The 71,072-nt window shown below is 44.1% G+C and overlaps 2 protein-coding genes and 1 long non-coding RNA gene across 7 annotated transcripts; 1 reads left to right on the top strand and 2 right to left on the bottom strand.

Moving 5' to 3' along the window:
• Positions 1-5,309: 5,309 nt before the first annotated feature.
• Positions 5,310-14,887, top strand: AGMAT (agmatinase (putative)). The gene is made up of 7 exons (XM_072608961.1): positions 5,310-5,750; positions 7,713-7,915; positions 9,485-9,533; positions 11,430-11,625; positions 12,927-13,106; positions 13,827-13,911; positions 14,640-14,887. The coding sequence occupies exons 1-7, from the start codon at positions 5,353-5,355 to the stop codon at positions 14,711-14,713; spliced, it is 1,185 nt and encodes a 394-aa protein (XP_072465062.1). The 5' UTR covers positions 5,310-5,352; the 3' UTR covers positions 14,714-14,887.
• A 3,454-nt stretch (positions 14,888-18,341) lies between these two features.
• Positions 18,342-52,077, bottom strand: DNAJC16 (DnaJ heat shock protein family (Hsp40) member C16). 5 transcript variants are annotated; one of them, XM_072608953.1, is made up of 15 exons: positions 51,991-52,077; positions 48,768-48,952; positions 43,867-43,933; positions 42,590-42,929; positions 34,313-34,497; positions 31,564-31,668; positions 30,753-30,911; positions 29,494-29,624; positions 28,394-28,577; positions 27,383-27,565; positions 26,243-26,319; positions 25,448-25,528; positions 25,260-25,355; positions 19,442-19,609; positions 18,342-18,926 (listed from the first exon to the last, which is right to left on the bottom strand). In XM_072608953.1, exons 2-15 carry the CDS (start codon positions 48,932-48,934, stop codon positions 18,527-18,529), a joined length of 2,343 nt encoding a protein of 780 aa, XP_072465054.1. In that variant the 5' UTR covers positions 48,935-48,952; positions 51,991-52,077; the 3' UTR covers positions 18,342-18,526. The 5 variants fall into 5 exon arrangements, with proteins under 5 accessions (XP_072465054.1, XP_072465056.1, XP_072465055.1 ...); XM_072608955.1 differs by lacking the exon at positions 51,991-52,077 and adding an exon at positions 51,891-51,963 and having other exon boundaries at positions 19,442-19,612; XM_072608954.1 differs by lacking the exon at positions 51,991-52,077 and adding an exon at positions 51,598-51,897 and having other exon boundaries at positions 19,442-19,612.
• A 468-nt stretch (positions 52,078-52,545) lies between these two features.
• LOC140504249 (uncharacterized) lies at positions 52,546-62,229 on the bottom strand. Its single transcript, XR_011967023.1, has 2 exons — positions 62,055-62,229; positions 52,546-57,021 (listed from the first exon to the last, which is right to left on the bottom strand). It is a non-coding gene; the product is annotated as an uncharacterized lncRNA (long non-coding RNA).
• Between the last annotated feature and the right edge of the window lie 8,843 nt (positions 62,230-71,072).

Below are 71,072 nucleotides of genomic sequence, written 5' to 3'. Positions count from 1 at the left end.
TTCTTCATTCTGCATTCAGAGTTCATCACTTCTCTCTGGATGCTGATAGCATTTTTTCATTGAAAATCGTTTGAAATTATCTTGGATCACTGTATTGATCAGAGTAGCTAAGTCTTTCATAGTTGACCACAGTAATTATATTGGTAGTACTATACACACTGTTCTCCTGGTTTTCTTCACTTCACTTTGCATCAATTCATAGAAATCTTCCCATGTTTTCCTGAAACTCTCCTGCTTGTCATTTCTTAAAGCACAATAGAACTCCTTCATCATCAGATACAACAACTTGTTCAGCCATTCCCCAATTGATGGGTATCCCCTCAGTTTCCAATTCTTTGCCACCACTAAAAGAGCTGCTATATATGAGTATGTACAAAAATGTGTATATATGTGTGTATGATTACAGATATCTAAGTATGTGTATGTGTGTATAAGTGCATGTATGTGTGTATGTATGTATATGTGTATAGGTCTGTATACATATATATACATATCTATATGTATCTGCATTTACTTATAACCCTCTTAGGAAGGAGGGGAGAAAAAGAACAATGTAAGAAGAGCACAGCAGATTACAAAAGAAAACTTACAAGGAAGCAAAGATGGTCAGCTCTGAACACAATGCATAGCATTTATTGAAATGGAAGTTTATTGCTGTTTTATTTGGAGTCTTCATGTTCTCCTGTGCTCATGGCAATGCTTTTTTCCCCCTTATTTTGTATTTATTTTAATATTTAAGTTTGTAATGCGTTTCTTTTTCTTTTCTTGTGCATTTAAGTTTAAAATAAATTCATTTTTAAAAAGCTGCTACAAATATTTTTGTATATATAGGTCATTTTCCTTTCCCTTTTATCTCTTTGGGATACAGTAGTGGTATTGCTGGGTCATAGAATATGCACAGTTTTATAGCTCATTGGGATGAGTTCCCAATTTTTCCCAGAATGGGTTCACAGCTCCACCAACAGTGTGTTAGGGTCTCAATTTTCCTACATCCTCTCCAGCATTTGTTATTTTCCTTTTCTATCATATTAACCAATTGGATAGGTATGAGGTGGTACCTCAGAGTTTTTTAAATTTGCATTTATCTAATTATTAATGATTTAGAACATTATTCATATGACTACAGATAGTCTTGACTTCATCTAAAAATTGCCTGTTCATATCCTTTGACTATTTATCAATTGGGAAATAACTCTTATTTTTATAAATTTGGCTCATTATCTATATATTTGAGGAATGAAGCCTTTATCAGAAAACTTGCTGTAAAATTTTCCCCCCAATTTCCTGCTTTCATTCTAATTTTGATGCATTGGTTTTGTTTGTGCAAAAACTTTTAATGAAAATCAATTTTACTTTCTGTGATCCTCTCTATCTCTTGTTTACTCATAAACTCTTTCTTAATCCATGGATCTGACAGATGAATTTTTTCATTCTCCCTTAATTTGCTTGTGATATCAACCTTTATGTCTAAATCATGTGCCCATTTTGACCTTGTCTTGGTATATGATGTGAGATGTTGCTCTAGGTCTACTTTCTGTCAAATTGCTTTCTTGTTTTCCTAGCAATTTTGTCAAATGGTGAGTTTTTGCCCCCCAATTTTTTGGATCTTTGGGTTTATCAAACACTAGGTTACTATGACCATTTACTACTGTGTATTGTGTATCTAATCTTTTCCATTGATCAGTCCACCACTCTTTCTTTTATTCAATACCAGATTGTTCTGATGATTGCCATTTAGGCCACCTTCTTTCACACTATTTTTTTCTTACTTTTTTATTTTAATTAATTCCCTTGACATTCTTGATCTTTTGATCCAGATGAACTTTGTTATTATTTTTTTCTTGCTGTACAAAATGATTCTTTGGTAGTTTGGAATGGTACTGAATAAGTAAATTAACTTAGGTATAAGTATCATTTTCATTATCTTGGCTTGGCTCATCCACAAGCAATTAATATTTCTCCACTTGTGTAGATCTATATTTGTGTGAAAAGTGTTAGGTAATTGTGTCCATATATTTTTTGGGTTTGTTTCAGCAGTTGGACTCCCAAGTATTTTACATTGTCTACAATTATTTTAAATGGAATTTCTCTTTCTGTCTTTTCTTCCTGGGTTTTGTTGGTAATGTATAGACAAGTTGATGACTTACATGGGTTTATTTTATATCCTGTAACTTTGCTAAACTTATTCATTGTTTAACTAGTTTTTAGTTAATTCTCTAGGATTCTGTAAGTATACCATCATATCTCAGAGTGTTTTTTTATTAATTAATTTTTTGTTTTCAACATTTACTTCCATAAGCTTTTAAGCTTTAAATTTTCTTCCCCTCCCTTTCTTCTCCCCTCTCCAAGATGGCATGTAATCTGAAATAGGCTCTACATATACTTTCGTATTAAACATATTTTCACATTAGTCATGTTGTAAAGAATTAGGACCAATGGGAGGAACCATGAGAAAGAGAAACAAAACAAAACAGAAAAAGAAAAAAAGAGATCAAAGAGTGTGCTTTGATCTACATTCAGATTCTATAGTTCTTTCTCTAGATGTGGACAGCATTTTCCATCATGAGTCTTTTGGAGTTGTCTTAGATTTCTTGCATTGCTGAGAACAGCCAAGTCTATGAAAGTTAGTCATTGAACAATGTGGCTATTACTGGGTATAATACTCTCCTGGTTCTGCTCACTTCACTTAGCATTAGTTCATATAAGTCTTTCCAGGTTTTTCTGTAGTATTCCAAATAGCACAAATTTCTTATAGCATAATAGTATTCCATTACATTCATATATCACAATTTGTTCAGCCATTCCCCAATTGATGAGCATCCCCTCAGTTTCCAATTTTTAGCCCCCACAAGAAGAGCTGCTATAAATATTTTTCTATATCTGGGTCCTTTTCTCATTTTTATGATAAATAATTGTTTTCTTTCCTCATTGTCTATTTTTATTCCTTCAATTCCTATTTCTTGTGTTATTCCCATAGCTAGCATTTCTAGCTGTAGTGGTAATAAGGGCATCTTTGCTTCATCCCTGAGCTTATTGGGGAAGGCTTCTGGTTTATTCCCGTTACAGATAACACTTGCTCTTGGTTTTACATAGATACGACTTACCATTTTAAGAAAGGCTCCATTTATTCCTATGTTTCCTAATAGTTTTTTAAAATAGAAATGTGTGTTGTATTTTGTCAACTGCTTTTTTTTGCCTTATTGAGTTAATCATGATTTTTGTTGGTTTTGTAACTTAGGTAGTCATTTATACTTAGTTTTCCTAATATTGAACCAGTCCTGCATTTCTGGTGTAAATCCCACCTGGTCATAGTTCATGATCTTTGTGATATAATGCCATGGTTTCCTTATTTAACAAATTTGAAGCAATATTCGAGAAATTGGCGTATAGTTTTTTCTCTATTTTTATTCTCCCTGCTTTAGGAATCAAAAGCATATTTGTGTCATAAAAGGAATTTGCTGGGACTCTTTTACCTATTTTTTTCTCACATAGTTTAAATAGTATTGGAATTCATTGTTTTTTAAATGTTAGGTAGAATTCACTTGTAAATCTATCTGGTTCTGGGGAATTTTTCTTAGGGAATTCATTTATGGCTTGTTCAATTTCTTGTTCTAAGATAGAAGTATTCTATTTTCTCTTCTGTTAATCTGGACAATTTATATTTGTGTAAATATTTATCCATTTTACTTAAGATTGTCAGTTTTATTAGCATATAATTGAGGTAAATAGTTCTTAATAGTTGCTTTGATTTCATCTTGTTTGGTGATATATGCACTCTTTTCATTTTTGATACAGGTAATTTGGTTTTCTTCTTTCTTTTTTAAAAATCAAATTAACCAATGGTTTATTTTATTTTTCCCATATAACCATCTCCTAGTTTTACTTATTAGTTCAGTGATTTTTTATTTTCACTTTTGTTAATCTCTCCTTTGATTTTCAAGATTTTTATTTTGGTGTTTAATTGGAGATTTTTATTTTGTTCTTTTTCCAGTTTTTTTATTTACATTCTAAATTTGTTGATCTGCTCTCTCTCTCTCTTTTATCACTGTAAGCAGTTAGAGATAAAAAATTTCCCCTAAATATTGCTTTGACTTTATCCTGCATTTTGGTATGTTTTCTCATTGTTGGTTGTAGATAGAGTGCCAGCCCTGGAGTCAGGTCTTTGAATCCTGTCTCAAATGATTATGAGTTGTGTCAACATTATCATATCATAACTTCCCAGAGAATCAGTTTCCTTTTCTGTAAAACAGAGATATTAACACTTGAACCACCTGCCTTGGGGGACAGTTAATGTGAAAAGCATTTTTTGCATTAGAGTAGGGGTAGTTTAACCTTTCTGTGTATGTCATGTTCTTAACCTTTTTTTTTGTTTTTGAGGCAGCCAAGTAGATATAGCTGCTGGGCCTTGGAACCCAGAAGATCTGAGTTCAAATCTGGCCTCAGACATTTACTAGCTATGTGACCCTGGGCAAGTCACTTCACCTCTTCCTGCCTCAGTTTCCTCATCTGTAAAATGGGGATGAAAATAGCACCTCCCTTCCAAGGTGGTTGTGAGGATGACATGAGACAATATTTGTAAAATGCTTAGCACATAACGGATGCTGTACAAATCCTTGTTCCCTCTTTCCCTCCCTTTCCTTCTGGACACCTTCAGCAGGCTGGTGAAGCCTAGGGACCCTTTCTTGTTGCTAAGTCATTTCATGTCTCTTCAGCACTTCAGGTAGGGTTTTCTTGACAGAGGCACTGTATCAGTTCGCCATTTCCTTCTCCAGCTCATCTTACTGCTGAGAAAACTGAGGCAAGGAGAGTGAAGTGACTTGCCAGGGTCACACAGCTAGCAAGTACCTGAGGCTGGATTTGAAGTCAGGTCTTCCTGACTTCAGGCCTGGAGCTCTATCCACTGGGTCACCTTTTCTCAGGATAATTTAAAAAACAATAACTAAAACAAAAAACAACTCATAACTAAAGAAAATACTAAATCCAGGTGGAACTTTTTCCCCATGCTGGTTCACACACCTCTCTAAAATTTTTCTGTTGGTCAAGAACCCATGTGCTGGAGAAATTTGAGTTATTGTTATTATCTGCATACTGGACAGGGACGGGAAGAACTTGCCACAATGTTCTTCATTCTTAGGCTCCGTTTTGCTTCCATAGGAGCTGGGGCTGAGGTGGGGGGAGGAATGAATGCACCTTTCTGTTGGCCTTGGAATCCCCTCCTCCACTGCCTTTGAACTAAAGTTGCCCCAGAAGATATTCTCTGCCCTTTGAGCCAGCACTAAGTTACTGATCAATCAACTTGGTTGCCAAAGAAAAGGCAAAGGCCAGGACGGATTTCACTAGCCCCAGGGCAAGATGGAGCAGCTTTTTTCCTGCCATGGCCGAAGATTTCTCCAAGCCAGTTTGTGGAATGATGGTGCCCATTTGGGGGCCTCCTCAGGACTCAGCATGCTACAAGGCTTAGGGACCTGCCGAAGGTCTTTGACTAGGACCAGGCTCCCAGGGGCCCATTCTGGCTGCCTAGCTGGTTCTGCCCGTAAGCTTTTCAAGAACCACTTCCAATGGTCAGATATTGCAAGCAGATGTGCTTCAGGTGCCACACGTAACATGCCTCTCAACCCTGAGTTTGTAGCCCGGTCAGTGGGCGTCTGCACCATGATGAGACTGCCCTTGCACAGCAACCCTGAAGGACTCGATGCTGCATTTGTGGGAGTTCCTCTAGATATTGGCACCTCTAACCGGCCTGGGACAAGGTAAGTTTCCTCAAGAGGCAGCAGAGTGCCCAGTGCCCCCAGACATGGAATTTTGAGACCTGGCTTCTATTCTAACTCTCATACTTTCTTAGTTATGTGACTTTGGGCAAGGCCCTTCACCTTTCCAAGCCTTAGTTTTCTCATCTGTAAAATAGGCAGTAATAATCCACTACTGTACTTTCCTCACAGGGTTGCTGTGAATGAAAGAAAAGCTATTAACTGCTCACTCCCCTTGGAGAGGCAGTAAAGGGGAATCTGGAGTCAGGAGGACCTGGGTTTTAAATGACCTCAGATACTGAAAGTTGTATGACATGTGGGGCAAGTCACTTAACCCCTCTGGGTTCAGTTTCCTCCTCTGTAAACTGGGGCTAATAACGGCACCTACTCCCAGGGTTGTTATGAAAACCAAATGAATTAACAAACAGCACTTTGAAAACATGTAAATGCTAGCTCTTATACAGTATTTTAAGGTTTGCAAGGCATTAAACATTTGTTAAATCATTTGATCCTTACAACAACTCTGGGAGGTAGGTGTAGTTAGTCCTTACATTTTTCAGATGAGGAAACCGAGGCACAGAGGGGGTTAAATCCTTGCCCAGAGTCACCCATCAAATTGGTGTCTGAATTGGATTTCAACTAGGTCTTCCTGACTCCTAGGTCTTTCCTGGCCCTCTCTCCACAGCTCACCTCATTTGGATCAGGACTTTAATGGAGTGGGTTTGCTAATTAGTTATTATGGGTATAGAGGTCATCAGAGGTTATAACCAATCTAGCAGGTCCTGCCAGGTTACACAGACTTGGAACATGGGTTCTGTGACCGACTGACAAAATGTCTGTTTCTGGAGGACCAGACTAGGCGGGTTTGCAGAACCTTCTCACCAGGCTGGTTGCAGGGTGATTTTTTTGGTGGCCAGAGCTACCAAGGGGTAGCAGATAGAGCACTGGGCCTGGAGTCAGGAAGACTCATCTTTCTGAATTCAAATCTGACCTCAGATGCTTACTAGCTGTGTGACCCTGGGCAAGTCACTTCACCCTCTTTGTCTCAGTTGTAAAATGAACTGGAGAAGGAAATAGCAAACCACTCCAGTATCTTTTCCATGAAAACTTATTTATGCCTTGTCTTTTTGGAGGAAGAAAATCGATGAAGTTTGTTGTTGTTAAGTCATTTTAGTCATATCCAACTCTTTGTGACCCCACCTGGGCTTTTCTTGGCAAAGCTACTGGAGTAGTTTGCCATTTCTTCTCCAACTCATTTTACAGATGAAGCCAACAGGGTTAAGTGACTTGCCCAGGGTCACACAATTAGTAAGTGTCTGAGGCCAGATTTGAACTTGGAGAGATGAATCTTCCTGATTCCAGGTGCTCTATTCATTGTGCCACCTAGCCTCCCTCAAAGCTCTTTTTTCGAGGGGGTGGAGGTTTGCATTTATATTTCTCCTAAAAATTCTTATTTCTGAAAAATTAACAAGCTAGACTTCATTGCTATTTAAAAGAAAATTCTTTTGTCCTGCACACACAGCTCATTAGGCAGCTAGGTAGCACAGTGGACAGGCTACTTACTGGGCCTGGAGTCAGATAGGCCTGAGTTCAAATCTGATCTCAGACAATTACTACCTCTGTGGACCCTGGGCAAGTCACTTACCCTCTGTCTGCCCGTTTCCTCAACTATAAAATGGGGATGATATTAACCCCTACCTTCTGGGTTGGTTGTAAGGATCAAATGGGATAATAATTATATAGTGCTTAGGATAGTGTCTGGCACATAGTAGGCACTTAATAAGCACTAGCTATTATTAATTAATAGAAGTTATTATTACCCCTGAAAAAGCAGGTCTGGAGGGAAGGGCTCTTCCAAATGGCACCTGGTTACAGCTGCCTGATTGCTTCCCAGGGCCTTCACACCTTGCTTGCACAAGGCCACCCAGGGCCTTCTTCTCAACTGGGATGGTCTTTATCTTCCAGGTTTGGACCTCGACGGATCCGGGAGGAATCTGTGTTGCTGAAGACAGTTAACCCAAGCACAGGTGCTCTCCCCTTCCAGTCCCTCTCAGTGGCTGACATTGGTGATGTGGAGGTCAACCTGTACAATCTCCCGGACAGCTGCCGGCTCATTCGAGAAGCCTATCAGAGAATTGCAGCGGCCAACTGCATTCCTCTTACCTTGGGTAAGGGGCTACCGCAGTTTATTTTCTTATCATGAGGCTGCTAGGTAGAGCAGTGGATAGAGCACTGGAAGTCCTCAGTTCAAATTTGGCCTCAGACACCTACCAGCTGTGTGACCCTGGGTAAGTCATGTCACTGCTGCCTGCCTCAGTTTCCTCAACTGTAAAAGGCTGATTATAATAGCATCTGTTTTCCCAGGGTTGTTGTGAAGATCAAATGAGATTATACTTGTAAAGTACTTCGTGCTATGTAAATGTTAGTATCATTAGCTATCTTTTTTATTATAGGTTTAAACCCGGCTACTTGTCCAGGGCAAGTATGGATGACTGTTTCATTCATTCTGCAGACGCAGTGAAAGCCCACATTTGTCCCTGCAGCTGGTGGAAGGAATGAAAACAAAAAACATTTATGAAGCTCCTACTGTGTTTAGGGCATTGTGCTAAGTACTTTAAAAAGAGTTATTTTATTTTAGCCTCCCAACAATTCTGGGAGTTAGGTGCTATTATGATCCCCATTTTGCTGTTGAGGAAACTGAGGCAGGCAGAGGTTAAGTGACTTGCTCGGTCACACAGCTAAGTGTCAGAGATCAGATTTTAACTCAGATGGTGAATCACTGGGGTTGTGAAGGCCTGGGCTGCAGCTGACTGAGTTTTCACACTAAGTTTGGCACCAAGAGAGGGAGTCCAGGAGCAATCAGAATTGAGATTGAGAAAGAGAGAGAGAGATGTCATTCATTGTCCTGCTTGGGCAGTCCTTGTGGCGAGGATGACAAAATTAAAAGAAACTAATGGGTTGGTCAAGTTCTTTCACACAGATGGATCGGGGCCAAGGTGAAACCTTCAGGAGGCAGACATTACAAACCTGTAGAGCCAAGGCTGGCTGGCATGCCTGCTGAAGTCCCCTGGTCAATTGTTCAGCCCCTCTACCTTTCAACTCCCTGCTGGTTTCATAAGTACTTAATGGAACACATTTGTTCCATATGCTATGAGCTACTGAAGGTCCAAGAACATCTCTTTTTCCTGGATCGGGGTGACAAAATCCATTTTTAGCCTCTTTGAGATGATGGAGATGATCTTGAGTGGGTGGGTGGCATTGGGAGGAGTGGGGTTATCTCAGCAGATGCTCCCAGGCTGGGAAGATTTCTTTGAGTCAACACCTTCACCTTAATAGGTGTGGGCCCCCAAGGTGCCATGAAACTGTCTACTAAGGCACTGAGCTTCAGTAGTGGAGAGATGAGCCATCCTGATGGCTTGAGGCAATGGGGACACAACCTCATGCTTGTATCAGTTCCACCTTTAAAAATTTTCTTCAGCATGCTGTGGTGGGTGCCTCAGTTTATCTAATGTGCTTCAAAAGTGCTTCAAATGGAAGCTATTTCCCCACCTCAATCCTTGTCTCCTCATCATGGAACCCACTCTTATTTCAGCTCTGGCTTCAGTTCTTTCATCTTAATAAAAAGGAGCTCCAAATTAGGTGCATTTTAGCTTGTTATAATCTATGTACTAGGCAGAGTTCATCGCTCCTCCCTGTAATTCCAGAGGGTAATTTTTTTTCTTTTTCTTTCATTACAGGAGGAGACCACACAATCACTTACCCCATACTGCAGGCATTGGCAGAAAAGTGAGTTTCAGGAGATCTAAAACAAATTAGTTTTTTTAAAATCCAGGCATTGTTGGCTCTGAGGTTATATGAGCTCAGGTCATTGGCTGGGGGTGGGGGAGTGTTAGGAGGTCGTCTTGCCAAATGGCTGAGCTGGTGGTGTTCATCCAGGATGAATGAAAAAAAGGCTCTATAAGCATCTGTCATTTGCCAGGCACAAGTCAGAATTTTCTGGGTCTCCAGAGCATATTCACCTTCTGGTGCCTGTTTCCTTCTTGTTCTGACCAGTGTGCTCAGATTTTAAACTTTCCTTCTGGTTTTTCAAAAGCTGGAGTGAAGTATTCAATATCTAGAAAACAGTGAGTTTTATTTAGTTTGGTGTCAGTATTTAGTGACAAAGGAAAGACTGAGAGCAGTTAGATAAGGATGAGCATGGAGGTCGTGGTGGGGGTCTTTCCTACCCAGACAATAGACAAAGTTTCTCCCAGGAGAAGCTGAGCAAGGAAATGCTCCATTGTCGCTAGGATAGAAAACAGAGAACAAGGGAACCATTTGGGTTCAGTCTGTGTTTGGTGCAGTCCTGTGGTATGCCTGTGGATACCATGAGGATGGCATGGTGTGGTGAAAAAATGGATTGGGGCCAGGGAGACTGGGTTCAAATCCCAATTGTGCCACTTCATTCCTACTTATATGACCTTCAACAAGTCAGTTAACCTCTGGAAGACCTCCTATTTTCTCCTCTATAAAATATGGGAGTTAGACTAGATAATCTCAAGGCTTCCTTTTCATTTCTAAATCCATTTCTAAACAGTTCTCACAATATAGCTCTAAGAAATATAAAAATTCCAGGTGACAAGCAAGCTGTCCAGACTCATTTCTGCAAGCTTATTGCTGGCCCCAACTGTGTGATTCGATTGCTTGTGATTATGGTTTGGGATCGAGGCCAGTAGAAGAAAACCAAACCAACCCTGGAATCTTTAAGTGTGGAACAGGGGAAAATCTTGAGAGTAGGACTACCTACTTCCTCCTCAGTGAGGTTGAGATTCTTCTGCCTTGGCATTGAAGGCTATCCACAGTCTGCTGCCATGTTTTCTCTCTAGCTATATATCATATGACATTCTCTCCTACATACTGTTTAGGAGAAGGCCCATTTATCTCATGTGTGCACACACAGGCTAGTCTTCATTCATGTTCTTCATGCCTGTGCCATACTCACCCTTTGCCTCTCCCTCTTGAATTCTTACACATCTCAAATCAGAATGCCACCCTCTCTAGGGAACACACTCTGACTCATTGCAGTAAGTCACTGATAGAATTAAAAGATGGAAAGTACTTTAAAGGTTGTCTATTCCAGAGGTGTCAGAAATGAGCACGGGGTCCACCATACTCGCAAATTTGACCAGAACCAGATTAAAAGATAATTGGGAAATATTTGACAAAATAAAAAAAAATACAATAACACATGGATAACACTTCATTTAAAAACCCAACCAATCTGTGGCCAGCTTACAGTTTAGTGGCCCCTTTTTCTATTAAAGATTGACATCAGCTGGTCTAAACCCTTCATTTGAATAGAACAGGAAATGAAGGCATAGAGGGATCTTTGGTGACTTGCCCAGAATCAGAGAGTTAGTAAGTAGCTGACACTGGGACCTGGACCCAGTCCTTCTAATCGTCCTTCTCTACTTTAGCCCTCCTGTAGGATGCTTCATTTGTCATACTTGAATGTATTTATCATATATTCATTTTTTTATCAAAGGTATCTATATGCCATATTTTCCTATTAGACCATAAGTTCCATGGGAGGAGGGACTGTATGTTTGTCTAAACGATCACCCCCAACCAGTGCTTGTTGAATTTGTTTTCGAGTTGGCCTTCCAAAGACATATGACTCTCGAGTGCCTCTGCTGTCACTAGGCATGGTCCTGTTGGGCTGTTACATGTTGATGCCCACACGGACACAGCTGACAAAGCCTTGGGAGAGAAGCTCTACCATGGGACTCCCTTTCGCCGCTGTGTAGAAGAAGGACTCCTGGACTGCAAACGAGTGGTGCAAATAGGCATCCGGGGATCCTCCATGACCCTGAATCCCTACAAGTACAATCGAGACCAGGTGAAGGACTGGACAAGAAGAGTTCTTCTCTCCTTCTTTCCCCAAAGCTTATGTAAGGGTAGCAGTCAGGGCTTGCTTTAGTCACGAAGTCTGGAATGCTGGGGGTGACAGACTGTTTTTACCAGAAGTGTTTCACGAGACACAGACAAGGATGCTGGTCTATGGGATGAGAAACCACATTTTGGGGGTAAGGAAATAAGAAGGGAGGTGGGTGTTAGTGGAACAGTACCAAGAATATTGCCAGCTGCTCCCAGGAACGAGCTAAGCAGTTTCTGGCAGGGATGCAGGGACCCCAAATGCAGAAAGAACATTTCTTATATACGACAAGAAGGGGCAGTAGCCCAGGGAAACATGAAGGAATTGTTTCATTCTAGGGAGTTTTTAAATCCCTGCCACGACAGCTTTATTAATGTCTCAATACATTCTGCCAGGTTGAGCTCACATGCCCTCTTTTCTAGGAAATCCCTTTCCTGGTCCCTGGTGCTCTTTCTCATCTTAAATTATATTCATCAAAAGACAGCCAAATGTAGGAGATAAAAGAGCTGACCTGGAAAACAGGAAGCCCTGGGTTCAAGTCCCCTCCTCTGCATGCTACCCCCCACATGCTGGCTTTGGGACAACGGCCAAGCTGTTCAACTTTTCAGGACCCCAGTTAATTCTCTAAAAGTTGCAAAGCATATGCTGATCTGCATTGGCAAAATGTTTTCTATACCAATTAATTCACAGATCCAGTCTAGAATCTGGTCAAATGTATCCACCTACTCAGGAGCTCTTGACCTGGGGTCCATTAATGCTCAAGAGGATTGTGAATAGATTAGAGGAAGTTTAGCTTGGATGGGGAAAAAAGGACTTTATTTTCACTAAGTATAACTGCAACTTAGCATTTAATTTCTTTCAATTAAAAAGGTAAGCAAAGGACCCCTGTAGGGCTCGGCTTCACCAGATGAACACACACACACACACACACACACACATATATTTTGGCCTGTGTCCTCAGAACCTAGTACAGAGCTTGGCATACAGCAGGCATTCAATAAATGCTCAAGGAACAAATCAAAAGAGCCGTTCACAGGAAGAACAGCTGCCCAGTGTAGTCTTTGGGTGCCTTTAGGGGTATTTGGTCAGTTCAGTACTGACTGATTTTTGAGTGGGAATGGAAGGGAGGGGATAGTGATAAAACAGAAAGGGACTGGAAACACTCCTTTGTCTCTCCCCCATAACAGTAGCAGAGAAAATCGGTTTCCCCTCTCAGGCTTGGGAAACTTCTGTTCTCTAGAGATCGCTAACTTCACCCCCTATAGGGCTTCCGTGTGGTCCTGGCTGAAGATTGCTGGCTGAAGTCACTAGTTCCGTTGATGGGGGAAGTGAGGCAGCAGATGGGAGACAAACCTATTTATATCAGCTTTGATATCGATGCCTTGGATCCGGCCTATGCCCCTGGGACAGGGACTCCTGAGATTGCTGGCCTCACACCAAGTCAAGTAAGGAGACTCTGAAAGAATAAATGTCTGTATTCTCAGCTTCAGTGGATGGCTGCAGACCCACTCAGCTTTGAGTCAAAGGATGGGGATCTGGATTCAAATTCTGGCCCTTTCAACTTGCTGCAATATGCAAGCTTGGGCAAATAACAACCTCTCTGGGTCCATTTCTTTATCTGTAAAATACGGGGGTGCTGCTAGCAGAAAATGCAAACTCTTGAGCCCAGTACAATTAGAGCCCTCCCAAATGTGGCTCCAGTCTTCATGCACTCTGTTCTAGCCTGGTCACCTCCATGCCTTTACAGATGGCTTCCCATGACTGGAATGCTTTCATTCTCTGTTCTGGAAACTCTCTAGCCTCTCTGATAGCACAGTGACGATGTCTGACTCCACACTCGCTCTCTCTACATTGCTTTGTGTATATGATGCACCCTAGTAAGACATAAGCTTCCTGAGGGCAGAGATTTTTGTTCTTGTATTCTCTCTAGGGCATCTAGTGGACCCTGAATTATCTTGGACATCCCTTCTGTTCAGAATCCTTTGATCTCTAACTAACACTGGAGGCGGTAGCTGACTTTCCTATGTCTAATTTCATCTGTTGTTCTGTTAGGAAGCTGTAGATTGGACCTCAGAAGTCACAGCATGAGGTCCACTGTTGGAGTTCACTGTGTGATGGGCTAAATTCCCATTTCTTTACATAATATGACCATTCACTTTACTTAGGCCTTGGAGATTATCCGTGGATGTCAAGGCCTGAACGTGGTGGGCTGTGACCTTGTGGAAGTCGCACCTATGTATGATCTTTCCGGTGAGTACAGGACACAGTCGTAAGTAAGTAACAGCCGGGCTGGAGTAGTGTTTAATTTGGTCAGTCGCTAGGGATACGTGAAGTTCTCCTCATTCAGTGAAGGGAACATTTCTAACAGTGAGGCAAAGCAGCTTCTCATTCTGCTCCTTGCCAACGCAAGCTAATTAACCCTAACAAAACCCCTGGGACAAAGTTAAATATTATTAGCTCTTTTCACCTGTCTGTTGAAGAAAAAGTAGCTAGGCCTAGAGGTGCCAACCTGCTTTAATATTTTGCTGAAAAGTGAACACTTGGGGCAGTGACCTGCTTTACTAAACAGCTGCTTCAACATGAATATTCAGGACAGATGTCGAGCCTCTGACTTTAGGCCAGAAAGGCCCATAGGTTTAGGACCTGGCTCACCTAAAAGAGTTGATATTAAGATACTTATGATGAGTTTTGGGAATTTCTTTTTATGGATTAAAAAAAGGTCATTCCAACTGAGCTTTTAAGTACTGATGCAGAACAAAGGAGTTGAATGACTAAACTCAATCTCAGGAAGATGGAAGCCATATAGTTGCAAGTCCTAAGGGAGGGGTGGGACAGTGGGAAAAGCTCCTCTTAGGCATGTGGTCCTGTTCTCTTTCTAAAGTTCTTGTGAGAGAAGCTTCTTTGGCTGGGGGGGGGGGGGAGGGAGGAGAAGGAGGAGAGTTGTTCAGCAAACTCTCGTGGGTCTGCTTCCTTTTCAGGAAACACAGCTCTCCTGGCAGCCAATCTGCTGTTTGAGATGCTGTGTGTTCTCCCCAAAGTGAAAACTGCCTGAGCTGTTCCTGGCCTTGGTGGGCGGGCCACAGGGCAGAGAGGTCTTAGGAAGTGGCCTAGCTGATGCAACCAGAGGATTAAGCCCATTCGACAAGTTTTTGCCAAGCCAAATAATGCTAAATGTGTCTTAGGTGCATGACTTCCAGAAATAAAAAAAAAATGATCATCAAGATAATTCTTTTCCAAGGACATAGTTAAAATTAAACAAAAATTTGACAAAAAACCAACCAACCAAGCCCACAACAAAAGCTCCCCTCCATTTCCCCAAGAACCAACCAGGAATTCTGATCACTCTAGGATATCAGTGCTGAAAGGGATGACACAGAAAATAGAGTAAGAATGACTCTGTCAACACCAACTTGCACTAGGCAGTTAGTAAACTGACTGGGAGTATGCAACTGCATCTTGGACTTAAGACCTGCAGAAATGTTGGGCTTACAGGGAAAGGAAGAGCCTCCCCTGAAACCAGCTTGCCCAGTGGGCTGTGCCTGACAGCTGTGATCATGGCAAGGGGAGCTCCATCCTGCCCTCCCAATCGCTCATGGCCACTCTACCAAAGCCACTGGGATCTAGGCTGCCGTCATTACAATCCAAGAGCTGACCCCACCATCATCACACATTAAAATAGTTTATTTCAGTTTCCAGTCTGTAAGTCTTAAAACAAAAATAACATCGACATCAATGCCCATTCACAATACAAAAAACAAACATAAAAAAAGACAATTTGCTAAATAAGTTATTTGTTGCTAAGAGTATCAAAAGTGCAAAACATTCATCTTCTTTTCAGACCTCTGTCCCAGGTATGACCACTCCCTTTCCAAACTTGTGCTGAACTGACAGCCTGCCCACCTGCCCGCCCGCGTAGTAACTGTGGGAATGTTGCTGACCGTACCCCTGTCAGGCTGTTCTCAGGCAAAATCATCAGTTTGGCTGTCAGCTACATCTCCCTTTGTTGCAAAGATGCTTTGCTTCTGTTTCTAAGAATTTTTGCTTAAAGATAAAAAGGATCTCTGTGTGTGTTCCCCATCCCTAATTTGGACCCATGCAAGCCTAGAGCTTTTTGACTGGGAGCCCCTGCACACATGCATGGTGGTGGTAGATGAGTCCAGATGGCAGCTGTGAGAGAAGCATGATGAGCAGAGGCTGCTGTTGCTGGGTAACTTCTCCCAGTGTGGGGCTGGGGCTCGGCCGGGGCGAGCATTTGATGAGGTTTAATGACAGGGGAGCTGCGTTGCTGCTATTATTGCTCTGCTGAAGTTCACAGCTTTGAAGGCTGGGAGGGTGATTGAAACAGGCATCTTTCTTTTGGAATGAAGCAATGTTCTACACAAACTTGTTTTGGCTCGGCTGTCAAGCTTTTATGTATCTATTCTCAGCAGAGAACACACTTACATACAGAGTCCTTATCAACTAGGAACAAAGAACCCAACTTTGTAAGTTGCTCCATCAACTTGGTCATACCTCAAATTCACCTCAAATTAGAAAGCTGGTTTGAATAAACAATTCATCCTTTATGCAGGTGCCTCCAAAATAAGGACAAATATCAGTTGAGACTCATCTTTGGAGGAAAGGCTTAGATTATCAAGGGGTTTGGTTTGAAAAGAAAAAAAGCAAAATCCATATTATACAAAAGGAATCATAAACCCATAACCACAGAATGGTAGGACCATTCTAACAGACCTTAGAACACAGTGTCAGAGTTGGGAGGGATCTTAGTGATCATTTACCAAGTCCCTCATTTAAAATTTTTCTTTTAACTTGACAAAAACCCCTCTCTCCAAAAAGGACTTCTGGGGGAGTTGTCAGGACTAGCACCTTCCCCAGCAGTGGCTCCAGTCCAAACACAGTGGCCTTGTGTTAGTAGGAGGGGGGCTGAAAGTACATCTGGCCACTTGGTTTGCATTGTCTACACAAGGCAAAGTGCAAAAAAAGAAGCAGCAAGTTTAGGAAGAGGTTTTTGGTTTTCAGAACCTAAGGTGAGGAAGCCCATGCAAATAGGAATTAAAAGCGAAAGCCCTAGGCTGCACTGGAAGCCCAGGCAAAAGCTAGTTTTCTTGTGCAGCCTCACTTGCCCTACCCAGGCAGGGCCCACAGACAAGGCTGAGCTCGCCGGACCAGAAAGTCCAAATGCTGACATAGCTCTGTGTCAGCAGGTCCCAAGACATGGGCTGCCAAAGCTACTCAATTTCTTGGGGGATCAAGGGGAGAGGGAAGCCTGGCACTGTTTTTTCCCCCTTAATGAATGGAAGAACCTTGGTTTAAATCATTCACCACTTTACCCCTGCAGGCACTCACAATATAACTAACTACCTCTGGATTATTTTGCAGTCAAATGACATAGTCTAAAGCAATTTTAATTTAAAAAGCCCAAGTCATTTTCCTGCAAGTTCTGTCTCTGATTTCTGCCTCCTGCTTTAGACATGAGTAGATCATGCTGACATTTTCAAAGGCAGTCAGCCTTTGCCTCTTCTGACAGCTCTGTCCTTAAAGAAGGGGTCAGCTCTAAAAGCCTGGCACTGTCCCATCTGGAGCCAACCCAGCACTGGGGTCAGGCAAGCTGAAACAGCTGGAGATTTCAGTCTGATCCCGAAGCCGCAAAGAGTGATTGTAAGTTGATATGGAAAACAGCTGAGATGACCTGTCAAAACAGGCCAGAGGCTGAAACCAAGCATCATCTACATGGGCTGCTACAACTAGAGTGGTTCCACTGGTGACAGAGGATATGACAGCACTGTGGGGGCAACAGAATTCAAAAGAACAAAATCACTGACAAACTTTAAATTACTTGATGCAAAGAAATTTCTGTTGTCCTAATGCTGTGCCCTGGGGGTTGAAAAGATTCCTTCCGATTCACTCACGACAAGGCAGGAGTGCTTGACTAGGGTTCTATCATCTACTGGCTCATGGCAGCTTGTCCCTACATCTGAGAACCCAACTAGAGTTATGGCTCCTAGTTAAGAGAGTGCCCTACGACTGGCTGAGACAGAAAGGCATCTGAAGACAACAGACATGGCAATGGCTCAGAGTGGCCGCAGCACTCCCTCTGTGTCCCCTCACATGGGCTATGGGCTGAGCAGGTGAGGCCTGTCCAGACGCTTTAGGCCACAACAACAACATAGGACTGCAAAGTCTCAGACACTTTTGCTCTTCCCTGGAAAGAAAAATGAATGTACATGCAGGGTCTCTGCTCACGCTTGTCAGTGTAGGAAAGACAGCTCATAGTCTACTAAAGGGGGATGCCCCGAAATACAATCCTGGCCACTTCCAGGGTGCCTCCCCTCCACCCTTGCCCCAGGATTATTGCAGGCACCGAAGCAGGAGCACAATGAGAGGAGGACAGAGAGGGATGGGGGGAGAGTGAGTGTGTGTGAGTGTGTGTGAGTGTGTGTGTGTGTGTGTGTGTGTATGTGTATGTGTGTGTGTGTGTGTGTGTGTGTGTGTGTGTGTGTGTGACTGCCCTCTGCCCAAGAGCTTCATAGGGTTCAGTCCTCTGTGAGTCACGAGTCTCTCCATGAAAGAGACAGGACAAAGTATGGGAAGCACATGGGGTGAAGACACAAGAGGAAGAGAGAGTGTCTGCTTTAAATAGTGCAGCATCCAAATGAGGAAAAAAACCCCAAACATTTTGGTACAGAGAATTCAACTTGTGGTATATTTCACTCTTAGGTTAGAGCAAGACAAAGGGAAGATTCTCCTAGCCACTGTCCTAGAAGAGTGTCTAAAGCCTACTGTCTGTCTGGTGTGATGGTTTGGACAGTCCTGCTTGTCTTCTTGCAAAGTCTGGAGGGGCTGAATTTTTTTAAAAAAAAAATCCTCAGTCTAGTTCAGGCCACGATGGGATATAGAATCTTTGTAATGAGCCTTCCAAAAGGCGTTCCATCCATAAGGACAGCTTGCTTAGTTTGCCTTTGATGGGTTTCGAGCCAGAATTACAGAAAGGTTTCCCTCGGGTCTCACCCAAATGGAGGGAAGAGTCAAGGTCACTACTTGGACCTATGATTTCCTCATCATCTACTGTTTTTTGGGGCTTGAAGAGGCAGAAGTATTTCTTGTGTCCGTTCAAAGCCAGGACGTAGCCAGTGTAGTCACGCTCCAAGAAATGCCTATCATACTGGTTTGGGATGGGAGCAGCATCCTGGGCAAACTCTAAGAGATATTCCAGCCATTCTCGGTGCTTATCGAGAGTCAGGAAGGAGAAGTGAAGGCAGTTGCTCCTGTGGAAAGAACAGCAGCCAGATGAGCCAGAATCTAGTCAGACTCACCTGTGGACAAATGCCTTCAGGGCTGGGGCAGAGATGTGGCTAGAGGAGGGGCTCAGAGGGCCCCAATCTAGGCTGGTCCCCTCTGCTGCAAACCTATCCCTGGTCACTTTCACTCACCATTTCAGAAGAAACCAAGGGTAAAATTTCTCCTGAAGGGCTCAGAAAGTTGGAATCTTTTCAATCTCTTGCCTCAGTCAAAAGAAACTGAGGCCGAGGCTGAAAGCAAATGTCCTTTCTTCTATGTCTGATTGTACCTGTGGATCCTCCGGACACATGAGAGGGATTCTTTCCGTTTTGTACATTCCACTCCAAATCCAGGCTATGCATTTGTGTCTGGCTTGGATTACCCAGAGGCCTCCCAAGTTAAAGGGCACAAAAGAGGGAAAATCCCAACAAAACTAACCCCTATTCCAGTGTGGGTTCAGAGATTTCTCTCCCTGTCTTTTGCCACACACCCCCAAGCTTACCCAGTGAATGTGTACACTTCAAAAGCAAACTTCTGAAGCAGGCTGGTCTTGGTGGAGTTAGACAGAATAAGGACGACATTCATGTGGCCTGGCCTCAGTCGAACTAGGTTACTCATGTATGTGACGTCTGTAAGCTCAGTCACCTCCACAAAACCCTTCTTGGGAATTCTGCTGTGGAGAAATATCAAAAAGTGAAAAGGTAGGCAGGAGAAGGCCATGGCTAATACTACGATTCAGAGATCTCACAAGGCAAGGGTGGGTACTCCTTTGTATGATGACTGATGTACATCACAAACATTTCATACCTTAGTAGCAGACTTTGGGGTTGCATTTCCCCCAAATTCCTCACCATTTGGTCTGAGTCTCTCTGAATTTAGCTAGGTTGGCTTTGGGACAAAAGACACAGTCCCTCACTGGACCTGTACTAAAGTAGTCCTCTGATGTCTTATCATATGGCAGAGGTGACCATCAATAAGCCCAAAGTGTTCCAGTAAAAACTAGTGGTACCAAAGGTCTACAGTAGCAAGATAAACAATGGAAATAAGTGGGAATGAAGGAGGGATAAACTTCCAAACTTCAAATTATACTACAAGGCAGAACTCATCAAAATTACTTGGTATCACTTAAAAAAAAACAGAGAAGTAAACCAGTAAAACAGATGGGGCAAGGAAAATCATTAAAAATCAAACTCAGTATATGATAAATCCTAAAGCATAAATTAGTTGGGAAGGAACTCTCTTATTTAACAAGAAACAATGGGGAAAACTGTAAAGCAGTCTGGCAGAAATTAGGTTTGGACCAACTTTTTTGCATCATGTATCACAAATTGATTGGTTGGTTGGTTGTTGTCCTTTGTTCTCAGAGGACCAAAATGACATCACCATGATAAAGTGAAATTTCAGTATGTCCCACTGTGGCTGATCAGACAAATATGAGCTCGGAATGCTCTACCACAGGCTGGGCACAGATAGAATATTTGGGGTAGTTACCCCAAATTTGCACATCCTATATTTACTTTGTGCTGTCTCAATTCTGCTTTGCTCATAGAGCACAGCACCTTTTCTGATGTAGGCATGCCATGCTGAGTGGTCCTGTGCCAGTGTCTCCCATGTCGCACAGTCAAATCCAGAGTTCTTAAGAGTGTCCTTGTATCGCTTCTTCTGACTACCATGTGATTGCTTACCCCATGTTAGTTCTCCATAAAATAATCTTTTTTTTGGCAAATGTACATTTTGCATTCAAAACAATGTGGCCAGCCCATCGGAGTTGTGCTCTCTGAAGCATAGCTTGAATGCTTGGCAGTTCAGCTCAAGCAAGGACTTCAGTGTCTGGTACCTTATCCTGCCAGGTGATCCTCAGAATCTTCCTAAGACAGTTCAAATGGAAGAGATTCAGTTTCCTGGCATGGCGCTGGCAGACTGTCTGTTTCACAGGCATACAACAATGAAGTCAGCACAACAGCTCTGTAGACCTTCAGTCTGGTAGTCAGTCTAATACCTCTCTCTCCAAAACTTTTCTTCAGAGCCTCCCAAACACAGAGCCAGCTCTGGCAATGTGTGTGTCAATCTCATTGTCAACGTGTACATCTCTGAAAAGTACACTACCAAGGTAAGTGAACTTAGCCACAGCATTCAAAACTTCTCCATTTGTTGTAACCGATGGTTCCACGTATGGATGGTGTGATGGTGGCTGATGGAGCACCTGTGTTTTCTTAGTGTTAATTATTAGGCCAAAACTTGCACAGGCAGCAGAGAATTGATCCATACTTTGTTGCATCTCAGCTTCAGAGGCAGCACTGAGTGCACAATCATCTGCAAACACAAAATCATGCACCAACACTCCCTCCACTTTGGTCTTGGCTTGTAGCCTTTTCAAACTGAAGAACTTACCATCAGTACGGTAGTTGACCTTGATGCCTTGTTCATCCTCATTGAAAGCATTTGACAACATGGCTGAAAACAGCATGCTAAAAAGCATGGGAGCAAGCACACAGCCCTGTTTCACTCCACTGGTGACTGGGAAAGCACGAGAGCATTGTCCACTATCCAGAACCCAGGCAAGCATGTCATCATGAAACTGACGTACAATACTGATGAACTTCTCTGTGCAACCAAATTTTGAAATAATTTTCCACAAGTCCTCATGACTAACAGTGTCAAAGGCCTTGGTCAGATCTACAAACGTTGTGTACAGACCTCTGTTCTGCTCCTGGCATTTCTCTTGGAGTTGTCAGGTAGCAAACACCATATTGACTGTTCCTCAGTCCTTTCTGAAGCCACACTGGCTCTCAGGTATATGACCATCTACCAGGTGAAGGATCACTCTATTAAGGAGGACTCAAAAAGAATTTTGCCAGCAATGAATAAGAGAGAGACCCTCCTGAGATTGTCACAGGACAATCTATTCCCTTTACCTTTACAGAGATGGACAATGAAGGCATCCTTGAACTCCTGGGGGGATAATCTCCTCTTGCCATATAACTTGGAAAATTATAATCAACTTTTGTATGAGCAAGGGTCTTTGTAAACCTCAGCTGGAACAGAATCAGCACCAGGTGCTTTGCCACATGAAAGGAGCCTAATGGCCCTCAAAACCTCTTCTTCAGTTGGAAGTTGCTAAGGAGGGATTGACTTCAACTTTAGGTAAATAGTCAATGGCCTCAGCATTGACTGATGATGGTCTGTTGAGAACACTATGGAAGCGTTCAGCCCATCTCTGTAGGATCATGTCCTTATCATTAATCAATGTGGCTCCATCAGCACTGAGTAGTTGTGATGCACCATAGGTTTTTGGTGCATAAATAGCTTTCAGAGAATCATAAAAGCGCTTTGGATTGTTACTATCAGTATAAAACTGAATTTCATCTGCCTTCTTACTGAGCCAGGAATCCTGCATCTCTCTAAGCTTTGCTTGTACTTTGCTTTTGATAGAATTAAATGCTGCCTTCTTAGAGGTGGATGAACTATCCTGCTAGTATATCCTGTGGAGTTCTCATTTTTCATTTATCAACTTCTGAATTTCCCCATCACTTCCCCATCAAACCAGTCTTGGTGTTTGCAAGTGTTCTGACCCAGAAGAGCAAATGCAGTGCTGTACACCAAATCTCTGAAAACTGCCCATTCCTTTTCTGCTCCACTGCCGCCAACTATGTGTTGGCTCAACTTTCCCTCCAAGTTAGCAACAAACTGTTCATGCTCAGAGAAGAGCTCTAATTTGTTGACATTAATTCTTCTGGTAGTCATTTTGCCTTGGGGGTGGCACTTTTGATGAATGCGAATATTTAGCTTGGAAAGGAGAAATCTATGATCAGTCTAGCACTCTGTACCACACGTTGCCTTTGTCACTCTCACATCTTGTCTGTCTCTTCTCCTTACAATCACATAGTCTATTAGATGCCAATGTTTGCTGTAAGGGGGCATCCATGAAGTTTTATTGCATTTAGGTAAATGGAAAACAGTGTTGGTGATGAGGTCATGTGATGCACAAGTCTTCAGCAGTAAATGACCATTGCTGTTGCTGTTTCCAACTCCATTCTTCCCTAGGACTCCCTGCCAAGTCTAGCATTAAAGTAACCTAGAACTGTAAGCTTGTCCTCTTTTGGCACACTGATAATATTGTGTATCACAGTAAACTCAAAATGGATACCTGACCTGACTACAGAAGGTGAAACCATAAAAACAATCAGAAAAGAGTCAAAAGAGAGACAGGAAGTGAGGTCTTATCTAAACAAGGGATAAAGTTGACCACAGGAAATAAAATATTTAACTGTGATCACAAGAATTTGAAAAGTTTTTGTATGAACAAAATTAAAGCAGTTAGAACAAGGAGAATAGCAATAAGGGAAGCAGTCAAATGGGGCAAAAAGCCTTTTGTATTTCTTACGAGGATCTGATACATAAGATTTATAGGCAACTAACTGAAAGATATAAGACTAAAAGCTATTTCCCAAGGGACTGAGTGGTAATAGGATATGAACAGTTTTCAAAAGAATTGTAGCAAATTATAATCACATGGAAGAATACTGCATGTCATTAACAACAACAGAAATGCAAATAAAAACAACTCAGGTTTCACATCCTACCCAGCAAATTGGCAAAGATGACAAAAGATGGGAATGGTCAATGTTCAAGGAGTTCCAGTGATGGAGTCTTAATAAAGCTGCCCCTACCAATATCTCAGCTTCCTCATATTCCTCAGAGAGACAGCAGGTGTGTCCATGTACTCAACCACAACCACACCCATCTAGCCAATCACCAGGATGTTAACCAGGATGCCTGACCACCAAACTATAGGAGGGGTTTTCCTTAAGATGGCACCTGCACAATAATAGTAAAGAACTGACCAACAGTACATCTATGGCATAGAGCATCTTATAATATCATTATCATATTAGTGCCCCTTCAAATGAGTTTTTCTGTATGCATTATGGAAAACCACATGTGCAGTTCCACAGAGGCTGAAATCTCTTACCTAATTGCCTAATCCCTCGACAAACCCCTCCTGCCTTTTTAATATTCATATTTTCCTTTGTGTAATCAGCATCATATACTCTATAAAATTGCCTGCCTTGTCTTTTTGAAATTGCCAATTCCTTCTTGGAGCTCAGTGTGCTTTTTGAAATGCGTAATTCTCAATAAATCCCTTTACTTGGTTTGGAGATGGTCTGAGTTTGTGAATTCTTTTGAGATAACACCATAATACACCATGAAATCATAACACCGTAAAGACAGGCACACTGGTGCATTGTTGGTGGAGCAGTGAAGCAGTATAACTATTATGGAAAGCAGCTTGGATAATTATGCAAATAAAGGGACTACAATATCCATACTTTTTGACCCAAAGAAGCCCCTGCTAGGCATAAACCCCCAGCAGGTTAAGGAGCCCTTTTAAAAACGTGCTCCACGTATACTAAAATATTTGTAGCAGCATTTTTTTGTTGTATTAAAGAATTGAAAATGAAGCAGGATGCCCACTGGTTGGGGAATGGCTAAACATGCCATAGATGTTTATGTATTGGAATGTTACTATGCTGTAAAAAACAATGAATATGATAAACACAGAGAAGCATGAGAAGACTTATATGAAGTGATGCAAAGTGAAATAAACGGAACGAGGAAAATAACATACACAATGGTAACAACAATGTGACAAAATAAAAAAAAAAACAAAGCAGAAAATCATCCAAACTAAATACTGCAAAAACAGACCCACTGAACTTCGACCCCAGAGAAAAGCTACGAGAAGGCCCCTTGTTGGTCTAGTCGAAGGGTCACTGGGCTGAATCTCTGTATATCATGTCAGGCTTGAGCTTGGGGGGCTGCTTTTCTTCCTTTTGTATTCTATTTTACGGATGGTTGTCTGGGAGGGAAAGTATGATACACTGGAAGAATGTAGGTAACAAAAAGCAAATCAGTGCAGTAAGATTGATTTAAAAGAAACTAATGAAAACAGGTCTGGATGTTAATTAATTAGCCAGCAATTCCTTTCAGGTAAGGCATGACTTCCATGAATTGGAGGATTGGAATAAAATATCTCTTCAAAAATATTATACCAGTTTATGTGTGCACACACACAAACATGTACCTTATATACACACATATACATGTACTGTGTGTCTGTATGTACACTGTACTGCTTTAGTTTAGCTCAAAGCAGCTCCCAAGACATGAAGCTGCAGGTGCTATGGAGGTCCCTACACCAATCAAACCACAGGTCCAGGATGGTTTTCAGAGCTGCCATGAGGCCAGGGCTTCATCAGTCTCAAGGTGCCATGCCAATGGCAGCTCACGACTACAAAGGACTTTCTTTATGCTGCTACCTGCTGTTCTCTTTGCTGAAGCAGGTCTCAGTCTTCTCAGTCTTCTCACTGACTTCTTTCTCAGGAGGTCGTGACTCTCGATCCTCAGTGGAATCACTGAACAAATGAAGAAAAAGGCTTTCAAATTAAGTGGAGATTGGCTGTAGAAATCTGTCAAAGGCAGGGACAGTAAACATCCAGGTACTTGCCTGAAAGCCTGAACGATGACTGTCCCGAAGAGAATGAAGAGAGCAGAAAAGATCAGGGACAGAAGGGGCATCATTTCTCGCCTGAAATAAGATTGACAGATGAGAAAAACAGGTTATACTGAGTGTTTTTTCCTAATAACCAACATGAAGTGTTTTTTTCCATTTCTAATGCTTTTGTCTCTTTTGTCTTCAAAAAGGTAAACTTTATTTTCCCCCTAAATCTCTAACTCAAAGGTAACCATGGCATGAACTGTGGATCTCAGGGACAATATGCAGAATTTATTAAGTATAAACCTATGAAAGGAAATAGGCAATTGATAAAGGATTAAGTTAAACATCAGGAATAGCTTCCTTACAATGAAGATGGTTTGTTTAGATCCTGAAAAAAGGTTAATGAATGGGCTAGATGAGTGGTTTTCTGTAAATGCATGGCTAAGACAACTTCCGTATAGTCCTCTGTGAAGGCTGAGGATTAGAGAAGTAAAAGTGACCTTGCATATTTCTTTCCAGTCTTTTGATAATATGATCCACCCATAATCACTCAAGAATAGAAATTTATCATTCAACAAACATTTGGGTGCCTATTTGTTTAAAGAACTATGTATCCCTAGGTTAATGAGCAAGAGAGTGAGAGGAAAGGCCTTGCTCTCCCTTGAAAACTCCTAAGTATTGTCTCACTTGTCTATGTCAACAAGTATTTCTCAGAAATCATGGCAAGATGAAATATTTCTTCCTAAGAAAAACAATATTGATATTAGCACAGAAGCAATCATTCAACACAAACAGTTTTCCTACCAATTGTTGTGAAGTACATTGTCCCAGAAGTCTGAGAAGTATTCAGAAGTGGAGTATATCCATCGGAGAAAAAAGACCTGATTTCAAAAGAAAGAACAAGCAGTCAGATGGTGACTGTGCTCCTTCTTACGGATGCACAGTGCTAAGGCTGGTTGGATGTTATGGAATAACACTGAGTATGGTGTTCTAGTGCTAGGTCCTTGGTCTCACTTACAATAAAGACCTAATCAGTATTCCTTCAACAGAAGACCCAATTTCCTCTAGGGAGGGATTCTGATTTTCTGAAACAAGACTTGTTATTTATGGCTAAGAGTTGGCTAAGAGTGAAAATGTCTACTTACTTCCGTTAAGAAGTATCACTCTGCTCACCTCTGACCAGAATGAAAGGGAAATAATTAAAGAGAAGATTATTGATCTAAGGATGCTGTTTCTCCAAGGATGTACCAACCATAATATTACTATTATTCTGAATAGTTCAAAAACCCCCCAAGCCCCAGAAAAATCTGAATGTAAGCTAGGCCCTTTTATTTTATTTTGCTGTGGCATTTTGTCTTTTGTTTTAGGGTTACTAGAAAATCTAAGTGGAAAGAGCCTGGGACAAAGAATTCCAGCGAGAAAGACAAACTACCTGGTTGGGTCTCTCTGAGCAGGCCTGTTTGCGCATGGATAAATTGTTTTGAAGGTTATAGTTCAAACACCAAGGACAGAGCCGTTACTCCACATTCTCACCTCAGCAAGAAGCCAAAGGTTCTTCTGCCTCAGCACAGCGGCCACCGACTGTCCGCAAACTCCTACCGCATTAGCGGCCTCCTTCCGTAATACGGTACCCTTGCTCAGCCTTCCCACTCACCCCTGCTACAAGACCATGAGAACAGCATGAACCCAATTCTTCTGCGAACTCTGAGAAGCAGCACACTAGAGAAGATTACTGGAAATCTGGCTCTGACACTGCTTAGTTGCTCAGCTATGGGGAAGCTTGCACCCTGCAAGCCTCCATTTCCCCACTGGTGAAATGAGGATAATAATCTTCACATTAACGACCTAATTGGGTTGCTGCAGAGAGAATATTTTGGAAATCTTTGTAGTGCTAAAGCACTGAGAGTTATCTCACATGAATTATCATAGGTCAGCAATGCTTACGGGAGCAAGTTCATCGACAAGATCCAGTAAGATGGCCTCAGAGGAAAGAAGAGCAGGATCTCTTCGTAGCTGATCCAGATAGCCCAGAAGGATGAACTTATCCTTCTCGCTTCCAGTCCAGGGATTTTCCAGAGTCTTGTATACCACCTTCCCAGCTGTGTTACGCCTCTCTAAGATAGAGACCTGAGCCACAACAAAAAGAAAAAAGGAAGTCTCAGCTATGATGATAACAACCTGTTTCTTTGGGGAGGTACTGGAAAAACCAGCTAAGGGCAATTACATCATATGGGTTCACAAAAGATAAAAAGCAAAAGAAAAATATTTTCTCATCCTTCTGTTAAGAACGTGGTGGGATCAGACAAGACCCACCTGCTCTGTTCTGTTTGTCCTAGAGATGTCATTTCTGTAGTTTCTGATACAATAGCAGGGAAACCCAGGATGTGGGAAAGAATTTAATACAAGTACCACAATAAGGCACTTAAACCTCATGTGGAAAGGGAGGTTCTTCCCTCTGCCTGACATGGGAGGGCAGAACTGGGAACATGGGGAGGTGCTGTCAACAATGCAGTGGGCTGTCCCAGCATGGGGAGGATTTTCACCTTCTCAAGAACAGAGGCTCTACCCCTTGCTGGGATTCTTGTCCATGGAGCAGACTGAACGTGATACTCCCCCACTTCAATGTCAACTCCAGCTCTGGGATTCTAGGTCTCTATGGCAAGAACTTGTACTGAACAGAGAGGAGAGTAAAAAGGAAGTGGGAAGAAAACCTCTAAAGCCTAGTGACAGAAGAGTAGTGATGATACTCCATGGAGAGAGGGTCTAATGCCCTTCCTTCCCTATTGGTATGAAAAAGGTTTCTCGTGGGCCAGGGCCTCTCTAATTAAGGCTTGGGGTAGTCAGAGAGGATGGTGAGATGATGAAGGGTGAGGTCTTAAGGGTTTCCTAAGATATGATCCCTAAACCACAGGAGCCTAGCACATCTCTGACTAGTCAATGCCCCACTTGACTCACCGCAGATTTCCCCTGAAATGTTTCACTGCTGGGTAGCAAAGTGTTGGCAAACTCCTGCTGCCGGTTGCTGTAGACATGCACGAACCTCACTGTGTCCTGGCTGTTTGCCAATGCAAAGGACAGGAAAGCTTCAAAATCTGGATTTGACTTTGTTCCTTCCCGAATCAGCAAGAGCACACAGTACCTACATGGCACCAAAAGAAGGCAGGATACGGTTAGTCCTGAATCGATATGTAAAGCCACCTTCCAGGAAGTGAGTTGTGAGCCCATGAACCCATGCCCAGTGAGGAAACCAGAGAGTATCTGAATTATGTAATCCAAGAGGGCCTGGGGCCCAGCCCCAGAGCCCCCACTGCCAGAAAACCCTCCCTGTGACCTATACTTCCATTTATTTATCAGTTTACACGAAGTCTGTTCTCAATAGACTCCAAGCTACTTAAGGACAGGGACTGCCTGACTTATCTTTGTAGTCCCAGGGCCTAGCACATGGTAGCTAATCCATAAATACTTGCTGAATAAATAAATTTCCCACTCAAATAAGGCAGCAGCTTTCGCAGTATGAATCCAGGTTGTATTTGAGAAATTTCACACAGCTGAAAGAAACTCCCCACTGCTTCCCCAGAGAGGTTCCATTTTTCCAAAGTCAAAGTCAAGTCACTCATTGAGCCAAAAGCCAATGTAACATTTAATAATCTTCTTCAAATAATTGAATCTTGGGTAACTAAATCCAATTTAGTTAGACAAACATTTACTAAGTGCTCACTGTTTGAAATATACGACCCTCCCTCCTTAACCTACTTCGGTCCCTGCTCCAGTTCAATTGGTCACATATTTGAGACACCACAAGTGACCCCACCTCAGCCTTCAGGCTGAGTGCACACAATTGTTTTCATTTTTCTCTGTATGCCTGACTTTGGAACCCCTGATCATTATTTCTACTGTATCTGAATTCTTTAAAACCACACACATCTTGTGAAAACTATGGAGTCCCAACACCCCAAGCCAGGAAAAATCTGATGGGGGAGCAGGTATGAGACTTCCTCAGCCCCTTCCTTGAGTCCTCAGCTGCTGGGATCAGAAAACAAGCCTCAATATCTTACTTCCTTTGGCGATGAGACCTCTTCACTGGGCACAGCTCATGGAACATCTTCTGGCTGGTGAGCCTGGCCGCTAGGAGGTACTTGTTTTGCGAGACAAAGTCTTCAACAGTCTGTTTCTTCAAACCCCGAGCCTGGAGAAACAAAGCAAAGAGGAGTGGACTCTTCTTCCATTCTCCTGCACCAGAGACAAGAGACTATCCATTCACAGGCAAGGGGTCTCGAGGACAGAGAGGCTGAAAGATTGGCTTAGAACCAGAGGGGAGGCTCTGGGTGACATGTGGCCCACCAGAGCGAATGTCCTCCTGCCAGAGTGACGGATGCAGCAAGGAGAGTATTAGTCAGAAATCTAAGGAAAGCCAATCTGGGTTTTTGTGGTCTTTGTGAACATTAGATTTTTGGGAATATGGGTTTGCTAGATCTGCTCTTAATTCTGGATTCTGCCACAAAACTCTCAGTGGAAAGAAGTACACTACACATATAGTATAAAGATCATTCACTATTTCCTGTAAAGGAGAAGCAAGCTCTTGAACAAAACTCTTGAATGAGTTGGCAAATGGGTTATACAAAAGGCTGTTTAAAATTTTACTTGAGAATCACTAGGTATAAATATTAAGAACAATTCATGCTTACATAGCACAAGGAGTATGAGATTCCAGTAAAAATAAAGCAAGGCAATTCTCATACTTGTTGAGAATTAGAAATCACATATAGGGCTATCCAGATTAGCCTTCTTTATGGAAGCCAGAGGGCACAGGCTGTCTTAAGCCTTAGTATTAAGTATTATACCTAGTACTTGGTAATACAGGTAACTGAGAAGTTAGACTATGATTAAATCTTTATTTACTTTTAAAGGCAAAATTTCAAAGAGGTTTGCTCTCTCCTCCTCTCATACTACATCTGGTTTCAATATCTGCATCACCTCTGAGTCTCCAGATGACAATTAGAAAGAGCCTCTGGACAAAAAGAAACCTCTATGTACCTACATGTAGGCAGCTAGGTGGCGCAGAGGATAGAGCACTGGTCCTGGAGTTAGGAAGACTCATCTGCATTCAAGCCTGGTATTGGTCACTTGCTAGTTGTGTGACCCTGAGCAAGTTACTTAACCTTGTTTGCCTCAGTTTCCTCCTCTGTAAAATGAGCTGGAGAAGGAAATGGCAAACCATTCTAGTATCTTTGCCAAGAAAACCCAAAATGGCATCATGAAGAGGTGGCCAGGACACAACCACCACCACCACCACCACCACCACCACCACCTATACCTGTACAGCATCAGCTGGCTTGTCTATATGCTCCTTGAAGACCAACATGGTAGGAGTGTAGATGTTGACATTGTACTGACTTGTCATCTCTTGAGTCCCTCTCAAGCCGACATACACATATCCAAATGACAAGTAATCTTTGTAGGCGAATGCAATCAACTAGTGGGATATGACAGGAAAAAGCAGAAATTAACAGTAAGTTCTACATCTGAAATCAGACCTGGAGTTGTTCCCCTTGATAAATGGTGTTTAAAGCCCTACTAGGTCTTCATTCCTTCAGTGTGCCAGATACAGAAGCAAGGGCAAATTTAACTCCTGTTCACAAGCAAGGCACAGAATCATCTTGCCTTCTTTTGGCCTGGGGAGCAAGTAACCTCTGCAGAATTTCCTATTCATTTTTATTACTCCAGATTTAGGCCTGTAGGTGCTTTGGGGAGGCCATAACCTTAGTAACTCTTTTGTTATTAGTTTTCTCCCCATCTTTCCCAGGTCATGATGTTCTGACCCAATCAGCCCTAAAGCTCAGGGTCTTAGCATCTATGTAAAAAAATATATACACATACACCATGCACAAATCAAGCAAAACTAGGACAAAGCTGGGAATACTAGTGGTCATATTTTTCAACCTGAAAATCTAATTGATCTACAACTCAATGAAATAGACAATCAAAAGAAAAGTGATGTGGAGATCACAGATCTCTGATCTTCCCACTTTCCCCGGGGATTGGCTTGTATTTACTACAAGGACACCCTGGCTCAGTCTCACCACATAGACTCCTTCCACTAAGCCAGGTGGTGGCACAGAATGTACCTTGTACAGCAACGGTGCCAGTGGCATGTGGTCAAACAGAAGGACATGAGGCTTGTTTTCTTGCTGCCAGCCAGAGAGAAATTGGATGTAATTTTTATCAGTGACCTTAAAATTAGAGAAAAAAAGAAAATTAAATGTTTGTTTTGATCTTTAATTCTTAATAGCCATCTTAAAAAGAGGAAAGGTCATAAGAATGTTTAAAAGATTTGTGAAAATGCAGCCAATAGATCTTTTCCTCTCACTACTACAGCTATTTAAAGGAGCTGGGATCTTATAAGATCATTTGCTTCTTATCATTCTTTACTTGAAATCATAATCTTTTCCAGATAAGGGCAGCAAGGTGGTCCAGTGGATAGACCACCAGTGCAGGAGTCAGGAGGACCTGAGTTCAAATGTCACCTCAGACACTTGACACTCACTAGCTGTGTGACTTTGGGCAAGTCACTTAACCCCAGTTGCCTCATCCTGGGTCATCTCCAGTCATCCTGATGAATATCTGGTCACTGGATTCAGATGGCTCAGGAGGAGAAGTGGGGCTGATGACCTGCACAGCCCTCCTTCACTCAAAACAAAGTCAAGTGCAAGTCATGTCATCATTTCTCTGATGGCACGGTCTTCTTCGGCAGCAAAGGAGGAACACACATATTTCCTTCGGCAACGAAAGACTTCTTTGGCAACGAAGGACGAACACACCTTCCAATCCTTTCCAGAACAATTATTGGCCATATCACCAAAAAATGAGACCCCCAACTTTGGTTCTTTCTCTAATAACTTTTTCTACCAAGGCATTTATTCTACATGCACAAACAGGAAAAGGAGCCTGATCAATGACAAGAATATTTCTGAAATAAAGCATTTCAGAGTTTGGTGGCAGAGGTGGCAGGAATGATGATGAAAACTTCACACATCCAGACCTTTCTCTCTATCCCTTCAGAGTGGTCTTAGAAAAAGCTGATGAGTTAATTATAATGAGCAATATTTGGTGCCAACTCGGAAGTCCAAAGCTGGAAGGGACTGAAGAGGCACGCCCTCCATGCTGTCCCTGACAAGTGGTCGTTTGGCTTCTAATGAAAGGCCCACATTTCACTTCTGAAGATTTCTCAATGTTACAAATTTTTCTTTATATGGAGTCAAAAACCATCTCTTTGCAACTAAGTGTTCTGTTCCTCCCCTCCCCCCAACTCCCAGCCTTACAGCGCTTAGCTGGGTCCCCTGGGGTGGAGCAGAGCAAGTCTGATCCCAAGTGACAGTTCTTTCAGAGGCTGAGATAAGATCTACCACTTCCTCCCCTACAGTCTCCTCCTCTTCAGGCTAAACATTCCCTGTCTTTTCAAACTAATCCTTGTGTGAGATAATATCTGGTTCCTCTTCCAACCCTTCTATACCCCATCCCTACACACATACTCTATATAATTGTATAAGCTGCTGTCTAAATGACCTGTGGCCCAAAAGCCTCCCATAAAGGGGGTGATTTAAAAACCTGAACAAAGTTGTGTGTGTGTTTGCGCGCGCGCTACACCCCAACTGGATTGTAAATGACATGAAGGCAAGGGCTGAGGATTTCTGCCACAGGATGTCAGCTACAGAAGGTGCTTTCAGCCCCCTCACACAACGTCATACAGATAACGGGTGTGCAGCCTCAGTCTGAGGACCCACAGTGATGATGACCCAGGCTGTGCTTCTCTGACTCTCTGGACATTGGAAGTCTACCTCATCCAGATTGGAACTGACATATGCAGAGTAGGTGCTGTATCAAGGTTTTTGAACTGACATTTTTCTCATCACATTCCTTCCAAAAATGCTTATTTCCAATTTCTTCCTTCTAGGCATGATCCAATTCCCTGACAACTGTGTTGAGAGTGTAATGAAAACACTAGGATCTACCTACTGTATTTTCTTTTGTTAATATAAAGCACAATCCCTTCAAAAGAGGAGAATTTTCTTACTTGTCAAAAGTTCTCAGTTTAATGCAACAAATAACGAATAAGGGATTACTATAACATGGTCACTGGGTCAGGAGTGGGGTGGGGTGGGGGAGGAGAGAGAGAGAGGAGAGAGAAGAAAGACAAAGTTCTTGGAGTTTGCACTCTCCAAGGACAGGACAGGACAGGACAGAAAAAATGATACTACAAAGTAGTGTGGGTAAGTGTGTAAGAAGGGTATGAACAAATGGTTTAGTGGAGGAAAGAGATCACAGGCGGGTGCAGGCTGTCATGGAAGAGAGGGCAAAGAGTGGGTGACCTTGAAAAAGGGGCAGGATGTGAACAGGAGGAGAAGGAACCTGGTCTGGGTATAGGAAGGGAAGAGCTCAAACAAAGGTGAAGAGTTGGGGAAATCTGTAAGCTATTTGGGAAGCTGAGGGCAGCACTCAAGTTGGATGAAACAGTGCAATGGATTCAGTTCTGTCTCTGAGGCAGAGGGAATTCTTCTCCTTCCATACAGTTGAAGTGTCTTAACAGTCACTGTTTCTAATCCAACAGTGTGGATCCACAATCTGATCTTTCGTTATAGGGATAACATAGACATGAAAAGTAGCCAATATCATTAATTACTTCATTCTCCACACCTGGGCTTAGTTAGCTTCCCTTCACACTCAAGTGACTGAGTTTAACAAATTGCTTTGTTTATTGCCCCACCCAACATGAAACTTCAACCTGCAAAGGCTCAGGCAACAAATGGACTCAGACTTCCAAAGAAAAGGCTTTTCTGGCTTGCATGTTCTTTGGGATCAATCCCTCATGAAACCCACCTTCTCCACCAAGTTTCCAGGAATGAGACTCTCCACAAACTGTCGAAGGTTCTCTCGAATAACTGCATTGTGAAAGAATGAGATTTTCCCATTGATGATTCCTAGGATGGAGGGTGTGCTGTGGGCTCCCAGGTGATGGGCCAGCCGCCTTTCATAACCAGCATGGACAACACCAATTCCCACACCTGAAAAAGGAGGGAGACTACATGAAGACTTTCTAGGGTAGCGAGGTGGGTAACAGAAAGAAGGAGAAGGGCAGATGGACCAAAGCAGAGTCCCCTTTTTCATAAATAATTTGGAACTTTTTCTCCCTGGAAGGAAGGCGAGAGAACACTTAGTGTATCATTTCCCTCAGTTTCCCCTCCTAATACTAAATTATTAATGATTTTGAAAGTTTCTAAGATACCATTGGCAATATGGCTTCTGTGGTCAACCTGCCCTTCTTCCTGATTTCTAAAGTTTGGAATCTCCCCAAAAACATTTATTAAAAATCTACTGTGGAGTAGGCACTGATGATACAAACATGGATATGAGACAGTCCCTGCTTTCAAGGAACAGGAATCTAGTAAAGAGAAAGAAATACAAATAATTATGTACAAGGAGGAGTGGGATAAACGTGGCGGGGGGGAAGACTCAGGCCAGAGAAGTGAGAAAGACTGATCTTTATCTTGGCAGTGGAAGGCTTGGGTCAGAGAAAGTTTCACAGAGAAAATGCACTTGAGCTGAGCCTTCAAGGAAGGGAAGTCTTTGCAAATGGAGATGAGGGACACAGGAAAAGCATGGACAGGGCAGCTGGTGCAGTGAACGACAGAAATGGTGGGGAGAATCCTTAAAGGAGATAGTATGAAGTAAGGTTGCAAAGACAGGGTGTCGGCAAATTGCAGAGTGCCTTGAATCCCCCCAACCAAACCCATCTACAAAGAGAAAGAGTAACTAGAAACAGTTACATTCATAATGCTTTCCAGATGGATGCTTTGTTGCCTAGCTTTGCAGTACTGAATACAATTCCCTTACTGAGGGGCTAAATGAAATAAAGTAGCAGACTTGAAGGTTATTTGACTTCATTCTTGTAAATGCATCTGGCCATCCTCCAAGGGACTGGTAACAGAGTGAAGGAAAACAAGAGGTGGAAGTGAGAAAGGCCGTCACACTTGGGAACGGCCTCTGTTATGGCAGAGAGGGGAAAGCAGGCCAGAATGGCTGTAGTGTGGAGAGTGTAAGTGTGGTTAGAAAGTCAATAAACAATAAGCAATAAGCATTTATTACCTATTACATGCCAGGCAATGTGCTCAGTGCTGAGGATTAAAAAAACCCCCGGCAAAAGACAGTGCTTGGCCTGAAGGAGCTCACACTCTGATGGAAGGCAGGTGGAGGCCATATTGTCTCTGAGAGGTGCCACTGAAGGGGTCTGGGCAAGGGAATGAAATATTCAGACCTCTGCCTTAGGAAGATTGTTTTGGCAGCTGAGTGAACAACAGGTTGGATGGGAGAGAGATGGAAAGCTGCTGCAATGGTTCAGGTGAGAGGTGATTAGGGCATCTGCTCTGGGAAGGGAAGAAAGGGGTGGATGTGAGAGGCGTAGGGGTGGAATCTGGAAGCCTTGGCAACTGAGTGCCTGTGGAAGGTGAGGAGAGAGAAAACTCAAGGTAAACTATGCGGTGCAGATCTGGATTACTAGAAGGATGGTAGTTCCCTCAACAAGAATGGGAAGTGTGCAGACAATGAGAAAGATAATGAGTGTTACTGCAGACAGGCTGAGTCTGAGATGCTGATGGGCCATTCAGTCGATGATGTTGAGCAGACACTTGGCAACACAAGGCTAAGAGTGAAGAAAGTTATATAGAGATTTGGGCATCATTTCCATAGAGACAAGTGAGCTGATGAGATTAATGAGTGAAAGTACAGAAGGAGAAAAAAAGAGCAGGAGAGATCTTTGGGAATACCAATGATTACTGCGTGGGAGACAGATGATGATCTAGCAAGAGGATGAGAAGGAACAGACAGTCATGGGAAAACCAGGAAGCAGTAGTGTCATGAAAATCCAGGGAAGAGAGACTGTTCATAAGGAAGGAGTGATCAGTATAGCCAAATGCTCCAAAGAGCTCATGGGGAATGAGGACTAAGAAGAAGTCCTTGGATTTAGGACCTGAGAGATGGCTAGTATCCTTAGAGTAGTTTAGGAGAATAGTTGGGTTAGAATGGAGATTGCAAGAAACTGAGAACTCAACGGAGGTAGAGGAGAGCACATGGAGATAATATGGAAAAACAACTCTTTCTCTGAGCTTGGCTGATGAAGAAGAAACATGACAATAGCTTGAGGGGATGTTAGAGCTGAGAGAAGGTTTTTAGGGAGGATGGAGATGTAGGCAGCAGGGGAGGAGTCAATGGTAAAGGAGAGATAGAAAATTATAGAAAAAGGAGGAAATTATAGATGAGGCAAACTCCAAGTGGAACTGAGACTGAAGGCTGGTCTTTGCACAGAAGGGCCAATCCTTCCCCAGAGCTTGGAGCAAGGGAGGGAAGTCTGGTAGACAGAGGGACCTAACACTAGAGGCATGATTTTCTCAGTAAAATAAAAAGTGAGGCCTTTTGCTGACACGCAGGCAGGTAATGGGAGGGCTTGAAGAGAAAAGAGGTTTGGAGTAGTCACTCAGGCATGTGACAGCCAATCATGGAAGAATAAAGCAGTCACCACCCAGTATTGAGGACCCATCTGAGAAGAGATAACCTCACTTTGTTGTGGTCTCAGTCAGCACCAGGATGCCCAGGCTGATGCTGCAGATAACCCGGGGATGTGTTGTGGCAAGGCACAAGAAGGGAAAGGATCCAAGGGGAACAAGGGGAACTCGGTGCATGGTCAGACTGGTCAAACCCAGAGCCAAGACTGTAAACGCCAGAGCAGGACGGATGGCTGGGGAGAACAGGAAACGGAGGTGGGACTGGGGGCTAGGACAAGCAGGGCAGAGAGAGATGGAGGAAAAGGAAAACATGATTAGAGAGAATTTCAGATATCTGCATCATGGAAGCAGTGTACTAATGGGTGAAATCAAGAGAAAGGCCATCTGGTGACCAAGATGGAGGGGACAAGCAGGTCATGGCAGTATTAGCACAGAGGTTGAAGTGAGAGGAAGACTGTTAGGCAGGGACTGAGCTCCTTGAGAAAAGAAGGAGAATAAGATGGGGGATGGTCAGTGATTATGATAAGGATGTGGACCAGCTGATAAAGACAGATGGCCTAGACAACAGAGTTTCTCTTTTGAGGGGAGTGGGTGTGGAGAAGGACAAGTTATACATTAACCACTTAACAGGAACAAGGGCAGGAGGCAAGCAAAACTTTGAAAAAGGCCTAAGGGCTTTATGGAGTCTGGAAAAGGAAGGGAGAATTTGGTCAAAGTTGAAGTGTTTTCACATTTTTTGGGGGGGCCGAGACTCCTTGGGCAGCGAACAGCAAAGCCTAGGGACAGATCCTTTTTCAGAATCATATTTTTAAATGCAGAAAATAAAATATATATGATTGTAAAGGAAACCAATTATACTGAAATTTTTTAAAATTAATGTTCCCCCTGAAATCTCTCCATGAACCCGAGGCTAAAAGCCCCTTATCTAGTCCAATACCCTGATTTTAAAGCTGAAGAAAATGAGGCCCAGGGAGCCTGAGCATAGATTTATTCAAAGGCATAGAGAGAATAAAGAACAGAGCTAGGATAGGAGTCCAGGCCTTCAGACCCCAACCCAAACACTCAGAAAAGATTTAGGTTAAAAAATAATAACCATTTTTTCTCTTTCAAGTATAGATAGACCTTGCTTTAATATACAATTGCCATGCACAAAGTGACTTTACGTAGAGAATTCTGAAAGAAATCCACATGCCAAAAAAATACCTAAGTTAACTTATTGTAAGTACTGTGCTCTCTTTCTCTCAGCTCCTGGCCCTCTGCTCCATGACCTCCCCCCACCACCAAAAAAATAAAAATCCTTCTATGTGAATAGACAGGTAGAGAGATGTCTTCCCCATCTGCTCGACGTCCAGATCTGGGCCTTAGCTTGAGACGCCAGTGCCCTATTATGCCTGCCTGTCTCCTCTCACTGGCCCACCATGTGCGTGCCTTTTTCCTCTCAGTTCTGGCCAGGCCCTGGTCCTACATGTTCCTCTTCCTGCTTTCATTTCTCTGTCCCCGGTCCCCATATGTCCTTGAATTGTGCCCCACTCTCTTCCTGCCTCCTTCCCTTGATTTCTTATTATCAGAAGGCAACTTCTCATTACATGAAAATCTAAAAATCACTTTAGGTAGAGTTCTGAGGAATGTATCTCTTCAAAAGATAACTATGCCATGTTCTTTGCTTGACTATGCATGTTTGTAACTGGGGTTATAGTTTCTTTCTCACTAGGGAGCAAAGGAGATTGATGATGGTGGAAGGAAAGGGAGAAAAGGCAGATTTTCACTGACTGAAAAAATAAAATTAATAAACAACCCCCACCCCCAATCCCACCCCAAGATACCCAGGTTACAATTGTCTTCATTCCACACCAACCCCACACGACTTTTTTTTTTTTTAAATTTTTATTTTTTAATGTTTAACAATCACTGCCATACAATTGCGATTTTATCCCCCCCACCTACCCCCCACTACCCCCCTCCCTCCCCACGACTGCATACAATTCTGTATAGATTCTACATATACTTTCCTATTGAGTATATTAAGTATCCCACACGACTTCTTTTAAGGATGTGATTAGCATTAGCTAAGTGTCACAGAGTGCTGGGCCTAGAAGACCTAGGTTCAAATCCAGCCTCAGATAATTACTAGCTGTGTGACTGTGGGTAAGTCACTTAACCTTTGCTTCTGTTTCCTCATTTGTAAAATGGTGATCATGTTATAGCACCTATCTCTAAGGGTTGTTGTGAGGATCAAATTGTCAAATGTTTGTAAAGTGTTTAGCAAAGTATCCAGCTCAAAGTGAGCACTTAAAATGCTCTTTCCCATCCCTTTCCCTTCTCCTCTAGCTACAGACAATACAAAACCATTTCTGTCTATAGCCTCTTAACCTCAAAGGATGGCAGAGTCAAATGTAAGACTATGTTTATTTCAGATCTTGCTAAATTCAAGTTTTAACAAAATCATTTACAAACAAAAATCCCCAAATAGAAAATCAAGCAAACAGATTTAAAGCGAAATAACTGTGACATTTACAAATAGCCTTTTTCCCTTAGAACATGAGTGAGCACAAATTCTTTTTCAGGGCTCAAGGAACACACAGAAAGCAGCCATCCTTTCTTTTCAGATAAGAAAATTTGCTAATTCGTTACTAATCAGTCACCTCAGGATCACACAAAACCTCATTTTCCCTAGCTATAATTTTCTGTTTGATTTGTAAAAGATAGCAACGGACACATTACCTTCTGACCTTACAAAATTACTCTTGATTTACATGATTTTGTGTTGCTTGGAATTATTCTCATGTAGTTTCCTTTCTGTGTATTCAGCCCAATCTATAGTAGTAGATGTTTCACACTTTCTGAATGCATAAAATCACAGCCAAAACACAGGAGAGAACACCCCATGGAAACAGTCTGAACCTTCTCTGTGAAGAGCTGCTCACTTGGCTCACATGCTGCAATTCAGCTCACTCTCCCTGCTAAAGGGGATTTCACTTCCCAGACCACAAGATCTGCTTTCTTAATCCATTTATAAAGGAAGGTCTTGGCCTCCAAACCTGCTTCCAATGTCTAAGTACCAGTTCCTGCCTTGGAGGGTCCTCAGGACTCATCTGGTGACAATTTTCCCTTAAGTGCAATAAAATGCTGATTAGTTGGAACGCAATAGGAACCTTCAATCTGACAGAATTTTCCTAGTATCCTCATTTTTAAGAAGAAAATGTTTTTTTTGTAAAAAAAAAATCAAACTTCCAAGGGGTTTTCTAGAGAATATAGTTACTTGCTGAAATGAATTCAGACCAGTTTCTCCTTTTTCCCCTCAATCTTACCTATTAGCTATATTGTCAGAATGCATTAGAATTATAGTTGTGTCATTTACAACCCATGTGACCTTGGACAAGCCAGCTCTTCACTGTCCTCAGCCTCCTATTCCATCGCTGATTGCACTCTGCTAAGTGCTGCCTCAGACCACCCGCAGTCTGCCACCTCTGCTCTTACACACATGCTCTGAATGAGAGGGGTGAAGATCAGACCCTTCTGACTGGGTCCACTGTAACCTGATGTTACCCAACCTCCCCTGGGCCCTCACTGCTGCTGGGCAATCCTCCTCTGCTTCCTTCATCAACTCCCTCTCCCACTCTCCACAATGGCTCTTGCAAACCTTTTCTTTGCCTCCCCTCTTCCTCAAGGGTTAGGGCTCTGCCAAGTTACCCCAGGTTCTAATTACCCCAGGAAGAGGACCATTAATTATGGCACCACCAAAAGTAAATTTTGAAGTAAAAGTTACGAAATAATCTTGCTTTCTGACCCAATAATTGTATTACTGGACATATACACTGAAAATGCTATTTTTAAGACAGCTATATTCTGAGATTTTCATAGCATGTGATTATTTTCACAGTGTATGTCCCAAATCAGGATAATAGGTAAATAAATTTGGCCTGACAGTCTGGAAGACTTGAGTTCCAGGTGTAACTCGGACATCTAAGTTGTCCCTTCAATGACTGTACAAAGAGGGCAGCTCTACTTTACTGGAGGGAGGTGCCTAAACCATTAAGCCACAAGCCAATGCAAGCCCAAATCATAACACACAAAGATCGCTGGAAAGGTCTTCCAATGAAAAGTACAAAAATGTGACCCAGAAGAATGGTGCCCACAGGAAGGCCGCAGAGAAGAAGGGCAAATGAGAACCAACAGATGGGGAATACTGATGGAGACAAAGAGGGAAGAGATGAAAGCTACAATATTTTGTGTTCAAATTAGTTCATATAAATGTAAGTATTTTCTGAGCAAGTTGAGTATCAGGTTTTTAATGCACCACTCGATTCAGTAAGAGAGTAAGACAGTGCAAAGCACTGGAGAAGTGTAAGAACCACTGGAGAGGAACAGTAGTGTGCCTCCTCCAAAATGAGGGGAAGGCCACAGAGTGAATTAACAAGAGTTATTAGCAAGGCACCTCTAGGAGTTAATAAACATTCAATATCAATCAATCAATCAACCTGGGATTTTCCTGGAATTTCTTGGAGGGGAAAAAAGTAAACTCAACAACAAAGGATAGATTTGGAGCCAGGAGAAATTCTTCATGGCCATTACAGATGGAAAAATCATTTTGCAAACTAACTGCAAAACTCATGGGCCTCTGACTCTCACGGGTATGTATCTTTACCCAAAAAGGCTGCCTGTTTTTCAGTCGTTTCAGTCATGTCCAACTCTTCATGACCTCATTTGGGGTTTTCTTGGCAGAGATACTGGAGTGGCTTGCCATTTCCTACTGCATCTCATTTTAAAGATGAGGAAACTGAGGCAAAATGTTAAGTGACTTGCCCAGGGTCACACAGCTAGTATCTGAGGCTGGATTTGAACTCAGGTCTTCCTGATTCCAGGCTCAGTGCTCTATCCATTGTGTCACCTAGCCACCAGAAAGGCTTCCTAATGGAAAAGAAAGAACACTCGAAGATGGGAGCTGCAGACTTGGCTTCATCCTTTACTACCTGAATGATCTGGGCAAGTCACATTAACCCTCACTGGCAAAATAGGGATATACAGCAACTTCTGTACTACCTATCTTACATGCTCCATGGAAGGATCAAAGGAGATAATACTTATTCATATTGCTAGAGGGTTTTGAAATTTACCAAGGACTTTTCTCTTAAAAATCCTATAGTAAAGGTAGAATCCAAGTACTATTAACCCCACTTCACAGATGTGAAAACTGAAGCTCAAAAGTGAACTATCTCATCCAAGACTCCATGGCCAGTAAGTTTCTTATACGTACAATTAGGAAGTTGAACTAGAGACTAAGGTTCCTTCCAGCTCCAAATGCTATGATTCAAAGGGAAAAAAAGTGAGACAGAAACAAGACTCAAACTTGTAGTCTTTTGACTTCAAGATAAATGTTTTATTACACTGTGTAGTCTCCTTATATGTGTGTATGGGCAGTACAACTGTAAATCATTATCATTATGAAATAGTATTTTGTTTGTAAAAGAAACTTGTAGACATTTCTTTCAAAATATGCCCACTGAATTTCTCCCAAACCACTTTGGCTCATCTCTGGGGAGGGGATGTCACATTCACAGGCCCCTTTCTGAGGTGGGCATCAAGGGGAACCATCACTTACCTAATCCTTCCAGTTCCTGCACCACTTCTTTCCAGACAGGCTCGATGTGGATACAGCTGAAGCACCAGTCCGAGGTAATCTTGATGAGGTAGGGCTTTCGGAAGCTGTCTGGGACCACCTCATTGACATAATGGGAAAAGTGCAGCAGGTACTTCTCATCAGATGAGTCTCGCCGCTCCGAATGGAACGGGAAATGAAAAAAGGATTCATCAAAGTAAAAGCTGTCATGGAAATGATGGAAGTGGTGACTCTGTGGCTGCTGTGGCTGGTGGTACCCAGCGTTTTCACCCGCATCTCCGTAGCGATCAAAGTTGGACCTCTTTTCTTCATTGGAAAGAATCTGTTGAGAGAAAATTTGAAAAGCTCAAGAGAATCAAAGCACCCCACATAATAGGCCAAAGACAGTGACAATGGATGGCCACCCTGCTGAGCAGTCTACACATGCTCCACCGTGTACTGAAGAGGATATTATGTGTAGCTACTCAGGCTTTATGAATCAAGCTCCCAAGGCCTGCAGGGAATTGGAAGGGTTGTGACTCTCCTGGCACCAACAAGACTGGATGGGACAAATCAAATATGACAGTAATGGTCAACAGCATCATTCTGCCCTAAGTGAGCTGGAGTAATTTAAACAAATCTCTGATTAGGAAAATTAAGGGATATCACCCAGAATGCCTTGCATGTAGTAGATGCTAATTAACATGTGCTTATTTAATACGGCCTTGTACAAGAATTAGGTTATACATTCAAATGTCATTCCTTAATCCTGTTGCCTTCCCTCTGTTAATTCCTATTTCCTACACACAGCTTGCTCTGTATCTGACTGTGTTGTCTCCAACCATTAGACTACAAGCTTCTCAGGAGCCTGCCTGCCATCTGCCTCTTTCTGTATCCTTGGTGATTAGCACAGGACCTGGCATACAGCAGGTGCTTAGTAAGTGTTTATCAAGTGAGGGGCTCAAAGGTAGACAAAGTACTAGCAGTCCCATTTCTGCTACCACTAATCATATGAATTCAAGGAAGTCCTTGTGAGACAATTTCTTCATGTCTACAACAAAAATGACAGTGACTACTCATGAAGATTTGTGGTGATGAAACAACAGATGTGATAATACTTGAAAATGCCAAGGGGTGGGGTGTAAACTCCTCTTTAAAAACACAATAAATGAATTTGTGTAAAACTATCAAGTAGTGTGCAAATTAAGACATTATTATTATCCTCACTATACTTGTATTGAGGAACAGATGACGCACAAGCGACAAAGTTGGTACAATACCTCGTAAGCCTTGCTAATCTGAATAAACTTGTCTTCTGCTCCTGGATCTTTATTTTTGTCAGGATGCCTGGAATTAAAAAAAATAAGCCAACAGTGAGAAAAGACTTTCTCTTAGACACCATCCCTCAATGCCCTTGGACACAGCTGGTGATACCAGAGGAAAACAGAAGGAAACTTGGTCGGAATGGTTTCTAGCAAGGGGTCAGTTTGTCTCACCTAGCTTTTTAAAGAACAGGTGGAGCCTTAGAAGAGATAAGTAGTTTCTTCCTAAGAAACAACAACAGAAAGGCAGGCTTTCAAAGCACCATGTTGTTAGGACTGACAGGTCTCTCTTTTGGTATTCCATTACAAAGAAGTAGGACATGACTAGGTTTCGAAATTAATCTAGTGACAACCAACCAGTGCTAAATTTGGCTGATGGTTGACCTGTCAGCAAGAAAATACTTCTTTCTCCAAGAGCAGACAGAAAATGTCACTGCAGCCTCGGGATGGTGTGCACAGGCATTTCCCCTAGTTAAATCTGATGGCTCAAGTCACACTTCCAGTGTTCAATGAACCTGTTTAGGACCCATCACATTCTGAACAGCAGCTGGAGGCTGACCTTTTGGGGAAGGTAGTCACCTGGGAGCCTGTGCTGTTACCTGCCCCATGGCATATGTACTCATTAGTGTTCTCTACCAGGCAAAGGAACCCCCAAGATTTCAAAATTTGATCGTTAAAATGTATTTAAACAAAAAATATAATAAATCTGGGCTAATAGTACTGACAATCTAGGTTACTCACATGACAACTAACAATATATTTCCTTGGGACATTTCTTCCAGTACACTCTTTCCCTTTTTATGTACCAATGTCCTCTTCTCCACAAAGAGGTTTATAAGCTTCCTGGGAGCCTCTACATACCCCAGTGGCTAACACTATAGTATTACATGTTAGTTAGCTGAAAGAGTCAATCTTTGTTTTACGAAATGAGGTCCTGTTTGCTATATGGTCTAATCTGTACAAAACCTTTTCTACCAGCTCCTTCAGCAATGTAAATGCCTACTTCTTGGGATAAGGAAGGGTCTAAAGCTGGTCAATCTGTCACTAGAAAGTGAATGAAGAATAAAACCAACTCTATTATATACTTCAAAAAATTTCTTATTTCTTTAATATCTCATAGATATCAGAGGAGCACTTTAGCTAGATTTCTTTCTCCTTCCCTGTCTTCCTCCCTCCCTCCCTTCCTTTCTACTTATCTATTATATACTTTTTGACCTTTTACAGAAACAAAACACTCAAAATATTTACCAATAAAACCAACTTAAATTTTAACATTTAATATATGCTAAGAATCAATGACATTATTTGGGGCAGAAAGGGAGAGAATGCTGAGCTATTTTTTAGGAAAAAAACATAATGTGGCCAGCTATGATAAAGTTTCTGCCTCATGGAAATAAGAGACAGCAGCTCTAACATTATGCCTTGATGAGTGAAAATGTTTCATTTGTCTAAACTCAACTTTTAAAAACTGAAGAGAAAAAATGTTGCAATCAACCAAATTCTTTACATGTAGCAGGAAAATTAAACTTCTAAAGAGGTTGGGTCAAAAGAGAAATCCTTGAAGTTAGTTTGGTAACTAAGCAAAGTTGGTTAAATAAAAAAAGGGGGTGGGAAGGCAAGAGGAGAAAGCTTTCAGCTGACAGTGGTATAAGGGGAATCATTACAGTAGGCATTACCTAGGATCATCTCTCTATAGGACTGTTGTCCTAATGCCCATTTCAATTACTCTGAAATATTTTCACAAACCACAGTGGAATCTTTTACATTTTAAAACAATAACAAATGATCTCTAAAACTGGGTCAATCTCCTGGGAACCCCAAAGTAAATACCGGATTTTGTGACTTCTTCCTGGTCTGGCAACTTCTAAATAAGTAAAACTGTAGTAAGAAAAGTGCTATGGTGAAGTCCAAGGGTTGGCCAGAGGACTTCTGAGGGGCCTTACTAACTCTACCAGAAAACAATCATGTAAAACAACATAGAATGCATTTTGCTAAAGTACTTATCTGCCTCAATTCCTTTTGTATCTTTTTTTTTTCTAAACTAAAAAAAATTTTGTAACACTGACTAATCTACTGGAAATAAACAGACAGTCTTCCTGAGGGGAAAAAAACAGGCTAAGACTACAACAAAACCACAAGAGTATACAAGAAATGGAGAGGACACATAATTTTAAAAGCTTTCCCCCTAAGTGGCTTTGTAAAGATGAGGGTGAAGTTTTTAGAAGCACAAGAAAAAACCCAATAAGACAAGATGTACCAAAGACCCCAAGTCACCATATTTCCGTTGGCTCTAGCTCATCCTTCTAGGTCTACTTATAAAAAAATGAGAAGTATACACCTTTCTGTATCAAAAACTTCAATTCTTTCCATTAGGAAACATTTCCATAGTTGCAGTAACTGGGCATAAGGGTGTTATGTAAATATAAGCAAAGAAAAAATTCACAGATGTTTATGATCTAGGTCTATTGTGAATGGATACTCCTAGGAAAACAAATTCCAGGGAAAACAGCATATGACTCAGTGAATCAAAACAACAGAACCTTGTTCAGTTCTGGAAGATGAAAATGTTAAGCTATCTCCCTGCATTCCTTCAGGATACAAAAACAGTCAGTAAGAGTCCTTGTTTTAAACGGGGAGATGCCCTAAAGTTCTAAAAGAATGATGTTGCCATTTGAAGTAACTATAACTTCACTAATACTGAGTGCTGTTTAAATTAAAAAAATGAGAAGCCAAACAGAAATCTGCACATTGACAGAAAAGCATGACACTTTGGGGTGAAGAGGGACCCTGGAAAGAAATGCTGATATCAAGTCAAGAATAAATGAGACTTCAGTCAGGCTTCACCAGTACTGAGAATTTCAGAGCTCCCCTTTGTTTTCCTGACACCACACAGGATACTCCCCAAATGTTTCCATAGTTGCCAGACCCAGAGTCTTCTCTTACTTGTCAGAGCAAATTCTCTCAACCAAAATGCAGCCCACCCCCTACCTTATAGATGTGACCATGAAGTCAATGAACCATGGCAGGAGCAAGAGGGAGGACCTAGCCTGCCTTCCCCCACACTGGCCCTGGCCCAAGGCTCTTCAGCTTGCTCACCTGCAAAGTGCCCTCCCTCCCTCCCATGGATGCAGGGAGGGATCAAATGCCCAGACACATGGGAGCTCTTATTTCAGACCCTGTGGCAGACCCTTTGCAGGGCCTGCAAGGCTCCCAGGCATCCATGGAGTCCCATTCCTCCTTCATGGCTTCCTTCCAATCACGTTTCTGAAAGTAAATAGCTCCCATTTATAGAGAGTTCTCCCGTAAGGCTTGCAAAGTGCCTTAAAGGCATCATCTTGGTGGATCCTCACAACAGCCCTGTAGGTGCTATTATTATCTTCATTTTACCGATAAGGAAACTCAGGTTAAGAGAGATTTAGTGACTTGGTCAGGGACACAGACCCAGGCCCCTCTGTCTCAGACAGGATTCAAACCTAGACCTCTTTTCCTGGTTCTCTGATATCTAGCTATGAAACCTCCTCCTTCTGATCAACTGGGCAAGCAATTTATCTATTGCTGGCAAAGCTGTTATAATATTTATTAACAGTCACATGATGCTGTGAAAATAGTATGAAAAATCTGGGAACAGAAGGTAACATGACTTTACTTAATATTCCACTCTTTATTTGGAGCCTAGGCATCCAATTTTTGTTCATTGAGGCTTCCCCCCCTCCCCTTTTCCTCTGCTGCTAGCTTTGTACATAGATCTTAAGATCATAGGCTGAGGAGTAGAAGGGATGTCAGAGGTCTCATTTGACAGATTTGGAAACTGAGGCGAAGAGTTGAAAATAACTTGCCCCAAAAGACTTACTGTCAGTAGGAAGCAGCTGGAAGTGGGTAGTGGTGACTTGACCAAGGTCCTTTTTACCGTTTTATCTCTCTCTCCTCTTCTGACTTCTACCCAAGGCTGTTTCTGGGAGATCCTCACCAATCTCCCCTAAGGTGTTTCTCAAAGGACATGAAGTACCTGCCCAGAACCACATGGCCAATACCAGAATCTAATTCTTTCTAATGCAGAGGCCAGTTCTATTCACTATGCAGTGCACCGTCATGTATTTTGCCAAAAATAATTTTGGATTATCAGTGGATTACATCAAACCATTCTATTTCTGTATCGTTTCACCTTCACTAGCCGGTTTAGTCAATAAACATGTATGAAGTGCCCACTATGTACCAGGCACTGGATTAAGTTAAGTGCTGGGGATACAGAGAAAGGCAAAAGCCCACCTTGGCCCTCAGACTTAAAAGTGTGCAAATTCTGTACATACCTACAATCATAATTTTTCTCTAAAAAGTATTTCCATTTAAATAGAAATACTTTCTCAGTTTTTGTGATTTCTGAAATACTTTTTTTTTAAAATTGGTAATAAACAATGAAGTAAAACAGTAAAGTGGGAAGAAGACAGATTGGTAGCCAGAGAACTGATTATAATCCTGCCTCTGACATTGTCTGGTTGTGTGACTGACGGAAAATCACCACGTATCTGTGTCTGCTGCCTCATCTATCAAACTGGGAAAATGGTACTTGCCCAAACTCCAAGGACAGCTATGAAGGTCAACTAAGAAAATGTTTAGGAAAGAGCATTGTGAATTGTAAAACTCTCACTGTTACTGATCAAACTAAGGTGTTATCATAACCTTTAAACCTGATTACTCAAAAATATAGAAAGAAAAAGTTTCCATAAATGTTTCATATAGATATATAGTACAAATGTAGATAGACACAAATGTTAATGCTAACCAGTCCAATTTTAGCTATGTGGCCCTTCTGAAAGTGCTATGCTCACATTAAACTTCTATTTGTGAGTTGTTCCACCTACCATTCCCGGGCGAGCTTCTTATAAGCCTTTTTAATATCAGCCTGGCTGGCTGTGCGGCTGACCCTTAGGACTCTGTATGGGTCAAAATCCAACGCGGACAAGATTTGCAGGATCAAAACCAGAACTATCAAGAACTGCCAGGAAAGGCTCAACGTTCTCACTCCCATTTCTCTTCCTTCCCAGAGCTGAAATGATTGAATAGGTATGAGTTTCAGCAGCAGAAACCTGGACAGTACCGGTCTAGGTAAAAGCAGAAGACATATGGACGGAAACCCTCCACCAAACCCTCCCCCCACAAAAAAACTAACAAAACCTTTGGCAGAAAAAAAAATCAAGTCTCTGATGAAAAGATATGGATCTTTTAATTAGCCAAAGGTAGAAAATTTTGTCTTTTAAAAACAGCATCATGAATTAAGACCATTACACAAAAACACAGTATTGAGAATCAATAGCTGTGGTCAAAAACTCTGGCTCAGAAAGAGTTCAAAGATTACTAAACTTGCAGACATTTAAAAAAAAATGTTGAACAAAAGAACCAGACTAATTCACATTAATGTAGAACAAAGAATAGAAAATTAATATGGGAGAGAAATCAAAAAGAGAAAATTGTGGTGAGATCATTCAAAATATATGTTTGATTTAATTTATTAACAGGAGCTAAATCTGTTTCAATGAACACTTCCATGGAGGCCACAGAGGCTCTTTAAAAACTAAGAATAAACCCTAAGATAGGGCAGGTGCTTGTAGGCATTTCCAAGTCCAAAAGATCAAAGTAAAATTATTTTAAATTTAAGAACAGTAGATTCAGTATTGCTTCAAATTCTATTCCTTCTCTTTTGTTTCCTTCCAGTCATTTTATTGAAAAGAAAAGGAGCGATAATTCGGCAAATTCCTCCTTATTTTAATCATCTGTATTATGATGGTCATATAAGAACTCACAAAGATAGAAGCACAGGGGCAAGATCCAAGCTAGAGAAAATTTAGCTTGCTATTAAAGGTAGAGTCAATGATGAAGACTATACAGTGTCCCATCTTCAGTAAATCTTATTACTATATTCAGTATCTTTCTGAAGATGACCCAGGTTGAGGTAAGAACAAGATAAGGCTTTAACTTTCTTCTTAGAAATATGACTACAGTCAAGTTGTCCTACAATGCATCTATTTTTTTCTACACAGACTCTCCACCAATGATCCAATTTGGAAGGATGAAAATACTAATATGCCACCTCAACTGTAAGAACGTTACTTTTAGAAGATGACAAATGTGTCCCAAAGGCAGATATGGAAGCCCACCACTTGCAAATCCCCATAGGTTTTACTGAACTGAAAGAAAATGCCGGTGGTAACAGTTGTGACAAATAGAGGAGAAAACAAGATGGATCAGAGAGTAACCATGTTAGACAAATGCATACTGTTCTTCAATATCTTTCCGAACATCTACAAACAGGCTACTATATCTTTTGGATATACATTCCCAGCAATGACCCAAGCTTCTCTTCCTAGACAAAGCCTATTCTGAGGCACATGATGAGGTTGGGAGGGGAAAGACAATAAGCATTTATATAGTTGCTACTCCGTGAACAGGCACTGTGCTAAGGTTCTTTAAAAATGTTATCTCACAACAATGAGGGGAAGTTGGTATTATTATTCACATTTTACTTTGTGGATGAGGAAATTGAGGCAAACAAGTTACGTGACTTGCCCAGGGTCACTCTGCTGGTAAGTGCCTGAGAATGGATCTGAACTCAGGTGTTCCTGCCCTCTTCCCTTCTCAACTTGCCATGAGACTACTTCTTCTAACTTTTACTGTAATTTAGCAGTTTCTCCCCGGTGGAAGATTAACTCCTTGAGAACAGGAACTATTTCTCTATTTTTCTCTGTGGCTCCCCCACAGAGAGCTTTGCATACACAGTGGCGGCTTTTCTTGTTGAAATAAATTACTCGGAGTTCGGCTTGGCTGTCGCTGCACTAACTTCAGTCATTGAATTTATTAAAGCCACCCTTTTGTGCCCTGAAAATGGCACTTGGGCTACCATTTGCCTATAGTGTAAAGAATTATCCAAGCTAAGACTCAAATTTCACCTAGGTACAATGGGAGCAAAGGTGATGAGAAGCAGACCAGGGAGACTTACGACAGCCTGGGCAGCAGAGGAGGGACTTGGAATTGAAAAACTGTTTTGGAAGTACAGGATAAGACGTCGTAGGACCGACAAGCCTGATAATGTTACAGATATGACTATGACAATGAGAGCATAAAAGATGGCAACTGGGGCAATGCCACTTCCAGGACAGCGGGACGGAGGACAGCACAGGGCTAGGAGTCAAGAGTCCTCTTCTGTAAAAAAGGGCTGTCACCAGCTGTCTGGCCTTGGGGGAAGGGGGCACGGCAGGGGGAGAGCATCCAAAGCCGTCCGCTAAACTGACAACGACATCCCCCCTCAACCCGAGCCCCGAGGGAGGAAGCGTCCGGCCGGCTGCGGCCGTGGGAAGCCTGGCCAGCGGGCTGCGCGAACCGCAGGAAGGCTTCCCGGAGGCCTCCCAGGAGGGACGGCTCTCCCTGGTCTCGGGCCTCGGGTCCGGGGGAGAGCACACTCGTGCGACCGCCCGCCGAAGTTCAAGGGCGCGCCGGGTCAGGAGCCAGGGGCCGATCGTGGCAAGGAGCTGGGGGGGGCCTTTCAGGACCGGGCCTCAGTTTGCCTCCCTGACGCCGGCCCTTGGGCTCCGCAGCCCCACCGCGGGCAGCAGGCGGCGAAGGCCGCAGAGCCGGGAGGCAGCCGGGATGCCCAGGCCAGGCCCCGCCCCGCCCGCTCCGAAGCCTGCACTTCCTTACCCGGGAGCAGAGTCGTGGTCCCCACCGCCCGCCCGCCCGTCTGCAGGCCGGCCGCCGCCCGGGGCAGCCGCAGGGACCGCAGAGTCCTGGGCCGCCGACAGCGACACCTGCGGCCGCCTCCCGCCTCCGCCCCGCCTCCGCTGCAGGACCCCGGCTCGAGCCCACCAGGGAGGCGGCGCGGCGACGGCAGGCGCGGAGCGGCACGTGACTGCTTAAAGGGCCGGCGCCTCGCTCGGCCCAAACAGCCTTCCCGGTCCGGAACCCGCCTGAGCCTCGCGAGCCGCCGTCCTCACCCCGATCAGGGAGAGGCCCGCACGCCCCGCTCTTCGTTCCTCCCCCAGTTCTCCCCAAGCACCGTCGCCATGGACGCGGCGCTGGGTATTGCGGCTTTACCCAAGAGGCCCCGGGCCGGGAGATCGAGAGAGCTTCCTAGCGAGGAGAGAACGCGGGGCATGTCGGGCCGGTTAGTCCGCCTAGCAGGACCGCCAGTTACGCTGAGGAGAGGCACTCAGGGACCCGGAGGAGCGGGTCCGCACGGGAATGCCCCGCCCCTGTGACGTGGAGGAGGTGGGACTTCTCCAGGCTGGTCCAGCTCCGAGTCACAGACAGGCCCCTGAAGCAGAGGAAGGGACGCTTCTTCCACGTGCACCGGGCTTCGGCTGTGCCCCAGCTCGGCTCTAGGACCGGCCCACCCGGTTCTCCCCGGGGGTGGGGCGCTGATCCCTGCGCCCAGGGGCTGGAAGGCCTGAGTAACAGCCGAGAGCCACCGGACCGGTGTGGGGCTCAGCTTGCTCCAGCGTCCTATGGAGATGCTCTGTCTACAGTTTGTTGACCTCGGTGCCCATTCATTCCCTCCCCCTCCCCCCTCCCCGGCCTCCCAAAGCTAGGTGTCCCACCAAAGTGGGGGGGTGGTGGTGGTGGTGGTGAATAACAAGGCTACAGACGATAGAAGCAAGAAACGGGTATATTTATTCCAAAGGCGTTAAAGAGGTGTAGACACACAAGAATCACTGCACACACTCAAGGAATGAACAGGATAATGGAAGTTAAAATTCACGAGGAAGCCAAAGAGAAGCCCCTTCCAAAGGGAAAGTGGTTCTGCAAGACAGCCCGTCAGCCATGTCTACTTCACCTGGGCTGGGCCCTGGCCAATCATTCCTGGTCCAAGGACCAAGTTTTACCCAGACGTGTTGCCAGGGGCCATATTCTACAACGAAGTTTTCCTGGCCAGACAACACTTACTTTGTGGAAAAGACAACTGTCCCATTCACAGGACTTTCCTAACATTTACACCTTTTGCAATCCATAAACCCACCCAATTGCTGGAGAATTTGATACTCAGTAACCTAGGATTAAGAAAGGATACACACTCAATGCCACACAAACACATGCCACACATAAAGACCCACACAAACATGCCTCAGATTCACCCATAGCCACACCCACTCAAACACAGGACACACGGGCACACACGCGCGCACACACACACACACACACACACACACACACACACTAGGGATGGCCTTGAGGCCATATGGAGGCTAGGTGGGAGACAGGACAACTGCCCCATTTCCCACCCAACTCTGGGGACCCAGCTGGAACCAGTTTACAGGTTTCACAGTGGGGAAGGAAAATAGCCCTTTTGTACTGACTGATTCTACTGAGCTTTTGCTTCAGCAGACAATAAAAGGAATCTTTAAACAATTAACAAGTGATTAAAAAATGATGAAGCCCTCCCAGCATTAAACCAGCTGCTAGATGATGGGGACACAGACACAGCAAACCCTCCCTTGTGGGTGATCATATATACCTTAGCACAAAGAAGGAAAATACATGATAGAAAGCACCCCACACACACCCCTCAGAGATGAGTTTCACTTGGCTAGAAGCAGGCCCCCAAACACCTAGAAACAGGCTGAGAACATCCAATTCCGGCTCTGCACAAGCCACTCTACTATGTCAGAAGGCAAGAATCACACAAGGGACGTCAAGATTCCATAGTCTCTAGGTCAAGCTCTCCAAGGGGAGGGGAAGAAGGCCCCCTTTGGCTACATAGTACTGGGGAAGAGTGATAAAAATGGAAGCGAACAGGAAGAGAGAAAAGATTTGGGAAGCGGTGGTGGCCTCAAGGAGGACTTCTCCATTGATGAATTACAGGGATGGATACTGCTTAAAGTCCCAGGGCTCTATGGCCAAGTTCTCCTAACATTTACCTTAAGACTCTCAAGGGAGACCCATTTTCCTGCAGGGAACAAAATCTGTATTTGGAATCAGAGGACAGGGATCAGTCAAAGATTTCCTGACCTGCTTCTCCTTGGGAAAAGTGCCAAACTACTTGGGATCTCACTTTCCACATGCATACAATGAAGGGTTCAGATTATATAGCTTGCCTCTAAAATCAGTAGAGGGGGAGAACAAACCTCCCTTGGGATAAAGGAAGGCTTTTGTTTATACTTTTGTATCCCCAGCACTGGACCCAGAGAAGGCCCAAAAAAAGCCTTTTTGAATGGTACTGAATGGGAGGGAGCTGATACAGTCAGGAGAAGACTCAAAGGAAACCTTACATACAGAAAGAGAAAAAAGTACCAGAGATCCTGCTGGCAGACTTACAGTCATGAGCAGGAGGCAAAGGGAACACCAACAAGACCAAAAACCCTGGTGTGGGACCACTCCATTAGTGGACCATGGACAGTACTCCTCATGTGGTCATCAAGCTGGTGGCCACCCTGCCTGACATAGAATCTTGCTCTGACCTCAGACCCTGTTGCTGAGGCCAGGGAAGCTGTCTCACTCACTGCCAGGCCTTGACAAATGTACCAGGGGACTCTGGGTGGAAGAAGACCAGGAAAGGTCAGACACAATAACACTGGGAAGGGAAGGGGAATGCCATGGTGCCATGGCCAGGGAACGCCAGGTAGGAGAGGGGGCCACTGCCCCTTCTGTCTCCCACCTCTGGGGACCCATCTGGAACCAGTCTACATGATTCACAGAGGGAAAGGAAGAAAACCCTTTTGAGGTATCTGCGTCTACTGAGCTCCTCTGGCTCAGGAGAAAACTGAGGGAATTTCTGCCCAGCAACAGTTACAATGATAATGGTAGCTAGCATTTACACAGCAGTCTAAGGTATGCCAAGCAGTATACGTATGGTATGGCACTGGACCCTAGGAGGGAGGTGCTAACCTTCTGTCCATCTGACAGATGGGCAAGCAGAAGTGAGAAAGCCTAGGAGACTTGTCCAGGGTCTCCTAGCTACTGCATGTCTGATGCAGGATTTGGAGGCAGGTTTCTCTGAATCCAGGTCCAGAACTCTATCTACAATGGCACAGCCAGCTGCCTCTAAACTAAAGGAGCATTTACAAAGCAGTCACTACATGCCAGACATTGGGGAACATGCCAGGGTTTGGGGGAAAAAGGAGAAATAATCCCTGCATTCGACCACATGTACAGATCTGTATGAACAAACAAGATCATTACAGAGAAGGATTCATATATACAGTGTCAATCCCTCATCCAGGAGATCCAGTGTCCAGAAGCAGGGCCTCTGCTCCCGTGTGGACCTGTGGATGGATGCAGGCAGACAACACTTGCCCACCCACTGCAGAATGCATGACACACAATCAGGAAGGGCAGAAGCAAAGACTTAGCTTTGGAAGGGAGTCAAGGGCCACACACTCTGAACATCATGACCCAGCATGCCATGGGCATGTTCTTGACAAGGATAGTGCAGCCCTGCTGGCACAGTCAGTACCAATTTGGGACGGCAGATAGGAAGATTTCTCCTGCCATCCCTGCTAGCTGTGCCTGTGTATCCTAGATAATGCACCTCTTTCAGGAGCAGGCATCCCATGACAGAGGCTGATGCATGTTTCTGAGGACCACTATGCTTGATGTGACTTTTCTTGTGTCAGGTTGTAATAAGACACACAAAGGAAGGAAAGGAAGACATGGGAAGGTAGTTGGGGATCCATCTCAGGGTCATGTCACTAATAGCTCTCTCCCCCAGCCCCTTCCTATTGCTGGTCCTTTGCTCTTTCCTTCCTGTCACGGTGACAGCCCCTGGAATCCATTCCATTCCATTACTGCTGCTTGGACACCCCCACCCTCCAGTCACAAAACAACAAAACCTTGCAACTGGCAAACACCAGGGTAAATGCCCCAAGTTTCACATATAGACCTCAACTAGCTGCTGCTTCTGACCCACCCAGATATCAGCCACTGCCTTCTTCCTTTCCTCAAGGACATTCCTTTTGGGCCTAATAAGATAGGCATCTTTTACAAAGAAGTCCAATCAGCAGCAGGCCCTGGGGACCTCTGGTGGTCATGTCCTCTTCAAACTGAGGCCTTTCCTTTTGTAGACAGAGGGAGTGAAGGGGAGCTGGCAGTGGCATCTGGGTCACTGCTACAGGAGATTTCTCCAGCTGATACTCTGAAGGCCTGAGCCTGGACACTTAGGGAGGCATACAGCAAAGAGAGAAGGACCATTGGGAAGCTTCTGGGGGGCAGTCTTTTGTGTGCTCCTGGCTCTTACACAGAGGCAGGGAAGGAGCTGACCCTCTGGATCTGGAGCCCAATCACTGTGGACCCACCTCAGCTTCATCCTTGTTGTAAGAAGGCAAAGGGATGGAATTTCAGGAAGGGGCTAAGGAGGGGCTCTGGGCTCCAAGGGAGACAATCCAGCTGGAGACACTCGGAAGGAGTCTGGGAACTCCACAAGGGAGGGGACAGGCAGGCCTCTTCTCTGCTTGTTCTAGTAACAGGAAACACCTGGCTGGAACTGGATATGTCTAGCCCCAGGGCACTGAATGTCACTTGTGGTGGTAGTGATGGTCAGGATGGTAGGGCCTATCCCAGCAGCTACTCCTCCAGCTCTCCAGACAGGAGAGACCCACCTTGGAAGTTCCCTAGTAATGACTGGCTGCAGAGGCAATTTTTTTCTCACTGAGCTGGGTTTCTGTGCTCCAGGCATGCCTCTGTGTCATTGTTGGGTGAATAGGGGAGGGTGCCATCAAGATGGGCTGGCTCCCTCTCCTCAGCAGCTAGGAAAGTGGAAGGTGTTCAGCCTTAGTTCCCAGCCCAGGGTGGTCTGGTCCACACGGTAAGACCTGACTCCCTACTTCTGCTGCAGCTAAGAGGTCAAGGGGGCAGCTGTAGATCAGCCCCCAGCAGGCTCCACCAAGCACCCTTCAGCACCCTCCACTTTGGAGGGGCCCTTGTTGTCAAAGAGCCAGCCATAGGTAGGGAAATAATCAAGGCTCATCTTGTCCTGCAGGAAGGGTAGCTGAGTCTGGGGGCTCTTCCAAACCTGGGGTACAGATGTGGCCTCTCCAAAGATTCTCCAGGTTTCCCTAGGCCTGGAGAACATCACCACCTGTCACTCTCCTGGTGCTGGCCTTCCCAGGACTTGGACTCCCCACACTGGAGGTCCTGTAAAGAAATGTTAGAATTAAGTCAGCAAAGACTTCACACAAGGCCAGTGTCAGGCTTCACCAGTGCTGAGGATCTCAGAGCTCCCCTTTGTTTTCCTAACACCACACAGGATACTCCCCAAATGTTTCCACAGTTTGCCACACCCCAAGTCTTCTCTTGTCAGAGCAAATTCTCTTGACCAACATGCAGCCCATCATCTACTTACAGGTGTGACCATGAAGTCAATGAACAATGACAGGAGTAAGAGGGAGGACCTGGCTCTGACACCTGCCCCTTCTGCCCCACTGGGCCTGGCCCAAGGTTCTTCAGTCTCCTGAGCCTCACAAAGCTCACCTTCAAAGTGCCCCCTCTCTCCTTCACTCCCTCCCATGGGTGCAGTGAGGGACCAAGGCTATGTGGTATAAGAAGCACAAAAACATGGGAACACAAGGACCCCAGGCTTCTCCTTCACACCTTCCTTCCAATCACCTTTTTGACAACAAATAACTCCTATTTGTAGAGTTCTTCTGCAAGGTTTGCAAAGAGTATCATAGACTGGCAAACCTTCTCTCCTCATTCAGGGCAGGGTGTTGCCCATAGAAGGGGAGCTTCTTCCTATCTCCTATTTCACTGGCATTCTGCATGGATCCAACCAAGTACAGGTAGGGGCAGGTTGTGGGTGGTGGAAGACCCTTTCACTACGAAAGAGGAGAATGCGGGGAGGCAAGATTGTTGTGGAAAGAACAGGGACCAGGGATTGAAAGTTGGAAGCTTGACCTCATCTGTCACCTAATTTAGTGTCTGATGTAGCATCTCTAACCCCAACAGTATTGTTTTGTATAAAACTACAACTTGAAAATTAGTTTTTCTTATATAGGCAATGGATTAAGGGCTGATTCTTTCGGAAAAGTGGAAAACTGAGAAAAAATTCATTCAAATGTAGGTATTATTGATCAAGTGTCATTTCTAGAATATATATAGAAATGAATCAAATATCTGAGAAATAAAAGCCATGCTGCCACCAAGAAACCATCATTGCACCAGAAAATGAAGTTTTTAGAGGTGGAAGTCCAACCCATCACTATGTATATTAGAAATGAGAAATCACTAATAGAGAAATATAAGGAAAATGAACTCTGAGGCACCACCTCATACCCATTACATTGTCCTAGATGACAGAGAAGGAAAATGACAAATGCTGGGGGCTGTAGGAAAACAGGTACTCACTGTTAGTGGACTTGTGAGTTAGGTAAACCACTGTGGAAAGCAATTTGGAAATCTAGCCAAAAAGCCCTGAAATTGTGTATGTAGCAATGGATGAAAGAATCAGGAAAGAGACCAACATATACAAAAATATTCATCCCAACTCTTTTTGTGTTGGCAAAGAATTGCACATTGAGTAATGGTTAAAGGAGTTATCCCAAATGAATGGGAAAGAATATTATTAACTGAAAGAAATGATGAAAGGGAGAGAAAACCTGGGAAGACCTGTATGAAATGACACAGATTAAAGTAAGGAGAACCAGGAAAATAATTTTTACAAAAATGAAAACATTGAATAATGAACTTTTAGAAGCATAACAACTCAAATCAACACAATACCAGAATTCTAAAAAACTCACAATGCACCACTTATGTAATCCTGGAAAGAAAATTGATGGACTCTGAGGACAGCATGAAGACCATTTCCTTTTTTTCTGGAAATGATCAATGGGGGAATTTGTTTAGCATGTCTCTCTTGCTATATATATCTATATCTCTATAAAAGGTTTGGCTTGTTTAGTTTTTTCAATATGTGGGAGTAGGTTAGAGAGAGATAAAGAATCCTAAACTAAAAATTAAACTGAATTTTAAGACAAAAATATTATACTTCATGGACAACTGAAAATTGCTGTTAAGAATGTGCGTCACTTTGCAAGTTCTCTTTTACCTCCCTGGGGAATAGGAAAGCACCAGTATTTGGAATACTAGTCCAGAGAGGACGAGCAGCTGATATGTGGGCTTGTCTAATTCCATGCTGCTTCCCAGACGGGAAAGACTACAACTGACGGCCCCTGTGAGCAGCATATTAGTGAGTCCGCCTTCCCATATATCCTCCACTGACAGGTACTTTTGGCCATTTTTGCTCCTCTTCCTGACAAAGTTAACTAAAACCTCAGTCATTTTAAATGTGCTTTTCTGCTCCACTTATTGAATTGGGGTGTGTTCTCATCTGGCTCTTTGGTAGCCTGGAATTCTTGAGTCCCACTCGTTTCACAGTTAAAGAAAACTGAGTGCTTGTGAGTAGGCCAAACTAATATAATAAAAATGAGCATTGTACCTATTCGGTGCCGTACCAATCAAACTACCAGATAATTGTTTTCTAGAGCTAGAAAACATGTCAAAATTCATCTGGAAGAACAAAAGGTCCAGAATATCAAGGGAACTAATGAAAAGAAATGCTAGGGAAGGTGGCCTAGCCGTACCAGATCTCAAACTGTATTATAAAGCAATTATCATCAAAACCATTTGGTACCGGCTAAGAAACAGAGGGGTAGACTAGTGGAATAGGTTAGGTACTCAAGACACAATAATAAATGAATACAGCAATCTACTGTTTGATAAACCCAAGGACCCCAGTTTCTGGGATAAGAACTCACAAAAACTGCTAGGAAAAGTGGATAATGGTGTAGTGGAAACTGGGCATAGACCAATGCTGATACTGTACAGAAGAATAAAGTTCATATGGACACATGATCTAGGTATAAAGATTGATACCATAAACAAATTAGAGAATCAAGGAATAGTGTATTTGTCAGATTTAAGGAGAATGGAGAAATTTTTGACTAAACAAGAGATAGAGGACGTTATGAAGTGCAAAATGGATAATTTTGACTACATTCAACTGAAAAGTTTTTGCACAAACAAACCCAATGCAACCAAGATTAGGAGAGAAGCAGAAAACTGGGAAAGAATTTTTGCAACTAGTGTCTGTGATAAAGGTCTCATTTCTAAAATATATAGAGAACTGAGTCAAATGTACAAGAATACAAGTCATTTCCCAATTGATAAATGGTCAAAGGATATGAACAGGAAGTTTTCAGAGGAAGAAATTAAAGTTGTCCATGGTCATATGAAAAAAATGCCCTAAATCACTACTGATTAGAGAGATGCAAATCAAAACAACTCTGAGGTACCACATCACACCTATCAGATTCGTTAACATGACAAAACAGGAAGATGATAAATGTTGGAGGAGATGTGGGAGAGTTGGAACACTAATTCACTGGGGAGCTGTGAGTTGATCCAACCATTCTGGACAGCAATTTGGAACTATGCTCAAAGGGCTACAAAAACGTGCATATCCTTTGACCCAGCAACATAGCTTCTAGGACTGTATCCCCAAAAGATCATAAAAATGGGAAAGGTTCCCACATGTATAAAAATATTTATAGCAGCTCTTTCTGTGGTGGACAAGAACTGGAAATCGAGGGGATGCCCATCTACTGGAGAATGTCTGAACAAGTTATGGTATGTGAATATAATGGAATACTATTGTGCTATAAGAAATGATGAACAGGAAGACTTCAGAGAAGCCTGGAAGGACTTACATGAACTGATGCTGAGTGAAAGGAGCAGAGCCAGGAGAACTTTGTACACTACAACAATCACAATGTGTGAAGAATTTTTCTGGTAGACTCAGGCCTTCACAGCAATGCAAAGACCTAAAACATTCCCAATGGACTCTTGAGGCAAAATGCCATCCACATCCAGAGAAAGAACTATGGAATTGGAACACAGAATGAAGCAGAATATTTTCTCTTGTGTTTTGTTTTGATTTGTCTCATGGTTTCTCCCATTCATTTAATTCTTCCATCCACCATGACTAAGGAAAAAATGTACTTATTAAGAATGTGTGAATAGAAGCCATACAAGATTGCACACCGTCTAGGGGAGGGGGGGAGGGAAGAAGAGAGGAAGAAACAGGAGAAAATCTAAGATTTATGGAAGTGATTGTAGAAAACTAAAAACAAATTAATAAAAAAAAAATTGAGGTCAAATGAGAGAAGTGCCACTAGCTCAAGGTCCCCCAGGGATTTAACCATAGAATTATTCCTCTGATTCCAAACTCAGTGTTCTAGTCATCAAACCGGGATGCCCATCCACAGACATGAGTTTACAGGGACAAAAAGGGTAAAAAGACCTCCAAAAATAGTATGTCATAAGAGCACTTGTGTTCCCAAATTAGCCTATGTAGAAATACGGTGTATACGAAAATATGCTTACGTTTCTCAGACTAACAAAATGTGGAACGGGAAACAAACCCCCATACAACCTCAGGGAGTCACAGATGGCAATTCTGGACATCTGGAGGGGGAGCAGACAAACCCGTCCAGAGAACAGAGGGGGATTTCTGAGACCAAGGAGAACTGGCTTTGAAATCCGCTATGGCTGGATGCAGACTGCATTCCTTCTCTTCTGCTGGTGCTAGCTACGGGCTCAAGAAGGCAGAAGGAATACAAGAGGCCGGATAACTCTGCCACTTCTCCCTTGCACTAAGGTAGTCGTGTCACAGCCCTGCATGGCAGGAGGGAGGGAGGCAGAGACACAGGACACAGCTGGGCGTTTAAAGGAGCACCGAGGCCTAAGAAGGAGGCCTGGCTTGCTGCTAGTGACGCAGCTCGAATGCAGAACAAGGCGGCTCTCTGCATTTTTGTGGGTCCCAGTGCCCACGTTGCCTGTGGCACTGTGCCCAGGGCTCCCCCCCACGGAGGCCGTGAGGAGGGAAGAAAAGCTAAGGTGCCAGCGGGGCGCCAAGCGCGTCAGTTTCAATAGAAACTGACGACAACCGCCCCTCCCCCAGCCCCGAGCCCCGAAGCCCCGGGCCCCGGGGAGGAGGCGGCCGGGCGGCCTCGGCCGCGGGCAGCTGACGCCCTGGCCCGTGGAGCAGCCAGGGCAGCTCCAGCAGGCGGCGCGGCCCTGCAGGGTAGCCATCGGCCCAGGCCGCGGCACCACTCTCCCTGCCCAGGCCCCAAGCGGCCGGGCCGGCCCTGAGGCCCTTCCTTTCTTACCCGGGAGCAGAATCCTGGTCCCCATCGTCCGCCGCCCGGGGCAGTCGCGGGAACCGCAGCGTCCCGGGCGGCAGAGCAGAGCGGCGGCGGGCCCCTCCGGGATCCTCCCAGCCTCCGCGGCGGCACCCTGGCGCCAGAGCATCCGCCCAGGAGGAAGTTTCACTAGGCACGTGACTCCTTAAAGGGCCGGCGCCCGGCTCGGTCCCGGCAGCCTTAGCGATCGCGACGCCACATGAGACTCGCGAGCCACCGTCCTCGCCTCCGTCAGGAAGGGGACCAGGCCTCCGCCTTCATCCCTCCACGTACCTTCCCCGAGCGCCGTCGCCATGGACGCGGCGCACGTTACGGGCCATCGAGATGGCAACTACGTACTTCCTAGCGTGGAACGCGGGGCATGCTGGGCCGGATTTTTGGCCTAGCAACATCACCCACTCCTCCCCAACAGCCTGCGCAGGACCGAAAGCGAGATGAGGAGGGCGGGCTCTCGGGCCAGGGAAACGCCCCGCCAGGGTGACGTCACGAGGAGGCGGGGCTGGGGCAGGGAAGGGCGGCCTTCGTCCTCGGAGACGGGGACTCGGCTTCGCCCGGGGTGGGCTCTGCGATCGGCCCACCCCCCTCCAGCCCTGGGCCCAGAGACCACGGGACCTCCGTGCCTCAGTTTCCTCTCATCCCCCCCTGGCATGCCAGTTGTTAAGGGCCTGTGGAGCGCCGTGCCCACTCCCTCCAGTCTTCCCAAGTCTAGGTATCCCCCCAAAGGGGTGGCAAAACACAAAGCTACAGAAACAAGAACCAGGTAAGGAAGAAGTCCTTTATTCCAAACTAGGCGGAAAAGAGGGGTAGACACACAAGAATCACCGTCCACCCTCCAGGAACGTGCAAAATCAAGGGAGTTACGATCCTCGAGGAGGCCAAGGGGGAAGTGGTTCTGCGAGACAGCCTGTCAGCCACTTGTGCTTCCCCTTGTCTGGGCCCTGGCCGACCACCCCTGGTCCAAGGTCCAGGCTTCACTGAGACGATGCCAGGGGCCATATTCTCCAATGAAGCTTTCCCTGCCTTACTTTATGGAAGAGACAAGTGTCCCATCCACAGGCCGCAGACAACCTCAAGATCTTGGGGAATGCACAAGCCTACCCTATGACCTGGAGATACGCACAAGGATATTATCATTTACCTAAGCTCGAGAAAATATAAAGACACAAAATGCAAGGACAGCCACATACTCATGGCTGTGTGGAGGCCACATGGGAGATAGGACAATTGCCCCTTTTCCCACCCAGTGCTGGGGACCCAGCAGGAACCACTTTACAGGATTCACAGTGGGGAAGGAAAAATAGCACATTAATTTCCATCTGAGACTACAGAGCTCATTTGGCTCAGTAGACAAGTAGAGGTATCTTTAACTTCAACAAGGGACTTAATTATTAAGCCTTCCCTTTTTCAAACCACATGTTACATGCTGGGGATGCAAAGAAACAGTAAAAACCTTCTTGTGATTCCATATATGTCAGCACAAAAATTAAAAAATATAAGATTGTGAGAAACTTGGTTTCCAATGCAAATCCTCGGTCTCTGTTGGCTGGAAGCAGGCCCCTAATGTTCTACAAAGCTGGTGAGAATATCTGCCCATGCTCTGTACATCCCACCGTAACATGTTTGAAGGAAGCATCATACAATCTTTGAGGTGGAAGTGTATGCAGAGTTATTCAATACTTTCTTTAAAAAATCTCAAAGAGGAGGTCGAGGAGGCGCCATTTTGACCCAGTGATGGGCATTAGGGAATAAAAATAAGGAAAGGAAGGCAAGGGTTTAGGAAGCATGGGAATTGCCTCTTCAAAGGAGAATGTTTATCACTGTATGGACAGGACAAATGGATATACAACCCAATTCACTGGGGTGGGAAGAAACTGGAATGGAACAGAGAATGAAGTGTTGTCAGTAGAGTTTGCAAGAGATGTTTCCAGTAGAGGAGATAAAGCAGGACATCCAGTGACTCATGGCCATAGCTTCTGTCATATTCACCTTTAGCCTCTTGAATTTTGAGTAGTGAAAAAGCTAATTGGTCAGATGTAGAGTTTGAGAGCCCAGGGAAAAAAAGATACTTTGTAGTCCAGTGGGAAAATCAGTGCATTCAATATCGGAGGATACAGGATCTAATTTCACCTGTAAAATACTTATTGAGCAACTTCACCTTGAAAAAGACATTTCCCACTTGGAGCCTCAATGTTCACATTTGTAAAATGAAAGTCAGTCCAGATGTTCTGAAAGGTCCTGTTTGGATCAAACCTATGAACCAGACCTACAGGTCCTCCCACATAGATAATGAGTGAATGCAGAGGAAAACAAATAACTATATCCCAACTCTTTGGAAAAGGGAGAGCTTTTGTCATTCTGTTATTATTAATAAAGGCTTTTTGAATTAAATGTTAAGAAGAGGAGGCAAGGAGGATAAAATACAAAGGGAACTTTAGCGACAAAAGGGGAAAAAAGTGCCAAAGATCCTACCGGCAGACCTAGAATCATGGGAAGCAGGCAAAGGAACACCAACAAGACCAAAAACCCTGGTGTAGGACTACTCCATTATTGGACCATGGACAGTACTCCTCATGTAGTCATCAAGCTGGTGGCCACCCTGCCTGACACAGAATCTTGCTCTGACCTCAGACCCTGTTGCTGAGGCCAGGGAAGCTGTCTCACTCACTGCCAGGCCTTGACAAATGTACCAGGGGACTCTGGGTGGAAGAAGACCAGGAAAGGTCAGACACAATAACACTGGGAAGGGAAGGGGAATGCCATGGTGCCATGGCCAGGGAAGGCCAGGTAGGAGAGGGGGCCACTGCCCCTTCTGTCTCCCACCTCTGGGGACCCATCTGGAACCAGTCTACATGATTCACAGAGGGAAAGGAAGAAAACCCTTTTGAGGTATCTGCGTCTACTGAGCTCCTCTGGCTCAGGAGAAAACTGAGGGAATTTCTGTCCAGCAACAGTTACAATGATAATGGTAGCTAGCATTTACACAGCAGTCTAAGGTATGCCAAGCAGTATACGTATGGTATGGCACTGGACCCTAGGAGGGAGGTGCTAACCTTCTGTCCATCTGACAGATGGGCAAGCAGAAGTGAGAAAGCCTAGGAGACTTGTCCAGGGTCTCCTAGCTACTGCATGTCTGATGCAGGATTTGGAGGCAGGTTTCTCTGAATCCAGGTCCAGAACTCTATCTACAATGGCACAGCCAGCTGCCTCTAAACTAAAGGAGCATTTACAAAGCAGTCACTACATGCCAGACATTGGGGAACATGCCAGGGTTTGGGGAAAAAGGAGAAATAATCCCTGCATTCGACCACATGTACAGATCTGTATGAACAAACAAGATCATTACAGAGAAGGATTCATATATACAGTGTCAATCCCTCATCCAGGAGATCCAGCGTCCAGAAGCAGGGCCTCTGCTCCCGTGTGGACCTGTGGATGGATGCAGGCAGACAACACTTGCCCACCCACTGCAGAATGCATGACACGCACAATCAGGAAGGGCAGAAGCAAAGACTTAGCTTTGGAAGGGAGTCAAGGGCCACACACTCTGAACATCATGACCCAGCATGCCATGGGCATGTTCTTGACAAGGATAGTGCAGCCCTGCTGGCACAGTCAGTACCAATTTGGGACGGCAGATAGGAAGATTTCTCCTGCCATCCCTGCTGGTTGTGCCTTTGTATCCTGGATAATACACTTCTTTCAGGAGCAGGCATCCCATGACTCCATGGGACAGAAGCTGATGCATGTTTCTAAGGACCGCTTTTCTTGTGTCAGGCTATAATAAGAGACAGAAAGGGATTCCTCTGGACGTTCTCCTCGGGGCTGCACTTGCAGTCCCTGAGGGGAAAGGGCCCATCTACCCTTCCACAGTAGCCAGGGCACCCTCCCCCAAACTCCCTGCCACGTCTCCACCAGCAGCAGCACCCCAACAGAGAGTGTGTCACCTCTGGACTGGGTCCAGCCTGTGAGAAGAGGAGGACCAGTAGAAGCCACAAAGTCCTGAGGGAGAGGCAAGCCCCATCACCTTCTCAAATTGGAGCTCAAAATTGATGGTGTTGGCACTGGACCCTATAGGACAATAGCTGCTTCCCAGCTAGAACTGGAACTGTTCCCTGAGGTCATGATGGCATCTACAAAGTACATAGTGCTAGACTGTGCCTCACTCCCAGTATCACTAGGGAAAAAAAACCATATGAAGGCATGTGGGACATCTGTTTGGAGTCCAGCCTGTGTTAACAGCTTTGGTGAGAGACTCTGACCAAGACCTTCTTCCCAGGTTAGCCCTTTCCAGATGCCTGCTGTCCCCAGGATGTTTGATGGTAAGCCTGGGGCTCTACAGGACAGTGGCCTCTGCCCAGCCTCGCTCTGAGCTGTCCCCTTAAGTCCCCATGATGCCAGTTTCAAAGTAACTGAACACTGGATTGTTCCAAGTCCCCTCTAACATCGGGAACCTAAACTGACTCTTCCAATTTAGGCCAGGAATCCTGATCCCAATCTGGGCTAGCATCCATGGACCAGTCCTACATAACCTTGAACAGACTTTGACCAGGGCCTTCTTCCTTGGTTAGCCCATTCCAGATGCCTGCTGTCCCCAAGATGGCTGATGGAAAGCATGGGGTTAGCATGGGGCTCTATAGGACAATGGCCTCTGCCCAGCCCCACTCTGAGCCGTCTCCTGCATTCTCCATGATGCCCAGTTCAAAAGAGCTGAACTCTGTACTGTTCCAAGACCCCTCTGGCATCAGGAACCTAAATTGACTCTTCCAATCTAGGGTAGAAGTCCTGACCCCAATATGGGCAGGCATTTGTAGGCCAGTCCTACCTAACTTTGAACAGACTTTGACCAGGGTCTTCTTCCCTGGTTAGCCCTTTCCAGATGCCTGCTGTCCCCAGGATGGCTGATGGTAAGCACAGGGCTCAACAGGACAGTGGCCTCTGCCCAGTCTGGCTCTGAGCTGTCCCCTGAAGTCTCCATGATGCCAGTTTCAAAGCAGCTGAACCTGGGATTGTTCCAAGTCCCCTCTGGCATCAGGAACCTAAATTGACTCTTCCAGTCTAGGGGAGGAATCCTGACCCCAATCTGGGCTGGCATCTGTGGGCCAGTCCTACAAAACCTTGAACAGACTTTGACCAGGGTCTTCTTCCATAGTTAGCCCTTTCCAGATGCCTACTGTCCCCAGGATGGCTGATGGTAAGCACAGGGCCCTACAGGACAAGACCTGCTGCCCATTCAGAAGCTGAACTATCCCCTCATGTCCCCATGATGTCAGTTTCAAAGTATGTAATGCTAGATTGTGCCTCACATTACAGTTGGTGTTGGGATATGGAAGCTTGCCTCCTTTCCTTTGGCTGTTTTCATAGCCCACCTCCTTAAATCTCCAGTGTACCCTCTGAAAATGGAAGATGCAAATAAAGCATTCCTCCTTCAGAAAAAAAGAAAAGAAAGGAAAAGAAGGAAGAGATGGGAAGGGGGCTGGGGATCCATCTCAGGGTCATGTCACTAATAGCTCTCTCCCCTAGCCCCTTCCTATTGCCGTCCTTTGCTCTTTCCTTCCAGTCAAGGTGACAGCCCCTGGAATCCATCCTATTCCACTGCTGCTGGTTGGACACCCCCACCCCCTAGTCACAAAACAACAAAACCTTGCAACTGGCAAACACCAGGGTAAATGCCCCAAGTTTCACATCTAGGCCTCAACTAGCTGCTGCTTCTGACCCACCCAGATATCAGCCACTGCCTTCTTCCTTTCCTCAAGGACATTCCTTTTGGGCCTAATAAGATAGGCATCTTTTACAAAGAAGTCCAATCAGCAGCAGGCCCTGGGGACCTCTAGTGGTCATGTCCTCTTCAAACTGAGGCCTTTCCTTTTGTAGACAGAGGGAGTGAAGGGGAGCTGGCAGGGGCATCTGGGTCACTGCTACAGGAGATTTCTCCAGCTGATACTCTGAAGGCCTGAGCCTGGACACTTAGGGAGGCATACAGCAAAGAGAGAAGGACCATTGGGAAGCTTCTGCGGGGCAGTCTTTTGTGTGCTCCTGGCTCTTACACAGAGGCAGGGAAGGAGCTGACCCTCTGGATCTGGAGCCCAATCACTGTGGACTCACCTCAGCTTCATCCTTGTTGTAAGAAGGCAAAGGGATGGAATTTCAGGAAGGGGCTAAAGAGGGGCTCTGGGCTCCAAGGGAGACAATCCAGCTGGAGATAGTCAGAAGAAGTTTGGGAACTCCACAGAGGAGGGGACAGGCAGGCCTCTTCTCTGCTTGTTCTAGTAACAGGAAACACCTGGCTGGAACTGGATATGTCCAGCCCCAGGGCACTGAATGTCACTTGTGGTGGTAGTGATGGTCAGGATGGTAGGGCCTGTCCCAGCAGCTACTCCTCCAGCTCTCCAGACAGGAGAGACCCACCTTGGAAGTTCCCCAGTAATGACTGGCTGCAGAGGCTATTTTTTCTGACTGAGCTGGATTTCTGTACTCCAGGCATTCTCTGTGTCATTGCTGGGTGAATAGGGGAGGGTGCCTCAAGATGGGCTGGCTCCCTCTCCTCAGCAGCTGGGAAGGTGGGGAGTGTTCAGCCTTAGCTCCCAGCCCAGGGTGGTCTGGTCCACATGGAGAGGGCTAGCTCCCCACTTCTGCTGCAGCTAAGAGGTCAAGGGGGCAGCTGTAGATCAGCCCCCAGCAGGCTCCACCAAGCACCCTTCAGCACCCTCCACTTTGGAGGGGCCCTTGTTGTCAAAGAGCCAGCCATAGGTAGAGAAATAATCAAGGCTCAGCTTGTCCTGCAGGAAGGGTAGCTGAGTCTGGGGGCTCTTCTCAAACCTGTGGTACAGATGTGGCCTCTCCAAAGGTTCTCCAGGTTTCCCTAGGCCTGGAGAACATCACCACCTGTCACTCTCCTGGTGCTGGCCTTCCCAGAACTTGGACTCCCCACACTGGAGGTCCTGTAAAGAAATGTCAGAATTAAATCAGCAAAGTCTTCACACAAAGCCAGTGTCAGGCTTCACCAGTGCTGAGGATCTCAGAGCTCCCCTTTGTTTTCCTAACACCACACAGGATATTCCCCAAATATTTCCATAGTTTGCCACACCCCAAGTCTTTTCTTATTTGTCAGAGCAAATTCTCTTGACCAACATGCAGCCCATCACCTACTTACAGGTGTGACCATGAAGTCAATGAACCATGGCAGGAGTAAGAGGGAGGACCTGGCTTGGACACCTGCCCCTTCTGCCCCACTGGCCCTGGCCCAAGGTTCTTCAGTTTTCTGAGCCTCACAAAGTTCACCTTCAAAATGCCCTCCTTTTCTTTCTCCCATGGGTGCAGGGAGAGGCCAAATGCTATGTGGTATAAGAGACATAAAAACATGGGAATTCCTATTCCAGACTCCTTGGCAGATCCTCTGCACTGTAGGCCTGGAAGGTCCCCAGGCAGCTGCAGAGCCCTATTTTATGGTTTCCTTCTAAATGCTTTCAGGAGAAACTCAACAAATTGAGAAAGCATTAATTCAACAGCAAGTTTTCCCGTTAAAAATGTAATTTTTAAAATATATAGAGAAATGAGTTAAATTTGTAAGAATAATCACCATGTTCCTGTTGAGACATTGTCAGTGAACAGATAGAATGATAAAGGTTTTAGAGGAAGAAATCTAACATAGCATTTTTTGTATGGAAAAAATGCTCTAAATATCTAATAGAAATTGGAATGGAAACAGGTCTGAAGTACTACTTCTCATCCATGAGATTGCCCAGGATTACAGAAAAGGGAAACTGGGAAATACTGGGCGCCATGAGAAAACTATTGGTGAAATTCTGAATCATGTCAGCTATTCTGAAAAGAAAAAAAAAGAAGAAATTTGGAAATATGGCCAAAACACTCTGAAAGTGGGCAGAACACTTGACCCAGCATGAATACTCCAAAGCCTGAACCCCAAAAAGATCAAAAAAGGAGGAAAAATGCCCTTTGTACAACAACATAGCAACTCTTTTTGTGGTGGCAATAGGAACCTCATCAACTGGAGAATGACTCAAGGAGTTACTGTATATGAATGTGATGAAATAATATGAAAAGCTGATGAAGGGATGTTTACAGAGAAAACCTGGAAAGAACTAACAGAGTGATCTAAGGAGAACTAGGAGGACAATTTATACCAGAAATACTATACCGTATTGAAGATGCTTTAAAATGTCACAAAACAATACAATGAGCATTCACAATTCTGAACAACCTGTGATGAAACATACTATCTACCTCTGGTAAGAAAACTGTTCAATTTAAGTGTGCAGAATGAAGCAGGTTTTCTTTATTTTCTTTCAACATGAAAAATGGAGTTATTTTAAAAATGGCTATATGTATTAATAACAGGTTTTGTCTTTCTGGTTTTCTCAAAAGGCTGGGGAGTAAGGTGAGAAAACTGAGACCAAATTGGGGAAGTGACACTAACCCAAGGTCCCCTAGTGATTTAAACATAGAATTCATACTTTGATTCCAAATTAATATCTGGGTGCCCTTCTATAAACCTGGCTTTACAGGGACATGGGTAAAAAGCCCCCAAAATGTTGTTACAAGGGCAGTCATGATGCCAACATCAGACCAGGATTGCTTATGTTTCTCAGAAATGTAAAAAGTATAATGGGGAAACAAACCCCCATACAACCTCAGGGAGTCATAGGTGGCAATTCTGGACATCAAGGAGGGGGAGCAGACAAACCTGTCCAGAGAACAGAGTGGGATTTCTGAGAACAAGGAGAACTGGCTTTGAAATCTGCTATGGCTGGCTGTAGACTGCATTCCTTCACTTCTGCTGGTGCTAGCTAAGTTCTCAAGAACATAAGGGTGCAAGAGGCCGGATAATTCTGCCACTTTTCCCTTGCACTAAGATAATCATGTTACAGGCCCTGCATGGCAGGAGGGAGAGAGACAGAAACACAGGACACAGCTGAGTTGGGCATTTAAAGGAGCAACAAGGGTTAAGAAGGCAGAGGTACCCAGGGA

The sequence above is a fragment of the Notamacropus eugenii genome, chromosome 5 (assembly GCF_028372415.1).
Source record: "Notamacropus eugenii isolate mMacEug1 chromosome 5, mMacEug1.pri_v2, whole genome shotgun sequence".
Lineage (NCBI taxonomy): Eukaryota > Metazoa > Chordata > Mammalia > Diprotodontia > Macropodidae > Notamacropus > Notamacropus eugenii.
This window is presented reverse-complemented; position numbering and strand designations above follow the sequence as displayed.

Excerpts from the sequence above, each read along its gene's own strand:
- DNAJC16 (XM_072608955.1), bottom strand. The coding sequence starts at position 48,934 with ATGGGAGTGAGAACGTTGAGCCTTTCCTGGCAGTTCTTGATAGTTCTG. Across the intron at positions 26,320-27,382 it reads TTGTCGATGAACTTGCTCCC|GTCTTTTTTCTCCGATGGAT; the intron begins GTAAGCATTGCT and ends TTTTGAAATCAG. Across the intron at positions 25,529-26,242 it reads AATGTACTTCACAACAATTG|GCGAGAAATGATGCCCCTTC; the intron begins GTAGGAAAACTG and ends ATCTTATTTCAG.
- AGMAT (XM_072608961.1), top strand. The coding sequence starts at position 5,353 with ATGGAGCAGCTTTTTTCCTGCCATGGCCGAAGATTTCTCCAAGCCAGT. Across the intron at positions 7,916-9,484 it reads CTGCATTCCTCTTACCTTGG|GAGGAGACCACACAATCACT; the intron begins GTAAGGGGCTAC and ends CTTTCATTACAG. Across the intron at positions 13,107-13,826 it reads CTGGCCTCACACCAAGTCAA|GCCTTGGAGATTATCCGTGG; the intron begins GTAAGGAGACTC and ends CACTTTACTTAG.